The 60,948-nt window shown below is 38.7% G+C and overlaps 2 protein-coding genes across 3 annotated transcripts; both read left to right on the top strand.

Moving 5' to 3' along the window:
• The first annotated feature begins 2,124 nt into the window (after positions 1-2,124).
• RIMOC1 (RAB7A interacting MON1-CCZ1 complex subunit 1) lies at positions 2,125-24,862 on the top strand. Of its 2 annotated transcripts, XM_070357604.1 has the most exons (7): positions 2,125-2,301; positions 5,662-5,768; positions 7,832-7,975; positions 9,168-9,299; positions 13,431-13,545; positions 19,796-20,078; positions 20,862-24,862. In XM_070357604.1, coding segments are annotated over exons 1-7 (882 nt in total). In that variant the 5' UTR covers positions 2,125-2,201; the 3' UTR covers positions 20,863-24,862. The 2 variants fall into 2 exon arrangements, with proteins under 2 accessions (XP_070213705.1, XP_070213704.1); XM_070357603.1 differs by having other exon boundaries at positions 19,796-24,862.
• A 9,361-nt stretch (positions 24,863-34,223) lies between these two features.
• FBXO4 (F-box protein 4) lies at positions 34,224-47,104 on the top strand. The gene is made up of 7 exons (XM_005889722.3): positions 34,224-34,461; positions 35,689-35,924; positions 37,847-38,067; positions 42,037-42,112; positions 42,224-42,399; positions 46,151-46,326; positions 46,739-47,104. The coding sequence occupies exons 1-7, from the start codon at positions 34,273-34,275 to the stop codon at positions 46,826-46,828; spliced, it is 1,164 nt and encodes a 387-aa protein (XP_005889784.1). The 5' UTR covers positions 34,224-34,272; the 3' UTR covers positions 46,829-47,104.
• Positions 47,105-60,948: the final 13,844 nt, after the last annotated feature.

The following is a 60,948-nucleotide window of genomic DNA, read 5'->3' as shown; positions in this document are numbered from 1 at the left end:
CTAACTGCTGGACCACCAGGGAGTCTGCTCTTTAGCCCACATTGATCACATAATATAACATTCCTGGCCTTCAGTTTCCTTATTAGAGACTGTCCTGAACATTCATTGGAAGGACTGATGCTGAAGCTGAAGCTCCAATACTTTGGCCACCTGATGCAAAGGACTGACTCAGTGGAAAAGACCCTGTTGCTGGGAAAGATTGAAGGCGGGAGGAGAAAGGGACAACAGAGGATGAGATGGTTGGAATGCATCAGTGACTAGATGGACATGAGTTTGAGCAATCTCCGGGAGTTGGTGATGAACCGGGAAGCCTGGTGTGCTGCAGTCCACAAAGAGTCAGACATGACTGAGCAACTGAATTGAATTGATATTGACAAAATAACATGAAATTTTTTAATTAATAAACTTTTCCTAAGTATTTATTATGTATCAGGCACTATAGGAATCACTGAGGACACAAAAGTAATATGTTTCCTGCCCCCTATATTTAGGGTGAATTGCAGAAGGAAGAAACTTGTTACAGAGGCCAGCTAAGAAAGCCACTGTGGCCAATCACTTATAAATCACAACACACAATTTCCTCATGTGAACTGAAAGAAAAAAAAATGCACAGTGAGTTGTGAGTTAAGTTTTATTTGGGACCTGATGAGGACTATAGCCTGGGCTGTACATAACTCCTAGGACTGTCAGTATATACATGGTTTTAGTGAAGGGGGATACTTGCAATCAGGCACACATTTTTGCAAAGGTTTGATGCTAGTCATGAGGAACAGATGTCTCCGTTAAAGACTAGTGGTTTTCCAGACATGAGAAGATACAAGGAATTGGGCTCACAAAATCTTCTGAAAATAACCATCCAAAGGCCTGTTCTGCCAGTTTTTCCCAGAGCACAGTATGCCTCATTTCTAATCTCTTCCCTGAATTCCTTTCAGGTTGTGTTGAAGGTCAGTGACAATAATGGCTAGTGACTTCATTCTTGTAAAATGGCAACAGATGACGAGTGACAGTTTTTAGTTGGCACCTATTTTTAGTATCACTTATTAAATAAAAAACTAACTTCCATAAGACAGAAGATAGGATGGAGATTATTCAAGATACTGTGTCAAATCAAAAAGTGAAAAAGATGAATTAAAGGTTTGTTTGATCAAAGGCAAGAAAATAGGGAATGCACTATGGAAGTTAGACTTCTAAGTGCTTTGAGACTCACAGTTGAGAAGAACTTTGCACATGAAGTTTTTTAGACCCTCTTTAAGGGAGGGTCTAGAGATGTGTGGCAATAGAAATTTTTGTAAATGCAAAATTTTTGTACACTGGGACAAGATGAATATGTTAAATGTGAGCTAGACAAAGCAGACCAAAAATAAAGCAAACCCAACTGCTAAAATTCAACTTTAGAAAAACTCAGCCACATAGACTGGGAATTTCCATCAGAGTTTAGCGGTCCCGTGGATCCAATCCCTGTCTCCTCCATTGCACACATATTCTTTACCATTGAGACACCAGGGAAGCCCAACTAGACCCACAGTAACCGCTCAGAGATTTGGATATGCTCCAGAAGAGCCAGTAGGGCTTTCCGTATTTTAGACAACCAAAACCACACAGCCCTATTTTCAGAGATTAATGTCTGCTCCGTTGAAAAGTGAAGTTACTCAGTCGTGTCCGACTCTTTGGGACCCCAGTGGACTGTAGCCTGGCAGGCTCTTCCATCCATTGGATTTTCCAAGCAAGAATACTGAGTGGGTTGCCATTTCCTTCTCCAGAGGATCTTCCCGACGCAGGGATTGAACCGGGGTCTCCCGCGTTATAGGAAGACTCCTCAACGTCTGAGCCACCAGGGATGTCTCACAGGAGAATCCCGCGCTGCAGCTATGCTCTCCAACCAGTCCCCGGAGGGGGCTTTTCATTGGATCAGCGCGGGGACAGAGCCAGCTCTCTATTGGTTTAGAAGCGGGGCGGGAGGGAGGCGTGTCCTGACGTCATGCCCATCCTCAAAGTGCTTACTCAGGGCTGTGGAAGAAGTCCAAGAGGAAGAGGATAACCCGGAACAACCTTTGCGGTCCTGAGCCATCCCTTTCTCGGAACTGGGGTCCCCTCCCACCAACCAAGAAAGCTCCGCCCAAAGCAGCCCCGCCCGCACCAGGGGATCAGGTGACCTCGGGCCGGTGCGGTCACGTGACTGGGCGCGCCCGCCCGTTGTGGCCATGGCGGCCGCAAGCTCTAGTGTGGTGAGGCGAGTGGAGGAACTCGGAGACCTGGCTCAGGCCCACATACAACAACTTAGCGAAGCCGCCGGCGAAGATGGTGAGGGAGCTGAGGAGAGGGAGGCGGTCAGGCGGGCGGTTGTTCGGAGCTGGCTCTCGACGGCCATAGGGGCTGAGGCTGCGGCCTGTAGTCTATGGATTCCAGGCCAGAAATACCGAAGGTGTTGCGCTTCTGGCCCTAGCTGGGCGTTCTCTTGTCTGCCTCCAGGAGCTCACATCGGTTTAAGGCAAAGGCGTTTACTTCCGGACCAGGTTTTTCATAACCCGCGAAAACTGTTGAAATCTCAGGCAAATCAGTGCTTCTTGTCTTTAACTGTCTTGGTCGGTGGCGACTGGCAAAGGGGCGAGATCTGGATGAAAGTACACAGGGAAGTTTAAATGAGTGGTTAAAGTTGGATGATGGTACGCAAATAAGTAATGGTAGTTTTGCATTTCCTAAAGATAGTTTGGCGTGTATAATAGTTCTGCTTTTTCATTGCTACGTTGTAAATTTTTGTGTTGTGTTTTGGAGTCTAAACTCAACTGTAAACAGTAGTCTACAGTCGAGATTTACATTGGAGTAATTAAAACGATTCTCTCACGTTCATCACCTCAGTTGTCACAAGGGCCCTGTCAGTACTGGAATAACTTTTTTTTTTTTTTAATATCTAAGCGGTTTCCTTGGATTTCCCTGGTGGCTCAGACGGTAAAGCGTCTGCCTACAATGCGGAAGACCTGGGTTCAATCCCTGGGTCGGGAAGATCCTCTGGAGAAGGAAATGGCAACCCACTCCAGTACTCTTGCCTGGAAAATCCCATGGACAGAGGAGCGTGGTAGGCTCCTACAGTCCATGGGGTGGCAAAGAGTCAGACACGACTGAGCGACTTCACTCACTCAAGCGGTTTCCTTAGGAAAGACTGACACAGAATCACCTCGACGTTTGCTCTTTTTTATTACTTACCAGCTGCCTATAGGTTTCTACATTCTTACCGAGTTTTGCACCTTTACTACAGATAGAAAGTTTAAAAAAATTTTGTGGGCTGTCTCGTTGTCTTCGGAGTCATAGAGAAATAGTAGTGGAACATTTTCCCAAGCGATTGAACAGTTGGTGAATTTATTGAATAGGGTCCATGATAAAATGGCTCTAGTTCCATACAGGACTATTTGCTGGATTTTCTTTTCTTAGGGGTCTGTTGTTAAAAATCCACAAGACTACCCTGAAGTAGTTTCCTTTTTTGGTTTGTGGTAAGTGAATTACATGAATAATTTTAGTTCATGGACAGTAGTAGCTATTCCAGTAGCTATTGTCTGGAAGTGTATCTAAGTTACTTCCAAATAAACTTCAGTGATTTCCACCCCACTCCAGCTCCATTACAACCAGTCTGAAGAGATGAAAGAATGTATGCTATTCACTTACCAGTAAACCAAAAAGCCATTCTCATTTTCCAGTGGAAGTGTACTTTAATCCAGTCTAGAGTGAAGGGTGAAAAGTAAAGTATATATTCTTGTTTGGAGGCTTTAAAGTTCTGAAATGTACTAGAATTGCAATAATAGTGGTCAACGTTATGAACTGTTCAGTATTACTAGCAAGATTTTCATATTTTATGAAGTTTAACTAAAACATAGTTTCATATATTTGAACTTGTATTTTCTAATATAGCAAAAATAATACACAGTAAAAATTTGTTTTTTAATGATATTTATGTTAGGTTGTAGGGATTGATAATTCCTGTAGTTTTTTAATTGATCACATACAGCCAGACACTAGTCCATGTAAGAATACTCTCCTTTGTACTACTGGTCAATTTTGGTTCATTTATTTCTCATTGTACAAGCACAATGTGTTTATGATATGGAAATATACCATTAGAGGGACCTTTTCTGGGGACTGTGTTAGAATCTCTTATCTTTGCCTTGTCAGTCACTATTTTGACTGAATGGTTAGGAAAAATTCTACATTTCATAAAAATTTTCTAAAATGGTGAACCATTATCCCTCCACTTCTCTATTTATGTCATGAGTTCATGTGAAATGCTCCTTCAGCAATGGTTTGATGAATTCAATGCAGGCCTTTACATTTAAAATAATCCTGCAAATTAAGAAAAAAATATCAACTCAGTGTTTAAAGAAGCTCCTGAGGGGTGTTTTGTTCTAAACCATTTCAGTTCACAGTAGAATCTTTTTTCCTGAGCTGTATGGGTGTTACTTCTGGACTGAGGAGAGATAGGAAGGCCGTGCTGAAGAAGTAGTTTTCAATATAGGTGAATAGTGGACCTTAAAGCGTTCAGAATCTGGTCTAGATACAGGTTCGGCCTTACCGGGGAGAGTTTAAGGTTGTCATATTACTGCCAACAGACGCAACTTAAACTGGTGGTGCTTTTGTTCCAACACTGATCTGCTTACCTACTTGTGTAGGTGCTGAGGCTGGATCAGATGGACCCTCACCAGGTCCTACATTGTCCGTTTACCAGTGAGGGGAAAAGGTTATATATTTCAGGAGAAAGCTACAGAGGGGCAGTCTCAAGGATCTAAGTGTCTTGATGTTGGGCTTTTTTTTTTTTTTTTTTTTGATGGTGTGTGTATGTGTGCTTAGTTGCTGAGTGTCCAACGCTTTGCAGCTCTTTGAACTGTAGCCTCCCAGGCTCCTCTGTCCATGAGGATTCTCCAGGCAAGAATACTGGAATGGGTTGCCATACCCTCCTCCAGGGGTTCTTCCCAACCCAGGATACACAAGGGTGGATAGCACCTTGGATGCATATGGACAATTTGTAGGTTAGAGAGGAAAAATTCATAAGAAAAGGTGAAACCATAGAAGCAAAAGAAAAAAGGAATAAGTTAGACAATGTAGAGGGAAAGTGAGGACTATGCTTTGGTTTTGATTTCTAGGTTTTTAAGAAATAAACTACCCAGGCATATTGTGTAATTTTACTTACAACAGCTATTTGTATACATAAATATGTAAGTATAATTATAAAGTTAGAATTTCATAACTAACAGCACTTATATTTTATGAGGCATTTGGTTTAATCAGTCTTTTTCCTTCACAGAATGTATTTATGAAATTACAAGTTTTTAGTGGAAGTCCTTTCTATAGATTTATATATATTATTTGTACTCTTCCAATAAAAGTTTTAAATTTAATGCTTAAACATTTTGAATATGTCAACATCATAAAATAAACATTATGAAAGTACACGTTGTGCTTAAGAAATGGCAACTGAACCTAGAAAGTTTTAAGTCTAGCTTTTAAAAAAAAATTTCCATGATAAATTTAAGTAGAGTTAGGCATTATGATATACTTCATGTTTTACAAAAGATATTACTGTGTTGTATTAATTTTATCATTTTAGATATGTAGCTTTTTTTTTGTTTAAAAGACACCTGAAAATAGGTGAAGTAATCATATTTTTATCTCTTATAGATCACTTTTTAATTCGCGCCTCTGCAGCTCTAGAAAAATTGAAACTTCAGTGTGGAGAAGACAAAGAATGTTCAACCCCATCAAATCTTCTAGAACTTTACACACAGGTACTGAATCAGATGGTTTCTGACATATTGTGGGGTAGGTTGCTTACTTAAGAGGGTTGACTCCAAAATTTAGGTTTAATGTTCTTTATTTAAAATGTTTTTGTTCAAAAAACTATGTATAAGGCATATAGACTTGAAACTGAGGCAGTTTGCAAAGAAGTAAAGTTTATTGGATGTGTGGATTATAAAGTCAGGGAAAAAATCTTACATATAACAATATTGCTTCCCTGTATAGATAATTAAGAAAAATACTCATATGCGCAATTTCCAAGCTCTGAAATGTTAGAGGGAATGGAGATTTCTATAAGGCCTCTGGTTATTTTTTTTTTTTCCTGAAATTTACCTTTCCTTTGGATTCTTCGCTTGACTACCTATGATTTTGTTGTGCAAGTCCATAAGAACAGAAAGCTGTTCCCCCTTCTTTCCCTTTTCTTTCAAATTCAGACCGCTCTATAGACAAAATCTGTTTTCTAGGTTTTCTCAAACTGCTGAGGCAAGTTCACATTAATAAACATAATTTTGAGGGACTTCCCTGGCGATGTAGTAGTTAAGACTCTGTTCTTCCATTGCAGAGGGCACAGGCTCCACCCTGACGGAGTTCCGTCAGTGAACCAAGATCTTGCATTTGCAACAAGACCTTCAAATATGACTTCAAATATGACTTGACTGCAAATATGACTTGTCTTTGGTTGGTTAGATAGAACTAATAGCAGAACTCAGTTTCCTTAGTTTTCATGCAGCACAACAAAAAAGCAAAACCTTAAAAAAACATAATTTTATTATAGTATCTATCATTTATATAGCACTTTATAGTTAACAGAGTGCTTCATATGCCCTTACTTGATTGCCAGTTGTTATAGGAAATAAGAGTAAACTTAGTCGAGTTTCCAAAACACACATTCATAGCACTTAGCTGCCTGATGCTGCTTTCTGTTAGGAGATACATGGGCATAGTTCTGCCTTCAGATGTGGTTGAATGAGCCTCTGACAAGTACCCACAAACCCCAGAGAGCTATTTCAGCTTGGGAGAAATTTCCTTCACTTTCCTTCCTTTCAGAAGGTTCCCTGTTTATCTTACTTCTTTCATATAGGAGAGCTGTAAACACTTTTAACTTATTTCTGAGAATAAGGCAAAAGAATTAGAGATATAATTAAAATTCCTCAAACCTTTCTGGAGCTTACTTGTGGTTCTGAATCAACAGGTCCTTTTCCTTAGGATGATGATCTCTCCCTTCCTGGCTCAGGCCTTCTAACACAACAGCACCTGTCACTTAAGTAGTGCTGTGTGCCAGGTCATGTTCTAAGTGATTTACATATGTTAATTCATTTTATTCTCAAGGCTGGGGACTTTAAAAGACAATTTGTCAATGAAGTAACTGAGGCTTTAAAAAAGAAGTAAAATATGACTTGTCTTTGGTTGGTTAGATAGAACTAGTAGCAGAACTCAGTTTCCTTAGTCTTCATCAAGTAGATTAAACAGAGACAAAGGATTGAGTAGTTTGAAAGAGCTGACTCTTCATTTGGGGAAATAGGTAATCCTTTGAAGATTCAGTGTACAAAACTGGAGGTAGTGACCTTTTCTTGATACAGCAGGCATTTAGAAAATGTTCAGAAAGTAATATATGGAAATAACAAAGAATATAAAAAACTTTTTATATTGTATATGATTAACTTACCTGAATTAAAACATAAATATCCATTTTATTTTTTGAGGAAAGCTGGATTATCTTAAATCAGTGTTTAGTTAAATCTTACAAAGTTTACTATAAATTCGTCTTAGATTATATTTACAGCTAGGACTGACTACTGGGGCTTCCCTGATGGCTCAGTGGGTAAAGAATCCACCCACAATGCAGCAGATGCAGGTTCGATCCCTGGGAAGATCCCCTGGAGAAGGAAATGACAACCTGTTCTAGTGTTCTTGCCTGAAAAACCCCATGGACAGAGGAGCCTGGAGGACTACAGTCCATGGGGTCGCAAAGAATATATGTAAGATTAAACTGTAAGAGTTATTCATTCTAATTCAAATCTTTTATATTACACTTTTTTCTCTCTTACTGCAGGCTATTTTGGACATGACATATTTTGAGGAGAACAAGCTAGTAGATGAAGATTTTCCTGAAGATTCTTCACAGAAAGTAAAAGAGTTGATCAATTTTCTTTCAGAACCAGAAATTTTGGTTAAAGAAAATAATATGCATCCAAAAGTAAGTTTTGCACAACTATGAATTATGGTGGAATGCTGCTAATTCCTGCTAGACTACCCTTTAGGATCTGTGTTTTTTTCCTTCTTAAATGTGTCTTTGTCTCTGTTTTAAATTGACTGAAGGAAGGGTATATGAGAGTTGAACGTTTCAGACTGATGTCAAAACTAAAGTATCCATTTTTATAAATATGTTTCAGAACATTTTCTATGATGAAGTTATACACAGTGCATAGTCATTTTCTAAAGATACACATTTGCTATTTCTGCTCCCTTTACTTTTGCAGATGCTATGTTTTCTTGAAGGTTCCTAGTGATCTTAATGACCACGTCTCTGGTTCTTTCACAGTCCTCTTCCTCCTGGACATTTGCTGTCTTTCCAAGGATCATAACATCCCTAAAGGCCTTTCATGCTTCTCTTCATCTCTGAGAAGCCTTGCTCTTTCTCTTTCTAAGCATCTCACCTCTCTCCCATTCTGGAAACATAGGCACTCCCCAAGAATATCTCCTTAATCCTCTAATAGTTTCTATTTTGTCTTTGTTTGTCCATATACTTTTTACTGCTGTCTCTATTTCAATGATTCCCAGGATTTTTTTATCTAGCCCTGACTACTTTAAACCCCTGGATCAGCAGGGAAATCCATTCATTCAGGCAAATAATTTCTCATCTTCAGCTACCTGCTGGCTGTCTCTACTGAGATATCTTTGTTGCTCTCTGTTTTATCAGGGAATGCTAATTGTGTAAATAAATAATCCCAAGTTTTAAAAGATACCACATAATAAAAGTTTGATTCATTTAAATTGTTTTTGTATATATCTTTTCATTGTTTTAATTTAGTAGTAGTAGAAAATGTTTCAAGTAACATATATATATATATATTTCTGAAAACTTATTTTTCCCATCAGACTGTGGAATACTTATATTTGAAATACATTAGAGGATTTAGTTACTTAAATACTTGAATATCAATTATGTAGAAATACTTGTAAATTAGAGTAGTTATTGTAATTTTTATGTAGCAGTAGATGTCTATATTTCTAATTGATTCAAAGTAAGTCATTCCTGTGTAGGTCGCAAAGTAAAGGGCAGATTTTATGAAATGAATATTTTTAATTTCTCAATATTTTGAAATTTAGTTTTTATTTTTATAGACATGAAGTTTCTCTTTTTAAACTGAGTCTTTGTTGTATTTCAGCACTGTGATTTGCTTGGAGATGAACTCCTGGAATGTCTCTCCTGGAGACGAGGAGCCCTACTCTACATGTATTGTCATTCTCTGACCAAAAGGAGAGACTGGCTCACAAGAAAATCTAGCTTACTTAAAAAGGTAAAAAAGCAAATTCCTCATACATATTTGATTATTGACATTTAAATGTTTCTAAAATCTGTCTTTAATATAGGATTAAGAACCAAGGAGTCAAAGGGCCTGGGTTTTCATTCCAGGCCTGTACTTATCAGCTGTGTAATCTTAAATTGAAATTACTGTGAAGATTAAATAATATGGAAAAGAAAAACCATAAAATAACATGTGAAAATCCTTTGTAAACTGGAAAGTTTTACACTTTTTTTTTTAAGTCCCAGATTTTTATTTTTTATGATATAAGACAGATAATCTGTATTAATTTCTAAGCATATTTTTTGGCCTGAAGAAAACAAAACTTGGTAGTGAGCCTCTTTCTATTAGCAGATCACTCCTAAAGATTCCACATGACCCTGCTCTTAGAAAATTGTGGCTCTCTGATTTTTCCTGATTCTTCTGACCAAATCAGTAAATGCAAAGATCCTATCTTAATGTTTGTATAACTATGGATCCTTCCTATCTTGAGTTGGTTGAACACACAGTTTATGTGGGCCTGCAAATGAGAGGTCACAGTTTCAGATATAAAAATTTGATTATAGTGTTTCTAAATTATAGTAAGTGTATCCATATTTTTAACAAGTTGATATTGAACATATCTTTATTATCTTTACTGATTTCTTCCTCTGATGACATTTTTGACAAGTATGTTACTGAATCATGTGTTCTTAATTAGTGATTTTTCCCCCTGTTGTTCAGCCCCTAAGTTGTGTCTGACTCTGTGTAACCCGTGGAATGTAGCATGTGAGGCTCTTCTGTCCTCCACTATCTCCCAGAGTTTGCTCAAATTCATGTCCATTGAGTTGATGATGATATCTAACTATCTGATCCTCTCCTGTTGCCTTCAGTCTTTCCCAGCATCAGGGTCTTTTCCAGTGAGTTGACTCTTCCCAAAACATGGCCAAAGTGTTGGAGCTTCAGCTTCAGCATAAGTCATTCCAGTGAATATTCAGGGTTGATTTCCTTTAAGATTGACTGGTTTGATCTTGCAGTCCAAGGGACTCTCAGGAGTCTTCGCCAGCACCATAGCTCAACAGCATCAATTCTTCGGCGTTCAACTTTCTTTATGGTCCAGCTCTCACATTCATACACGACTTATGGAAAAACTATAGCTTTGACCATATGGGCCTTTATCAGCAAAGTGATATCTCTGCTTTTTAATACACTGTCTAGCTTTGCCATAGGTTTCCTTCCAGAAGCAGATGTCTTTTAATTTCATGGCTGCGGTCATTGTCTGCAGTGATTCTGGAGCTCAAGAAAATAAAATCTGTCACTGTTTTCACTTTTTTACTTTCTATTTGGCATGAAGTGATGGGACCAGATGCCTTCATCTTGGTATTTTTTTAGTGCTCAGTTTCAAGCCAGCTTTTTCACTCTCTTCTTTCACCTTCATTAAGAGGCTCTTTAGTTCCTCTTCGCTTTCTGCCATTAGAGTGGTATGATCGTCACGTCTGAGGTTGTTGATACTTCTGGCTGTCTTGAGTTCAGCTTGAACTTCATCCAACCTGGCATTTCACATCATGTACATGTACTCTACATATAAGTTAAATAAACAGGTGACAATAAACAGCCTTGATATATTCCTTTTCCTATTTTTCCTATTTTGAACTGATTGTTCCTTACATGGAACAGTCAGTTGTTCCATGTAAGGTTCTAACTGTTGCTTCTTGATCTGCATACAGGTTTCTCAGGAGGCAGGTAAGGTGGTCTGGTATTCCCATCTCTTTAAGAATTTTCCACGGTTTGTTGTGATCTGCACAAAGACTTTAGTGTAGTCAATGAAACAGAAGTAGATGTTTTTCTGGAACTCCTTTGCTTTCTTCATGATCCAGAAAATTGATGGCAAATTAGTCTCTGGTTTTTTTGCCTTTTCTAAACCCAGCTTGTACATCAGAAAGTTCTTGGTTCAGGTATTGCTGAAGCCTAGCTTGAAGGATTTTGAGTATAGCCTTGTTACAATAGCGTGTAAAATGAGTGCAATTTTGTGGTTGTTGAAACATTATTTGGCATTGCTGCACTTTGGGATTGAAATGAAAACTGATCTCTTCCAGTCCTGTGGCCACTGCTGAATTTTCCAAATTTGCTGGCATATTGAGTATAGCACTTTCACAGCACCATCTTTAGGATTTGAAATAGCTCAGCTGGAATTCCATCACCTTCACTAGCTTTGTCCTTAGTAATGCTTCCTGAGGGCCACTTGACGTCACACTCCAGGATGTCTGGTTCTAGGTGAATGATCACACCATAGTCATTATCTGGGTCATTAAGACCTTTTTGTATAGTTCTTCTGTATATTCTTGCCACCTCTTCTTAATCTCTTCTGCTTCTGTTAGGTCCATACCATTTCTGTCCTTTATCATGCCCATCCTTGCATGAAATGTTTGCTGGATATCTCTCATATTCTTGACGATATCTTTAGTCTTTCCCATTCTATTTTTTCCTCTATTTCTTTGCATTTTTCATTTAAGAGGGCCTTCTTATCTCTCCCTGCTCTTTTTGGAATTCTGCATTCAGTTGGGTATATCTTTTCCTTTTTCCCTTGGCTTTCACTTTTCTTCTTTTCACAGCAATTTGTAAAGCTGCCTCAGACAATCACTTTGTCTTCTTGCATTTCTTTTTCTCTGGGATGGTGTTGGTCACTGCCTCCTGTATAGTGTTATGAACTTCTGTCCATAGTTCTTCAGGCACTCTTGTCTACCAGATTTAATCCCTTGAATCTGTTTGTCACCTCCACTGTATAATCATGAGGAATTTGATTAGGTCATGCTTGAATGGTGTAGTGGTTTTCCCTACTTTCTTCAATTTAAGCTTGAATTTTGCAATAAGTAGCTCATGATCTGAGCCACAGTCGGCTCCAGGTCTTATTTTTGCTGACTGTATAGAGCTTCTCCATCCTCAGCTGCAAAGAACATAATCAGTCTAATTTTGGTATTGACCATCTGGTGATGGTGGTATGTCCATGCGTAGAGTTGCCTCCTGTGTTGTTGGAAAAGGGTGTTTGCTATGACCAGCATGTTTTCTTGACAGAATTCTGTTAGCTTTTGCCTTGCTTCATTTTCTACTCCAAGGCCAAACTTGCTTGTTATTCTTAGTATCTCTTGACTTCCTACTTTTGCATTCTAGTCCCTTGTGATAGAAAGGACATCTTTTTTTTTTTTTTGGTGATAATTCTAGAAGTTCTTGTAGGTCATCATAGAACCATTCAACTTCAGCTTCTTTGGCATCAGTGGTTGGAGCGTACACTGGGATTACTGTGAATGTTGAATGTTTTGCCTTGGAAGGGAACCAAGATCATTCTGTCATTTTTGAATTTTGGACTGCATTTTGGACTCTGTGAGGGCTATTCCATTGCTTCTAAGGAGTTCTTGCCCACAGTAGTAGATACAATGGTCATCTGAATTAAATCCACCCATTTCTGTCCATTTTAGTTCACTGATTCCTAAGATGTTGATGTTCAATCTTGCCACCTCCTGCTTGACTACGTCCAATTTACCTTGATTCATGGACCTTACATTCCAAGTTCCTATGCGGTTTTGTTCTTTATAGCATCGACATCCTCTACTGGCATCATTTCTGCTTTGGCCCAGCTGCTTCATTCTTTCTGGAGCTATTAGTAATTGCCCTCTGCCCAGTAGCATGTTAGACACCTTTTAACCTTAGGGTCTTGTCTCCCAGTGTCATATCTTTTTGCCTTTTTATACTCTTCGTAGGGTTCTTAAGTCAAGAATACTGGAGTGGGTTGCCATTTCCTCCTCCAGTAGACCACATTTTGACCCATCCATCTTCATTATGACCCATCCATATTGTATGGCCCTGCACAGCATGGTTCATGAGTTACAAAAGCCCCTTCACCACAACAAGGCTGTTATCCTTGAAGGTTTTTTCCCACATACCCTTTTACTAGTTGGCAGGTTATACTTTAAAATACCCTTTTAAAAATTTCAAGGTAGTGGGTCCTTACAACATTGTAATGTAATAACCATAAGACATATCTAGTAATAACTATTAGCCAGTATTCTCCTGAGTGAAAATATTAACATTTGAAGTTTCTGTAGCTCTGCATTTAATAACCCGGATTCTTTGTTTTTGGCTTTCATTTAGTACCTTGTTGATGGAATCAGTTACTTACTACAAATGCTGAATTTTCGATGTCCCATCCAGTTAAATGAAGGAGCTTCTTTCCAAGACCTAGACACAGCTAAATTACTAAGTGAAGGTAATATGATTCTTTTTTCAGTTTTCTAAGTGTTTCAAAGCATTTTAAGATTTTAAAATGTTTCTTAGATTTAAATGATTTAAGTAAATTTCAAGGTTTACATTACAGACAAAACAATAATAAAAGGCTTTTTTTAAAAATTGGAAGTCTTATGTAATACATAAAAGTACTGCTAATCTCTGTTTAATAGTTTAAAGAAATTAATTTATCATGTTGCTTTTACTTTCTTTGCATCCCCACTCGGCCCTGATCAGGCTCTGGTATGGCTTCTTATAACAGGGACTAGAAGTAACTTCAAAACAAGAAGAAATTTACTGCTTTTTCACTTAAAAAAAGGTCCACAACTGGTTTTGGTGGCTTCATGGCATCAGATTCTTGTCTTTTTCTTCTATCGTCTTTTGAAGTAGAGCCCTGCGACTTCAGAGGGATGTGCTTTATAGAATTCATATAAACAGTATTTGCCAGAGTTGTGCAACAGGCATACCTGTTGAGGACATTGCTTCCATTTGCAGTGTCTCAAGATGCTGCTGGAGCTCCTTCTGTTTCAGCTATGTTTCAGTCTCTACGAATAGCAAAAGGAAGTTTCTTTCAGCCAGGTCTTACAGCCTTATTAGAAGCTTGTTACAACACTGAGAACACTTCTGCCAACATTTCACTGGCCAGAATTTAATCACAGAGCTTCATATAGCTAGAAGGAAATCTGGGATGTATTGCCCTTTACATTATACATTGCCATCCCTAGTAAAGTCTCTTGACTAAGAAAGAAGGGAAGAGTGCATGTTGGATGGTATCTGCTGGTTTCTGTCATAAACATCTGTGCACTTAAAAATGTTAGGAACTGGAAGTAGAGCATCATTTGGGTTTTAGACTGAGGTTTGAGAGGGAAGAACCTTTTAGTTTTAGTGTCTCTTTTTACAAATGGAAGAACTGAGGTCCTGATAAGCCTGGTAAGGTCACATAGCTGGCAAAAGATGTTAGATTATATACGTAAACTTTCTTTTATGCTTCATGTGAAATTCTGGGGAACCTTGATGAGAAAAATCAAACATGCAGAAGAACAAGAAAATTTCTTAGGGAAAATTCTGTGTCTTAATTTTATAAGTGTGTTTTAATTCTTCTTTGTTAACTGCTGTAGACTTTCCCTTTCTATTAGAAAACATTGCATGGAAAAAAAAAAACACTGTGAATGAAGTGCCATTAACATATATGACTGGCTACAAGTGGCTTGTCCTTAAAACAACTTGTTGTAGATATAAAGTGAGCATGATGTTTTGACAAAGATGGTGTTTTGACAAATGTGTTTTGATTTATTCGTGAGAAGTATTTATTCCAGGTAACTCGTGAATTGATTAGTTGCATTGAAAATGAGCTTTCTAAAATTTCCTCACCTGCATGGATTGATTTAAAAGAAGAATCAGAGATGGACATTAAAGCTATTTAAACTCAAAGAAAGAGGCAAAATATTTCCCTTATTCTCCTATTTCTAGACATAAAGTTATATATTGTCATGGCCTGGAATTTTTTTTATCACTATCCTTATGATCAGTTCAGTTCAGTTCAGTTGCTCAGTCCTGTCTGACTCTTTGCGACCCCATGAATCCCAGCACGCCAGGTCTCCCTGTCCATCACCAGCTCCCGGAGTTCACTCAGACTCATGACCATCGAGTCAGTGATGCCATCCAGCCATCTCATCCTCTGTCGTCCCCTTCTCCTCCTGCCCCCAGTCCCTCCCAGCATCAGAGTCTTTTCCAATGAGTCAACTCTTGGCATGAGGTGGCCAAAGTACTGGAGTTTCAGCTTTAGCATCATTCCTTCCAAAGAAATCCCAGGGCTGATCTCCTTCAGAATGGACTGGTTGGATCTCCTTGCAGTCCAAGGGACTCTCAAGAGTCTTCTCCAACACCACAGTTCAAAAGCAGAAATTCTTCGGCGCTCAGCTTTCTTCGCAGTCCAACTCTCACATCCATACATGACCGCTGGAAAAACCATAGCCTTGACTAGACGGACCTTTGTTGGCAAAGTAATGTCTCTGCTTTTGAATATGCTATCTAGGTTGGTCATAACTTTTCTTCCAAGGAGTAAGCGTCTTTTAATTTCATGGCTGCAGTCACCATCTGCAGTGATTTTGGAGCCCCAAAAAATAAAGTCTGACACTGTTTCCACTGTTTCCCCATCTGTTTCCCATGAAGTGATGGGACCAGATGCCATGATCTTCGTTTTCTGAATGTTGAGCTTTAAGCCAACTTTTTCACTCTCCACTTTCACTTTCATCAAGAGGCTTTTGAGTTCCTCTTCACTTTCTGCCATAAGGGTAGTGTCATCTGCATATCTGAGGTTATTGATATTTCTCCCGGCAATCTTGATTCCAGCTTGTGCTTCTTCCAGCCCAGCATTTCTCATGATGTACTCTGCGTAGAAGTTAAATAAGCAGGGTGACAATATGCACCCTTGATGTACTCCTTTTCCTATTTGGAACCAGTCTGTTGTTCCATGTCCAGTTCTAACTGTTGCTTCCTGACCTGCATATAGGTTTCTGAAGAGGCAGTCAGGTGGTCTGGTATTCCCATCTCTTTCAGAATTTTCCACAGTTTATTGTGATCCACACAGTCAAAGGCTTTGGCATAGTCAATAAAGCAGAAATCGATGTTTTTCTGGAACTCTTGCTTTTTCCGTGATCCAGCAGATGTTGGCAATTTGATCTCTGGTTCCTCTGCCTTTTCTAAAACCAGCTTGAACGTCTGGAAGTTCACGGTTTACGTATTGCTGAAGCCTGGCTTGGAGAATTTTGAGCATCACTTTACTAGTGTGTGAGATGAGTGCAATTGTGCAGTAGTTTGAGCATTCTTTGGGATTGGAATGAAAACTGACCTTTCCAGTCCTGTGGCCACTGCTGAGTGTTCCAGATTTGCTGGCATATTGAGTGCAGGACTCACATCCTTGTGATACTGGTCTTCTTTTGGATTATAATTGATTACACTTGCCTCTACCTTCCATTGCTTCTTCAACAGGGGAATCAAAGGCACAGATACGGTCTCTCTTTTTTTCCAGGAAACAAGAAAGTAAAATCAGCTCCCTAGCAGTTTTGCCACAGGAGTCAGTCCTCTTGGTGTTGGCTTGCTCTCAACTAAAGCAGTTTGTTCTTCCCTACTTGATTGCTTGAGATGTAGACTAGTAGCCAGGAAGCCTGCTTCTCATAAGCTAAATTACTCTTAAGACCCTGGTGGAGTGGTTCTAAATTTTTTTTTTTTAATTTTGTTAGCCAGTATAAAAAACGTAATTCAGAATAATTATTATTTTTTCTTTTTTGACTGTGCTGTATCTTCGTTGCTGCATAGGCTTTTCTCTAGTTGCTGTGAACGGGGGCCTACTCTCTAGTTGGAATGCACGGGCTTCTCATTAGGATGGCTTTTGTTGTTGTGGATCAGGGCTCTAGGGCATGCAGGCTTCAGTAGTTGGGGCCTGTGGGTTCTAGAGCACAGGCTCAGTGATTGTGGCACATAGGCGTTAGTTGCTCTGCAGCATGTGGGATCTTCCCAGATCAGGGATCAAACCTGTGTCTCTTGCATTGGCAGGTAAATTCTTTACCACTGAGCCACCAGGGAAGCCCCAGAATAGTTTTTAATGCTAATTAGAGTTAAAAGTTCTTTAAGAATCATCAAAACTTTTGTGACCAGGTCTTAATAATAGTTTGCCTGATTTTTGATAAAACTTAAAGCAGTGTATGCTTTCAGTGATTTTTATGTCTTTTTAGAAGGTGAGATAATCATTTTGTCCTTTGATCATTACCTGTGTGCCATTAAATTTTTTGCTTTTAGAAATTATCAAGTAATGTATTCAGTAAACCTTTTTATTTCATTTCTGTGTTTCATTATTCTGTGGGCCCTTATAAAAATAGCCTTGTCACTATAACCCTGGAGTTAAATAGGTTAAAGGACTGTTCAGCTGTGTGCATCCTTGGTTTATGCCCTTTTTATGCCACTAAGAACCACCCATCCTGGCAGCCTTTGGCTCATTGCTTAGCCCAGAACCTGAATTTCAGATGTCTTGAAGGAGGAGCTCTGAATTGAAATCAGTAATTGCCTGGGTAGCGTGTGAAAAATACTGATTTCTGTGTATCATCTTAAGGTTCTGATTCAATATCTGGAGTCCAGGAATCTATTTTTATTACCTCCTGTAATTATGATGCAGTCAGATTTAGATATCACTGCTTCTAGAGAATGCCAGTATGGCCACCTTTTTTTTTTTTTTTTTAACATAAAAGTCTCTGCCCTCACTCTTACTTCATGGATTATTCATCCTCTCCCTCCCTTCATCCCCCACTCTCACATACATGTTCACTAAGCATATGAACAGTAAATAGTGAAGTGTTTTATTGAAAACCATGCTGAAACTTAGCAGAAAAATATCAAAGAAAATTTATAGCACCAAAAACAGTGTAACTAGAGAGTAATGGATTCCTTGAGAGAGTAGGGAGGGAGGAAGAGTATTTTTTATGTTGTTCATCTCTTCCCTTGGTATTTTGAAACAATAGTTTAGCATAGTTTATGGACCAGCAGCCTCACCCTAGATTCTAAGTCTTTGTTAAAAATGCAGATTCATAGATGCAATTCCATATCTGAATCTGCAAGTTTTAGAGGTGGGAATCCAGCAACCAGCATTTCATCATGTCCTCCAGGTAATAATTCTAGTGAAGTTTGAGAAACACTCTTTAGTATATAGCTGTTCTTTTGCTCCTCAGAGACACCTTCCTATAGGATATCTGTGTACTTTTCTTAGCCTTAACTCCTTGTTAGTATAAAGGATGAGGCTAGCTTAGAGTTGGGTGTAAACTGGATGCCAGATCTCCCTTAAACAAACCCTTCTCATCTTTCCCATGTGGCCTCACTGTGTGGGTCTTACTTCAGCTCTTCCTTCTAAAGATCTAGTCTACTTAAAAGTTCAACCTTTCATTCAGTTTTGCTCCTGTCTCCTTACTTTACCAGTCTTTTTAGGAATAATTAGGGTGTAAGATCACAAAAATGAGAAAGGATACTCATTTGATGAAATGCCCTATCTAATATGAAATATAATTCTGGAGTGAAAATCTTTAATTGGGGATGCAGAAAACCCCACCAACTATTCCTTAAGAAAACTTCATGAAATTAAGGAGAGCATGTGGAATCTTGATTTTTGCAAACTGGGGCCTAAAGAGCTTTGATGAGTTGCACAAAGTTAGTAATTTTTATCCAGATCCTCTCAGATTCTAGGTCTGTTTCTTTTTACATTCTGAATAATATCTAACACTATTCTAGCTTTTTCTCTGAAGATTTTGATCTTTTAACTATGAAGAAATGAAATGAGAAAGAAATGATTATGGGTAATATGTACAAAAGCAGCTTCATAAGTATAAGGCATATTACCCATAATCTTTTCTTTTCACTTCATTTCTTCATAGCTAAAAGAGAGAAAAAATCTCAGAACCAAAGCTCATTAAAATTCCATGAAATAAGTAGGGCATGTGGAATCCTGAGTCTTGCAAACTGAGGTTTAAAGAGCTTTGGTGAGTTGTACAAAGTTGATCATTTATCCCCAAATCTTTACTATTCTAGGTTTTTTTTTAATATCAAATTAATAAACTCTGTGTGTCATAAATGTTTAATCATATAATTGCCTTCTTCTATAATTATGCTTTCAACTTTTGATGGAAATCCTGCAGTGTATTCCTTTTTCCTGAGAAGATGAAGCATCTTGGATACAATTTAACACCTTTAGTTATTTCAAATTTTATGGCCTCTAAGGGACATGATTATGCAGGATTGTATCTGTACACTATTGTAGAAATATAGGAACTGTATTACTGATCCTTGAGTATACCCCCTAAATAAAAGTTCTGTTCATGAATGGAATCAAGGGAATCTTTGAGTAGTATGGGGAATATGCAGTGCACATTTCTGGGAGAGGTTCCATTGATTTAGATTAGATTTTCAAACAGATCCTAAAGATAATCCCAGAAAGGTGAATACACAAACCTAAATGATTCTTTAAAAATAATTTTTGGGGAGGGTGGGATTTGGCTTCTTTTATAAAGTAGAGATGGAGGTGTCAATGAAATGAGGATTGTGTTAAGTGATATTTGGCTTTTCTAAGTATAACTGTTAAATGAGAAGGGAAAATGCTTAATAATATAAAAGGATTTTATTAGAGTCTTAATCATTAGGGTTTCTTTTAAAGTTTTTAAATTCTAATCTCTCAACTTAAATGACTTTCCTAGGAATATTTAGTGACATTCATTTGCTGGCTATGATGTACAGTGGAGAAATGTGTTATTGGGGATTGAAGCATTGTGCAGATCAACAGCCAGAAAATCATGAAATGGATATTGGCGTTTCTGGAGCAAGTTACGCTACACACAAAGAACCTTTGGATTTCCGAGAAGTAGGAGAGAAAATTTTGAAAAAGTATGTATTTGTATGCGAAGGACCCCTGAAAGAACAAGAATGGAATACAACAAATGCAAAACAAATTTTAAACTTCTTTCAGCATCACACTAACTAGTAAGTTCTTCTAGTCCTTTTCAAACAGAAAAACAAAAAGACTCAGGAAATGAAAATTCCAGAAAAGAAGACATAATGATACTGAATTTATGAACATTACACTACATAAAGATAGCCAGCATGGTTACCCTTTTTTAAATGCCATTACTGTCTTTCACTATATATTCTTAAACCTGTGAAGGAATGATTCTTTAATTTCTGAAATGGCATTTACATTATTCTAACTCAGCCTGAACTACAGATATCCTGTGACTAATATTAAGAAGGAATCCAATTTATCTCTATAAAGATTTTTTCTGTTATTAATTCTTTAGATTTTTTTTTTACTGTGGTACAATAGACATAACATAAAATTGAACATTTTAACTGTTTTTATATATTTTTTTAGTCTCCCTCTCTTGAAGTTTGCTACACTTCAGAGATTAAAATCAAGTCACCTCTTTGCTTTGGATATATGCTATGAGTGTATTTAAAAATTGGCAAAATGAAAAATTGTGACTTGTATCTATGTACCATTTTCAGAGTAAGATAAATAATGAAAGACTCCACAGAAGAATTTTTGTTTCAGTACATAGTACTAATGGCATTTAAAATTTTTAGTCTGTTAGGCATTTTATAAAAATTTTAAAATGATTTTTCTTCTTTTGTTTTAAAGAATATGCATGGTTTATTAAACAAATAATGAAGATAAAACCGTTAGGTTACTCTGCCATTAGTCTTGTGTCTTAGGGCACATCTTTTCATACATTCTGAAATTTTAATATTTTCTGTCTTTGATTGTAGGGGTGAGTGTTAAAGGCCAAGAGCCCAGCCTGCTATCTCACTGACAGTCTTTCTGTCTACCTCAGTTCCTGTTGTCGTCTAGGGATGACCTGGCTGACACCTTGCCAGTATCCTCAATCTCTGGGCCATTGACTTCATCACATTCCAGGAACTTGACTCCCATGGCCACTCCATGAATATCACCATCCTGAGTTTCTGTTTCTGAAATCTTCAGTTTCAGTAACTAATGACATTTTCATCTTTCCAACTTTTTACTTTCTCATTTTTGTTGATTTTTCTGTCTTACTGCTCTCCTATCTCTTTTGCTTCTTCAGAGCCTCCTGTTACTACTACTTTTTTCCTCACCATCAGCCCCTTTCAGAGTTTTCTTCCTTCCCTGTCCAGCCTTGGTTTTCTGGGACATCACATGAAGAGCTTTCTACAGTCCCTTCAGATCCCATCTTCCCCTTGTCCTTCAGCCTAATCATTCTTCAGGCCTTCTCTCTATATTGAATTAATCCTATCATTCCCCCTTCTTTTCTGGGATACTGAATTCCATGTGAAGTTCCTGCAGCCCTTCAAAGTAGAGTCACTCTAAATATCTCACCTTCAAGTTTAGAAGAGCCCTCAGCGTAGGCCATTTATCTGTCCCTTTCCCCTTGTGACTCACACATACCTCTGACTTGCCTCATCACTGTTCTCTGGCCATTTGTCCCCTCCCCTAGCACATGGCTCTTAGTCTTGTCTTAACAGAAAATAGAGACTATGCGGAGGTCAGTCTTTGTTTCCCCGCTTTGCCCTACTCATTTTCCCTCTTTTTCTAGGAAAAGAGGTCTCCACCTCTTTTCCTCTCCACCAATTTCCCCACCTTTCCTTTCTGCCGACTTTTCTCCTTTCTCCCAGGGCTTCTCTTTTTTTCTGTCTGTACCCTGTAGGTATTACTATTTCCCAAAGTACTATCCTTTTTCTCTTTTTCCTCCTTCTCCCCTATTTCCTTCCTACCTTTCTCTTTTTTTTTCTTTTTTACTTACTCTAAATATAGTTGACCCTTGAACAATGCAGGTTTGAATTTTGAACTGCATGGGACTGCCTATAAATTTTTTTTTAAATCGTTAATACTACACTTCTACACAACCAGCAGTTGGTCATATCCTCAGATATGGATGGCTGACTATAAGTTATATTCTGATTTTTTACTGCCAGGAGGATTCATCCCTAATCCCCTCATTGTTCAAGGATCAACTGTACTTCTGTGTGATGTTATTCATAGCCATGGCTTCTACCACCTGTAATGTTAGGCTGACTCCAAAACCTGCACTTTGAATCCCAACTTCTGCTCTCTAAACCTTCTTTGTAATTGCCTATTAAATATCTTCACTTAGACATCCCACAGTGATTTTAAATTTAACATGCTCACACACAACTAATCTTCATCTTTCACCTATAATCTTTTCCAGTTCATGTTTTTTTTTTCAATCTTCCACAAAGCAGGGCAACACAGAATGCTGTAATCTGCTTTCTTCTGCCTACATTGCCAGTCTCATCTCTGCAGCTCTTCTTGTGTGATCATATTCTAGTACAGTGTTCCTTAGGCTCCTTTTTGATAAATGTTCTGATAGAACCTCTTGGGACAAGTGGAGACTTTCTCCCTATCTCTGTCTCTTGTTTATCCTCACACAGCTAAGAATATTTTTATTTAATTCAGTCTTTAACAAGTTTTGCTGTGAAAAATGCCTCTATGCTTTCTAAGCATGAAGATTTAAATCACAGACTACCCATCCTCACTCCACCCCTTTTGGAGCATCATGATCAGTCACAAGTGTACCAGTTCCTTTCCCAATGTGCTATGTGTTTTTTTTCCTTTGTTATTCTTGTTACTTCTAACTGGGATGCGTTGCCCTTCTTTGTGGCTAAGGGAATATTTTTCCTTAAGGACTCAGCCCCAGTGATATTGTGTCTGTAAGGCTTTTTCCAGCCCTTTTCAGTCAAAGTTACAAGTTTCTTTGTTTCTGCTCCCTGAATCTTTGCCTCCCTGAATCTTCCCCTCCCATGTTATTTTATTGCTTTATAGTCATTTTTCTTAAGAGTTGACAAATTCCATGTTTTGAAAATTTATCTTTATGCATAGTGCTTAATGAATGATAGGCCCTTAGTCATGCTTTTTGAATTAATAAGAGACATGATTCTTAAGTGCTTAACTCTGCCACAAAAGGGTTTCTGATATCTGATTCCAAACTGCCATGCCCTCTTGTACCAGTGGTTGACAAGGCCAAGAAGGAATTATTCCTCAGAGGAGTAAAGTATTGTTTAGATTTAGAACCAGAGAGAAAAAGAGAACTTTGTCTTTAGAAGCTAGAGACTCCATTTTGTCCTCATGACCCCTGTGAAACAGCCCTTTTGGGTCTCTCACTGGTTGGTATACTAATGAGGGTACTGTTGGGGTGCTTTCTGTACAACTTTTTCATCCCCCACACAATTGGAGAATAATTTGTAGATCATAACATTTACAGTGCTTTTTACTGTGATATATCACGAAGCAATGAACAGTACATTTTTATATATTAAAGCCTGATAAGTGAATTGTTTCATTTAGAATGGATTAACTTCAAAATACCAAATATTCCACATAAGGAAGGTACTATAATTCACTGATCAAAGTATTATAATTTACTTATCAACACGTGCCTGCTACATGCTGTTTTATCCTTTAGCCCTTCGAAGTGGAGTCACTCTAAGTATCTCACCTTCAAGTTTAGAAGAGCCCTCAGCATAAGCCATTTATCTGTCTCTTTCCCATTGGACAGGGACAGACTTCACACAGAATTTCCACTTTATCCACTGAGAATATAGCTTTGTAAAACATCAGAGTTTATATTCTAGTGGAAGAAGTTAATGCATTTTAAGAAGTAAAAATATAGTGTGGTGAGTGTTGAGTGCTATGAATAATTAAGCAGGCTAGTGTGACTCTTAAGAAAGGTGCTGTTTTATTTAGGGTGGTTGGGAAGACACCTCCAAGCACCTATCTACTTCATCATTTGTGTCTCCCCTCTGTTTAAACACCATCAAATGTGCTGTTTCACATTCAGTGTATTCATAAAATTTCTCTTTTGAAAGTTTTGATGCTGGATTAAAGAATGAATCACTTCCTAAGAACTTTTCATTTTGATCACATTTAAAGGGTTTCTCTCCAATGTGGGCCTTACTATTGGGTAAGTGATAACCTAAAGGCCTTGTAGAATTTATTACACTTGGAGTTCCTCTCCATTTTGAACTCCTTGATGGGTTACTAAAACTTTAACTCTGATAAAGGAATTTTCATAATCCTTAAATTTGTATGGTTCTTTTCCAGGATGAATTTTCCCATGTTAACTAGGCTTTGAGACTTAGTTAAAGGCTTGTCTGCTTTGCTGCATTTATAGGGTTTCTGCTATTGTGAATTGCTTGATGCTGATTAAAGTGCACATCATGACAGAAGACTTTCTCTTATTTCTTCGTGTTCAGTAGAGTGAAGTGAGAGTCATGGCTAAAACCCCACAATAAAATTTCCCTTCTTGCCTTGTTACAGCAAGTAAGTTCCATCTGTAAGTTCCACTGGAAATTCTGTAATGGAAGTGGGTATGGTCTCTTAAAGGCTTTCTCAGATTCTTTTTAATGCCATTTTTTAAATACTCACAGCTGGCTGATAGGCTAGTTGTAGATCGCTTGTCACTTTTTCTTCTCCACTTTCCAGGGCTCCTTTTCTGGCTCCCATAAGGATATCCCTTCTGCACAGAGTACAGGATTCCGTAGTTCTCTAGCATCACTTTCTTGTATTATTTTTTTTTTAACACAGTATGAGCTGTCATGTTATGAAAGTATTACATGAACATACATTTAATGTATCCACAGTAAAAGTATGCATTATGTATTTGTGCTGCTGTCCCTTACTGGTTTTTGTTTGTTTTCCTACTTCTAGTGAAAATTTCCAAGTAAAGTGTTTTGGAGCATATAAAATTAAAAAAAAAAATAAAACCATAATCCCATATTTGTTTTTTGTTCATTCTTTGTTTTCTTTAAATCTGGGTATTGTATTAGAATGAAAACTTTCATCATCTTAATTTAGTGTTTTTAACCAAGCACAACCTTATGTGGCCTTTCTGAGACAGATTGCCTCCTCCGCCCACTGTGTCCTCTACCTGCCTCTTCACAGAAGAACTTCAGCTTCCCAGGCCTTCCCCAAGTTCAAAATATAAATTTAATCAGAGAAGTGAGAAAACGCAGAAACAGTCAAACAAGACAAAATAATGATTTAGCCATTAAACAAAGTCAAGGAGCTTTAGTTCATCCTTAGAGTTTATAGATAATGTTATAAACCATATCCTTTGAGCTGTTTTGCAAATTTCAAACTTTCACCACATGGAAGAAGTTAAATTGTAGGCCAACCAGAAGAACATAGGTCCCAGACTGATATGAACCAGAAGGATGTTGCTCTTGACTGCCACCAGCCAATCAGAAGAATGTCCACAGGCCGATCAGGTACCCTGCAACTCTCTCCCTTACTCTGTCTTTAAAAAACTTTCTCTGAAAGCCATCAGCAAATCTGGGAGTCTTCTTTTGAGCATTAATGGTGCATGCCTCTTGTTTTGTGTCTGCAATAGATGCTGCACTGTCCTTCATGATCTGGGTGTCAGTAGATTGCCTTTAATGCATATAGGCAATGGACTCAAGTTTGGTTTGATAATGTATTGACAGTATTATTCTGGTCCTGATAACCTTCAGACAGAGTAGTTTAGTTGTTAGGAATATGGGTTCTAGAGCCAGAGGCCCTAACCCCAGCTCTCTTGTTTCCTAGCTTTGTGACACCATATAAATTATTTAACCTTTTTGTGCCTTAGCATTCTGTTGTTTAACACAGGAATAATAACCTACTTCACAGGTTGGAAGAAAAAAACGAGTTAATCTTCGAAGTGCTTATTCAATAAACCAGAAATAGATGTTTTTCTGGAACTCTCTTACTTTTTCTGTGATCCAACAGATGTTGACAATTTGATCTCTGGCTCCTCTGACTTTTCTGAATCCAGCTTGAACATCTGGAAGTTCATCATTCACGTACTGTTGAAACCTGGCTTGGAAAATTTTGAGCATTACTTTGCTAGCGTGTGAAATGACTACAATTGTGCGGTAGTTTGAACATTCTTTAGCATTCCCTTTCTTTGGGATTGGAATGAAAACTGACCTTTTGCAGTCCCGTGGCCACTGCTGAGTTTTCCAAATTTGCTGGCATATTGAGTGCAGCAGTTTCACAGCATCATCTTTTAGGATTTGAAAAGCTAAGCTGGAATTCCATCACCACTAGCTTTGTTCATAGTGATGCTTCCTAAGGCCCACTTGACTTCGCATTCCAGGATGTCTGGCTCTAGGTGAGTGATCACATCATCATGGTTATCTGGGTCATGGAGATCTTTTTTGTATCATTCTTCTGTGTAATCTTGTCACCTCTTAATATCTTCTGATTCTGTTAGGTCCATACCATTTCTGTCCTTTATTGTGCCCATCTTTGCATGAAATGTTCCCTTGGTATCTCTTAATTTTCTTGAAGAGATCTCTGATCTTTCCCATTCTGTTGTTTTCCTCTATTTCTTTGCATTGATCACCGAGGAAGGCTTTCTTATCTCTCCATGCTAATTCTTTGGAACTCTGCGTTCAAATAGGTATATCTTTCGTTTTCTCCTTTGCCTTTAGCTTCTCTTCTTTTCTTAGCTGTTTGTAAGGCCTCCTCAGACAACCGTTTTGCCTTTTTGGATTTCTTTTTCTTGGGGATGGTCTTGATCACTGCCTCCTTTCAGTGTAATGAACCTTTGTCCAAGTTCTTCAGGCACTCTGTCAGGTCTAATCCCTTGAATCTATTTGTCACTTCCACTGTATAACCTGAAGGGATTTGATTTAGGTCATAAATGGATGGTCTAGTGGTTTTCCCTACTTTCTTCAATTTAAGTCTGAATTTGGCGATGAGGAGTTCATGATCTGAACCACAGTCAGCTCCTGGTCTTGTTTTTGCTTTGGCTGCAAAGAATATAATCAGTCTGATTTTGGTGTTGACCATCTGGTGATGTCCATGTGTAGAGTCTTCTCTTGTGTTGTTTGGAAGAGGGGGTTTGCTATGACCAGTGCGTTCTCTTGGCAAAACTCTGTTAACCTTTGACCTGCTTCATTTTGTTTTCAAAGGCCAAATTTGCCAGTTACTCCAGGTATCTCTTGACTTCCTACTTTTGCATTCCAGTCCCCTATAATGAAAAGGACATTTTTTTGGGGTGTTAGTTCTAGAAGGTCATGTAGGTTTTCATAGAACTGTTCAATTTCAGCTTCTTCAGCATTACAGGTTAGGGCATAGACTTAGATTACTGTGATTTTGAATGGTGTGCCTTGGAAACAACAGAGATCATTCTGTCATTTTTTAGACTGCATCCAAGAATTGCATTTTGGACTCTTTTATTGACTATGTGGGCTATTCCATTTCTGCTAAGGGATTCTTGCCCACAGTAGTAGATAAAATAGTCATCTGAGTTAAATTCACCCAATGCAGTCCATTTTAGTTCACTGATTCCTAAAATGTCAATCAATGTTCACTCTTGTCATCTTCTATTTGACCGATTCCAAATTACCTAGATTCACCTTACCTGCCTCCTGAGAAATCTGTTTGCACGCCAAGAAGCAACAGTTAGAACTGGATATGTAACAACAGACTGGTTCCAAATCAGGAAAGGAGTATGTCAAGGCTATATATTGTCACCCTGCTTATTTAACTTATATGCAGAATACATCATGCAAAATGCCAGGCTGAATGAAGCACAAGCTGGAATCAAAATTGCCAGGAGAAATATTAATAACCTAAGATATGCAGATGACGTCACCCTTATAGAAAGCAAAGAACTAAAGAGTCTCTTGATAAAAGTGAAAGGAGAGTGAAAAAGGTGGCTTGAAACTAATTATTCAGAAAACAAAGATCATGGCATCTGGCCCCATCACTTCATGGCAGATAGATGGGCGAACAATGGAAACAGTGAGAGACTTTATATTTTTGGGCTCCAAAATCACTGCAGATGGTGACTGCAGCCATGAAATAAAAAGATGCTTGCTCCTTGGAAGAAAAAGTTATGACCAACCTAGACAGCATATTAAAAAGCAGAGACACTTTGTGAACAAAGGTCTGTCTAGTCAAAGCTGTGATTTTTCCAGTAGTCATGTATGGGTGTGAGAGTTGGACTATAAAGAAAGCTGAGCGCCAAAGAATTGATGCTTTTGAACTGTGGTGTTGAAGAATCTCGAGAGTCCCTTGGACTGCAAGGAGATCCAACCAGTCAATCCTAAAGGAAATCAGTCCCGAATATTCATCGGAAGGACTGATGCTGAAGGTGAAACTCCAATCCTTTGGCCACTTGACGCGAAGAACTGACTCATTTGAAAAGACCCTGATGCTGGAAAAGATTGAGGGCAGGAGGAGAAGGGGGCAGTAGAGAATGAGATGTGGTTGGATGGCATCATGGACTCGATGGACGTGAGTTTGAGCAAGCTCCTGGAGTTGGTTCTGGTGTGCTATAGTCCCTAGGGTTGCAGAGTGGGACATGACTGAGCAACTGAAGGGACTATCTGCCTTACTCATCAACCAGAATAATTATCTCCTCGTTTTTTTGGCCTTGTCCCTTTTGGAATATTAGTTCCCCGACCAAAGATTGAAAGTAGGCTTTTAGCAATGAGCACGGAATCCTAACCACTGGGCTGCCTGGGAATTCCCAAATGGCTGGTTCTTGTTCTGGCTAGTGAGCACTCACTAACGTTTGCTTAGTTCAAGTTGTGCTGGCATTCTAAGTGGGAAGCAGTTTTCAGAGAGGAAATTATTGATTGTATAGGCATCTTAAATGTTTACATTTAGTATGGCTGGAAGAAAACCTACAATTTTCAGAAGCTTTTCAGCCCCAGTCTCCAAATGTGTATATACCTGCTATAATATACCAACTTCTACAGTTACGATTCAGCTTCATTTACTGGGCTTCTGGTCTCACACTTAACTTTTGGTCTCATATTTAACTCACAAGTCAGATGCGTTTAATAAATATTAGTCATCTAAACATTATGCATACCCTGTTTCAAAATAGATTAAACTGGTAAATGCACATGACTGAGTAGCATGTAGCTTTAAAAAGCAAAGAGGAATATTTCTTTAAAATGCTATGGAGTGGTATTATTAAGTGAAAAGGTGGAAAAGGTATACAGTACTATTTAAGAAAGTATAAATGTGTTTGTATAACCTTGTTTATATTAAAAAAAAAAAAACAAAAAAAAAAATGGTTATGGTGAAAGGAGGAGATGGGGGGAGCGGAATCAGATGTAGGGGATCAGGATATAAACTAGACTTCTCTGAATATATGGTTAATTTTGTCCATTGGCTTGGGAATCACGTACTACATTTTTGCAGTTTTTTAAAAATAAGATAACATCAAAAAGAAAACTAAAAATCCAAAACAAAATGAAGCAAATTAACTGTAATTGTGTAGCAGTTGGTGGCTTCAACATACAGGAATGTTTCAGTTACCTTTCAGTTCAGTCATTCAGTGGTGTCTGACTGTGACCCCATGGACTGCAGCATGCCAGGCCTCCCTGTCCAACTCCCAGAGCCTACTCAAATTCGTGTCCATCATGTCGGTGATGCCATCCAACTATCTTCATCCTCTGTCATCCCCTTCCCCTCCCGCTTTCAATCTTTTCCAACATCAGGATCTTTTCCAATGAGTCAGTTATTCACACCAGATGGCCAAAGTATTGGAGTTTCAGCTTCAGCATCAGTCCTTTCAATGAATATTCAGGACTGATTTCCTTTAGGGTGGACTGGTTGGATCTCCTTGCAGTCCAAGGGACTCTCAAGAGTCTTCTCCAACACCACAGTTCAAAGACATGAATACTTCGGTGCTCAGCTTTCTTTATAGGCCAACTCTCACATCCATACATGACTACCGGAAAAACTATAGTTTTTACTAGATGGATGGACCTTTGTCGTGTAAAGTAATGTCTCTGCTTTTTAATATGCTGGCTAGGTTGGTCATAGCTTTTCTTCCAAGGAGCAAGCATCTTTTAATTTCATGGCTGCAGTCACCATCTGCAGTGATTTTGGAGCACCCCAAAATAAAGTCTGTGACTGTTTCCATTGCTTCCCCATCTATTTGCTATGAAGTGATGGGACCAAATGCAATGATCTTAGTTTTCTGAATGTTAAGTTTTAAGCCAACTTTTTCACTCTTTCACTTTAATCAAGAGGCTCTTAATTCTTCTTCGCTTTCTGCCATAAGGGTAGTGTCATCTGCATGTCTGAGGTTATTGATGTCTCTCGGCAATACTGATTCCAGCTTGTGCTTCTTCCAGCCCAGCATTTCACATGATGTACTCTGCATATAAGTTAAATAATCAGGGTGACCGTATACAGCCATGACATACTCCTTTCCTGTTGGAGTCAGTTATCTTTCAGTTCAGTTCAGTTCAGTCGCTCAGTCGTGTCCGACTCTTTGTGATGCCATGAATCGCAGCACGGCAGGCCTCCCTGTCCATCACCAACTCCTGGAGTTTACTTAGACTCACGTCCATCGGGTCAGTGATACCATCCAGCCATCTCATCCTCTGTCGTCCCCTTCTCCTCCTGCCCCAATCCCTCCCAGCATCAGAGTCTTTTCCAGTGAGTCAACTCTTGGCATGAGGTGGCCAAAGTACTGGAGTTTCAGCTTTAGCATCATTCCTTCCAAGGAAATCCCAGGGCTGATCTCCTTCAGAATGGACTGGTTGGATTTCCTTGCAGTCCAAGGGACTCTCAAGAGTCTTCTCCAACACCACAGTTCAAAAACATCAATTCTTTGGCGCTCAGCTTTCTTCACAGTCCAACTCTCACATCCATACATGAAACAGTAATTTGGACACCCTTAGTGTGATATCCCCAAGGGCAAAAAGAACTGGAAAGAAATCAACCTCCTTGATACTCATGTTGTTATTAAGTATGAAAATTGAAATGTATGTAATTAGAATTTTCAGTGTAAGAGAAGAGACATGAAATTAAGGTAATTTTGTAGTTCTAAATTTGAATAGGGAGTAATAACTCATCCCTTTATGTATATGAAGACCACTAAATAATGTCCAAATACCATTTCCCATTAAAATGAAGTAGGGCTCCTTGGAGATAAAGCCAATTCCAGTCTTGGGGAGGGTATTCAAATGGGTTGATGAGGGATAATTTTTCTTTAATTATCTAATAAAAGGAATTATAAAATTGGAATAGCAACATTTTTCAACTGTAAACAAATAACATTATAACTGCTAAATCCTTTGAAGTGAGAAGTTTATGGAGCATTCAGTTACAAATGGGTCAGACTTTTGAAACCATTAATCAGTTTGATATCAGAAAAGAAGAATGACTTACTTTGAGGCTTCCCTGGGAAGTCATTTTGTAAGAGTTGAGAACCATCTTAGTACTTCATACTTAAACTGATTTATTTGTGTTATTCCTAGAGAGGTAAGAGAAGTGCCAATTAATTTATGGTTCTTTTTCTTGTCTGGAATCCCTTGCAGAACTAAGCCTGAAATTGGATTGGTTATTGGCTTCTAGCAATAGCATGCAAGATAAATGATGAAACTTAATAATTCAGATCTCACAGAACCTCTGGGGCTTTATTGGATTTCTGTTATTTGACATTTAGATCCCCAGATAATTTACTTTTGAAGTGTAAATACAAGCTCATAAGCACTGTGTCCATTATTAAGCATTATCGCACTCTGCTATGTAGAATATAAATACGGATATAGATAGAGATAGAGATGAATATTATGTTAAACATATATTTAATTATTTGTATAAATACACACAACTTATCTATGTTTCCTGTAGCTTGTCATGATCCTTATAGGCTTAAATGTTTTTGTGAAGTTGCTGATCCTCTTCTATTTTTGAAGGTTATTTAAAAAATGGGATTAATTTCCCACTCTTAGGCACATATCTGGACAAAACTATAATTCAAAAAATACATGTACCCCATGTTCATAGCAGCAGTATTCACACTAGCCATGACATGGAAGCAACTGAATGTCCATGGACAGATGAATGGAGAAAGATGTGGTATATACACATACAATGGAATATTACTGAATCATAAAAAAGAAAATAATGCCATTTGCAGCAACATGACTGGACATAGAGTAAACATAGTGAAGTCAGAGAAAGACAAATACCATATCACTTACGTGTGGAAACTAAAACATGACACAAGTGAACATATCTTCAAAAGGGACTCACAGAGATAGACCACAGACTAAACAGGTAGGAAGGGGAAGGGAGTGGGGGAGGGATGAAGGGGGAGTTCTGGCTTAGCAGAAGCAAACTATTATATATAGAATGGATAAACAACAAGATCCTACTGAATAGCACAGGGAACTATATTCAATAGCCTGTGTTAAACTGTAGCAGAAAAGAATATAAAAAAGTATCAGTTCAGTTCAGTTGCTCAGTCCTGTCGGACTCTTTGCGACCCCATGAATCGCAGCACGCCAGGTCTCCCTGTCCATCACCAGCTCCCAGAGTTCACTCAGACTTACGACCATCGAGTCAGTGATACCATCCAGCCATCTCATCCTCTGTCGTCCCCTTCTCCTCCTGCCCCCAATCCCTCCCAGCATCAGAGTCTTTTCCAGTGAGTCAACTCTTGGCATGAGGTGGCCAAAGTACTGGAGTTTCAGCCTTAGCATCATTCCTTCCAAAGAAATCCCAGGGCTGATCTCCTTCAGAATGGACTGGTTGGATTTCCTTGCAGTCCAAGGGACTCTCAAGAGTCTTCTCCAACACCACAGTTCAAAAGCATCAATTCTTCGGCGCTCAGCCTTCTTCACAGTCCAACTCTCACATCCATACTAGACCACTGGAAAAACCATAGCCTTGACTAGACGGACCTTTGTTGGCAAAGTAATGTCTCTGCTTTTGAATATGCTATCTAGGTTGGTCATAACTTTCCTTCCAAGGAGTAAGCGTCTTTTAATTTCATGGCTGCAGTCACCATCTGCAGTGATTTTGTAGCCCCCCAAAATAAAGTCTGACAGTGTTTCCACTGTTTCCCCATCTATTTCCCATGAAGTGATGGGACCAGATACCATGATCTTCGTTTTCTGAATGTTAAGCTTTAAGCCAACTTTTTCACTCTCCACTTTAGCTTTCATCAAGAGGCTTTTGAGTTCTCTTCACTTTCTGCCATAAGAGTGGTGTCATCTGCATATCTGAGGTTATTGATATTTCTCCCAGCAATCTTGATTCCAGCTTGTGTTTCTTCCAGTCCAGCATTTCTCATGATGTACTCTGCATTTAAGTTAAATAAGCAGGGTGACAGTATACAGCCTTGATGTACTCCTTTCCCTGTTTGGAACCAGTCTGTTGTTCCATGTCCAGTTCTAACTGTTGCTTCCTGACCTGCATACAGATTTCTCAAGAGGCAGGTCAGGTGGTCTGGTATTCCCATCTCTTTCAGAATTTCCCACAGTTTATTGTATATACATATAACTGAATCACTTTGCTGCACACCAGAAATTAACACATTATAAATCAATACTTTAAAAAGTTTGCAACAAAAAAGGATTTTTTTATATGGGTGATTTGGGTAATACATGAGAATGTTTTAACAACTGAGATAAGAGAATGGTGGGCAGAGGCTGATTCTGAAATTTATAAATCTCCATAGTTGATTATTTTCACGAAGAGAATGGGTAGCTGCATGTCCTGGAAACTGCAGGTTGACAGTGAGTTAAACCAGGTTTCTGTTTCAGTTCAGTGGCTCAGCCCTGTCCGACTCTTTGTGATCCAATGGACTACTGTACACTAGGCTTCCCTGTCCATCACCAACTCCAGGAGCTTGGTCAAACTCATGTCCATCAGTTGGTGATGCCATCCAACCATCTCATCCTCTGTCTTCTCCTCCTGCCTTCACTCTTTCCCAGCATCAGGCATTAAGCACCAAATAGTGGAAGAGGGCCATCCATTGCATAAGAGTCGCCCAGACCCAGGCAAAGAGGAAAAGAAATGAGTTCCACACAGAGAGGGACGGCCTTGGGTGAAGTAACGCAGTTATAGAGGGGCAAAGGGCGAGAGCTCTTAAATCAATGGGTGAGGTCAGCGCGCCTGAGGTTGAGGCCTTAAGTGAGGGGCGCAGTGATTTCTGGTGGGAGCTTCAAACTCCGCTGCAAACCACGCTCAATTGGGCCATCTCTCTCCCCGGCTCTGAAGGTTTCTTCGTCTGCGGTGGGACCGGGGTAGGAGGGCTGGGGGTTGGGGGGAACGCAGGGAGCGGGGCGGGGAGGAGGAAGGGAAGGGAAGGGGGAGGAGGCGGGGCGCGGCTGTGCCGCGTCACCGTGCGGCGCGTCCGGAGAGGCGTAGGCAGCCATGGCGGGAAGCGACCCTGGCAGCCGAGGGAGCTCTCCTCAGCCTCCTCACAGCGACTGGGGCCGCCTGGAGGCGGCCTTCCTCAGCGGCTGGAGGAACTTCTGGCAGTCGGTTGGCAAGGAGAGGGCGGCTCCGAGGGCCTCCGCAGAGGAGGTGGACGAGGAGGCCAGTTCTCTGACGCGGCTGCCGGTGAGCATCAGTCGCCGCCCGCGAGGAACCGAGGGAGGGGCGCTCGCTGGGGCGGCCTCTTGGGGGGCCGGGGAGAGGGTAGCCCGCTGGGCCCAGCCTATGTCTGGCCCGGTCCGTGCAGCTTTACGGGCACTGTCGCCACCTGTGGGGCAGCAGTTGAAAAGAGACGCCTTAGCGTTGACGCTTGGTGCCTGGCAGCCGGACCCAAGGTTGCTGCGAAACTCACCTGCAAGGAGCGCCCTGGTAACCTGCCAGGTCATCCTCAGGTTTTCTCCCCCCAAAACGAGTCTGGGGACTGGGACACCCTGAACATCCTGTTGAGGAAATGCTGAGACCATTCCAGACATTCTTGGAAACATGGACAGCATTCAACGTCTGTGTTCTCAGCATCTTTCATCCTAGGCTTCACGTATCAAAACACACTCTGAGGGTTTTGCGGCTGTTTTCTTACCGTGTATTTCAAGTAACAAAACCGACAAGTGAAATCAAATAACTAAGTTACAAGGGCCTCAAGTTACAGCAGGCCTTGAGAATTACACATCTCATTCCTTGTTAAACTGTTTAGGAAGATGGGAACACGGCGAGAGAAGAATATCTTAGAAATTAAAATTCTGTATCTTAGCTGGACTGTTGTTACTTCCCTCTGAGGTACATCAGAAATTGAAAACTGCAGGCTTAAATTTCATCCATGGTTCTCCTTGCAGAGATGACAGATTTTTACAGAAAAACACAGGTGACAGATATACTCTTTGATTTGATCTAATGATAAAATCAGAAGTTTGTTCACTTGAAAAGATTTTATTTTGAAGAATAAATTATTTCATTAAGTAATTTAATGCAAATAATGTGGTAGAATATTCATTAGGAGAAATTAAATAAACTGATTATTTTGTTTGAAAAATACCAGAACAATGGGTGGTTTTTCAGGAATGTTTCAGTGTGTCAAAATGAAGTGTTCATTATGATTCTGCCCTGAGGCAGGAAATTAACTTCAGCATGGTAAATTTCATTAGTAAAGATAATGACTGTTAAGTTGATCTTTTGCTATTTAGTATAAAAATTGTTAATTTTGTAATTTATTGTGATAGATTTAATTATTAAAACGATATTGTTCAGTTGACCTTTCCCAGTATAATTGTTAATTTGTAATTTATTTTTCAAAAAAACCTATCTGCCAAGGTAAATTATTCATCCCCTTTACCTACCTGCTGCTTCCCTCTGTTTCAGATTGATGTACAGCTATATATTTTGTCATTTCTTTCACCTCATGATCTATGTCAGTTGGGAAGTACAAGTCGTTATTGGAATGAAACTGTCCGAGATCCAATTCTGTGGAGATATTTTCTGTTGCGGGATCTTCCTTCTTGGTCTTCTGTTGACTGGAAGTCTCTTCCAGATCTAGAAATCTTAAAAAAGCCTATATCTGAGGTCACCAATGGTGCATTTTTTGACTACATGGCAGTGTAAGTATCTAGTTTTATGAATTAAAAAGAAGATATTAATTTGATTATAGCAAGTCAGTAGCCTAAGTTAGTCTTGGTCCTACAAATTTGTAGCATGAATTTTAGGTCTAAGGGTCCTTTTGTAAGAATTGGGGGTTAGGTTAAATAACATCATTCAGGACCTACTGTAAAGCCAAAAAAAAAAAAAAATGTCTGTGACAGAAGATAGCACCTTAAAAAAAAAGAATATTTGTGCTTTAGGTGAGGATTGTTTTCCTGTGCTAGACTTAATACATATGGTTTTTTTTCCCCCCATAGTTTAAGTTATTTAGAATCCTTATTCCAATACAGATGCCATTACATCAAGTCTTGTGAGACTCGTTGACTAAAATGTGCATGTGTATAATTTTAACTAGTGATGGCTCAGTGGTTAAGAATCCTGCAGTGCGGGAGATGTGGGTTCAATTCCTGGGTCAGCAAGATGCCCTGGAGGAGAAAATGGCAACCCACTCCAGTATTCTTGCCTGGAAAATCCCATGGACAGAGAAGCCTGGAAGGCTATAGTCCACGGGTACTCAAAAGTCAGACATGACTTAGTGACTAAACAGCATAGCACTGTAGTCTCACTTGCTGGTTACTTCCACATTGTCCCACAGCCAGCCGAGACATCAGGTGTATCTGTGGTGCTGTGGAAGCATGTTTTCATAGGGATAGTAATAATCATAGTAATGAACATTTGTGATCTGACTCAATGGATATGAATCTGAGCAAACTCTGGGAGATAGTCAAGGACAGGGGAGCCTGGCGTGCTGCAGTCCATGGGGTTGGAGAGAAACGATTTAGTAGCAAACAACATGACCATTTGTGAGCATATAAATTATTTCTGATTCCTGTTATCTAGAGTTGATTGTTATTGCTCAAATAATGCAAATTTAAAAAACTGAAGTTCAGACTATAAGTGGCTTATATGACTAATTAAAGTGGTGAGGTTTGGCCAAATCTACCTAGCTGCAACGTTGACTTTTTTTTTTTTCCTTCTTAAATTACAAGATTCCTAAGTAAAGATGATTTTCTTATAAAGTTAGTGATTGTTTTAAAGGGCTTGATTTAAAGCCAGCTTGATTTAAAGGGCTTTAGGTTTTATTTAGATATGAGCAACTCTTTTAATTTTTGATGACATGTTGAATCACTTGTTTAGAAATTTATGGCTATTGAAAAAGCTGTTTCTTTCACATGATTCTTAGTTTGCTGGGTAACCTGTAATAAGTACTTATTGAACTGCTAGTGTTAATGGAAGTACTCTAAGAAATTCAGTTATATTGGTAGCTTTTAGTAATTTTTTTCTTTTTTACCTCTAAGGACATTTTTATGCTATCTATGTAGTTTAGTGCAGGGTTTCTCAGTCTTGGCACTATTGACATTTTGCACCGGGTGTTATGGGAACTGTCTTGTGTGTGCATTGTAGCATGTTTAATAGCATCCCAGGATCTGCTAGATGTTAGTAGCACTGCCCTACTCCCCCTGTAGTTGTAATAACAAAAATGTCTCCAGACATCAGCAGATATTCCCAGGGGGTGCAAAATCTCCCCAGGTTGAGAATCATTGCTCAATGTAATGAATTTTAACCATTAAAACACATGTTAGACCAAGTGTTTCATGAGAGAATCTAAATGAAAAAATAGAAAGTAACCACTTCCTGGAGAAGACTTCCTCAGTTACTTAACCACTACTACTACCATAGCACCTTGTGCTTTTTCTGTCATAGCACTTGACATATGTATTATTAATATAATAGTATCTGTCCTTCACTGCCCTCCGTGAGGATTAGGACGGTAACCATTGTATCCCTTTTGTCTAGCAAGTTTTCGATGCATTATATATTGTTGAGTGAATAAATGGCTAAGTATTTGTGTTAATTATCTAATTGTGACAATTTTATACAGCTATAAAATGTGCTGTCCACATACAAGAAGATCCTCAAAATCTAGCCGTCCTATGTATGGAGCTGTCACCTCATTTTTACACTCATTGATCATTCAGAATGAACCACGATTTGCCATGTTTGGACCAGGTTTGGAAGAACTAAATACATCTTTGGTGTTGAGTTTGATGTCTTCTGAGGAACTTTGCCCAACAGCTGGTTTGCCTCAGAGGCAGATTGATGGTAATTTTCATGTTAATGTACAATTCATAATAAGTCAAACACTTTGAGCTTGACTCTAGTAATTACATAGAAAAAAATTAGTTTTTTAAATTATTTAACTCTTTGATGTAATGAAATGTACTAATTTGATGGATGGGAGCCCTCACGTCTCTATGGACGGAAAGAATTAATTTACTTTTTTATAAGAGGTAAGCTTTCTCTTACTTAGTCTAAAATATGAGATTATGTGAAAGCAAATTGTATGTTGTTAAAATGTTGTACCATATTTTAAAAGAATGTTACAGTAAAAACCGTTCAGCATCTACTATATTCAAAGTATCTTGATATGTCTTGGAATTTCCAAAAAGAGCTAAATTGTCACCTTACCTTTATTTCTATGAAAAACAACAGGAACAACAACCATGTAGTTAATTTGGTAAGTAGGATTTATAATAAACATGTGTAATAGTGGTCTAGCTTCTGCTTTACTTTTTCATTTGTTGAGGGTACCTATTAGATACTAAAGATGCAGTGATTTAAAACAAACAACATCAAAAATCTCCTCTTTGCCCTGAAAGGTGGTTAGTCTAGGTGAGGGCAGAGACATGTATACAGATGATTAGAATATGGTGTAATGAGCTTCTTTGTAGAAAGTTAAGGGTCATAGAAGGCTCTGCATTGAACATGATGCCTTATATGAGTCATTTTGATAAGCAGGGGTAAGCCATCAAAAAAAGGGTAAAATATTCTAAGCAGTGAGAACTGCGTCTCTAAATTCTCAAAGTTTTGGGTGTGCATGACACACTTGAAGTAGCTCTGTGTGTCTAGAGTGGGGCCAAGTGAGAAGATGCTTATATGTCAGACTTAAGCATTATATTGAAGGATTTGAAGCAGAAAAGTAAGATGATCAAGATGGCATTTTAGATAGATCACTCTGGCTCCTGAGTGGAGAACTGATTAGAATGGGCTCCAAAGGCGTGAGTACCCATTAAGAAACCACTATAATATTGTGATAAAATATGAAGGACATGGAATTGACTCAATGTGTATCAGCAGTAATAAGAATAATTCCTAGTTTCTGGGTCTTATTTTCATATTGGATGATGGTGTCATTCTCTAGGTTAAAGAAACACAGGAGTAGGAAGATAAACTTTTTATACAAGCAGAGATCAGAGATGCCTGCTATAAGCTAGCCATTTGAATGTGAGTCCCATTAGACGAGACATCTCAGCCTTTTTTTTTAAGAGGTTTTTTTGTTTTTGTTTTTTAAACTGTTTTTGGCTGCACTGGGTCTTTGCTGCTGCATGTGGGCTTTTTCTAGTTGTGGCGAGCTGGGGCTACTCTTCATTACAGTGCTCAGTTTCTCATTTTGGTGGCTTCTCTTGTTGCAGAACATGGGCTTTAGGTATGCAGGCATCAATAGTTGCAGCATTCAAGCTCAGTCGTTGCGGCTTGCAGGCTCAGTAGTTGTGGTGCACAGACTTAGTTGCTCTGCGACATGTGCGATCATTCCGGACCGTATCCCTTGCATTGGCAGATGGATTCTCAACCACTGGACCACCAGGGAAGTCTCTCTTGTCAGCTTTATTCTTAGTTGTATCTGTAGTGCTAGGCACATAGTAGACGTTCAATATGTATTTGATGAATAAATGAATGATTTTATGGAATACTTTATGCATTCATGTGTCAAAAGAAAGACCTGGGCTAGAAGTGAAGATTTGGGAATCATATGAAGTCCATGTGAACTTGGAAGTTTCTGAAAATAAAGAAAATTGTGAGCCAGGTGATATAGTCTTCAGTGAATGTTTGGAGAAAGGGATTATCAAAAGTAGATTCATAAGTGACCAGGTTAAGGACGGGAAGATGGTATTAGAGCTAAATGGTGTGTGTGTCTCAAAGAGGTGGAGTTTTTTCAAGAGGGTTGGTGAGTAATGGTTTAAGACGTGGCGTTGAGAAGTAAAGAGAACACTTATCTCTGTACCCTGAGATGTGATAGAATAAGCAGTTTAGTTACTGGAAGCCCACTGCAAGAGAAGCAGCACCTAGGCACAGGCCAGTTTCTGGTCGGGTCATGAGGTGGAAGGATCCCATTTCAATTAGAGGTTGGGGAAATTGGCTGATTATGAAATAGCCATTTCATTCTGCAGAGTAATTGTGATTGTTTGAAATTGCCAGTCTAACTGCTTCAGATCCTGCAAGGTCAGGGAAGGGTAAAGGGATGAGTCATTGGCAAGGTGGGGCAAAACAGCATACAAATCTTATTGGACTGAGGTTAGATGCGTTGAGAAGGTAGTTTCTGGAAGTTAAACTGATGAAAACAAAGATCAGAGACATGGTGGTTGTTCAGTTACTCAGTTGTGTCCAATTCTTTGTGATCCCATGGACTATAGCATGCCAGGCTTCCTTCACCATCTGCTGGAGCTTGCTCAAAATGCATATCCATTGAGTCAGTGACACCATCCATCCATCTCGTCCTCTGTTGTCCCCTTCTCCTCCTGACTTCCATCTTTCCCAACATGGTAGAATGTTGTTATGATATCTTTGGGAAGTCCCCTGGTGGTGGAAGACTAGGGCCGCTTTACCTGAAATGCTTACAGACCCCGCTAGGATCTCTATATAATGTGTTGCCTGAAATGGTGATGTAAGATAGTATGGCATGGCTTCTTTAAATGTCTAGATTGGTTATAATGCAGGGATTAAGGATATGAAAGATGGAGTTGTTCTTGGGCTTCCCTGGTGGCTCAGATGGCAAAGAATCACCTGCAATGCAGGAGACCTGGGTTCAATCCCTGGGTCTGGAAGATCCCCTGGAGAAGGGCATGGCAACCCACTCAAGTATTCTTGCCTGGAGAATCCCCATGGACTGAGGAGCCTGGTGGGCTACAGTCCATGGGGTCACAAAGAGTTGGACACGACTGAGCGACTAAGCACAACACAATGAGGTAAGTAGAGGCCATATTATGTTAAAGTTTTATTTATCTGAAGAGCAGCAGCTTTGAAGAGAAGAGACATAATTAAAGACATTTTAAAGCAATCTCTCCAGCTGCTGTCAGAAGATTGGATAGTAGGGAACAGAAGTGGATTAGGAGCATAGTTAGAAATGATTACAGAAGTTCAAGTGAGAGATGATGATATCTAAATTAAAGCTGTGGGGTGGGAATGGAGAGGAGTAGACAGATCTAAAAGGATGTTTATTAATATATAGCAAAAAGACACAAAGCCAAAAAGGAGTAGAAGGATCTTTGCAGGAGGCAAGAGGAGAATCAACCCCTAAGTGTTAACACAAAGGAGGGAAGGAGTTAAGAAAGAAGGACAAATAATAGTGTTGAATGATTTAGATATAAAATATAATAAGAAGTAATATTTAGCACCTGTTACTTACCAGTTACGTATGTGATCTTATTTAATGCTTACAATAACCCTAAAAAATGTGTATTATTTCTGTATTTCAGTGTCAAAACCAAGGCTCACAGAAACATGAGTATATGTGACAAATTCTAGCTCAAATCTAATTCCAAATTTCAGTGTTTTCCGTATTTCTTCAATTTTCTAAGACACCATGAATTTAAAAATGCCTTTTCAGAGTGCAGGGGAAAAACCCATTTGGTTGAATGTATACATGGAGTGTGAGACTAATGAGAAACAAAAAAAAAGTGAAACTAAGTCAGACTTGAGGATAAGTAGAAGTAGTTGTTATTATGCAGCTGCTACTGATAGGTTGATAATAAAGTTAATAATGATAGTGATGATGGTAAAAAAAAAAAAAAGCAATGTTAAAGCCTAAGAGTTTTTTATTCTGTATCCATGATTTACTATTTTGTGAATGAAAATTGCATATAGCATCTTTTCTTTAACATAAACATTTTATTCCAAAGCTATATATAACTTGTCATAGTTTTTTGTTTGTTCTTTTTATACTAAGTAATTTTTGCATTGTCATCTTTTGCTATCTTTATTTTTTGTTTTGATAACTGTAATTTTCTCCTTTAGGTATTGGATCAGGAGTTAGTTTTCAGTTGAACAATCAACATAAATTCAACATCCTAATACTATATTCAACTACAAGGTAAGGCTACCTATTTAGCAGCCTACCTGAGACATCAGTAATAGAATATTTTAGAGGGGGTGAAGCCTGTTTAGTGTCTGTTTGTGTTTTATATTTACATTTTTCTTATAGAAAGGAAAGAGATAGAGCAAGAGAAGAACATACAAGTGCAGTTAACAAGATGTTCAGTGTACAAAATGAAGGGGACGATCAACAAGGGAGCCGGTACAGTGTAATTCCACAAATTCAGAAGGTGTGTGAAGTTGTTGATGGGTTCATCTATGTTGCAAATGCTGAAGCTCATAAAAGTAAGCATTATCTTATTTTCTTTTTAAAAGCGCTTTCTTTGCAGAGCAAATAAGAAAGTATTTTTATAGGCTTTATTGTGGCTTGTTAAGAATATCATGGCTAATTTTAATCAGTGTGATTCTGTTAATATTACTATCAATATTGGATTCTCCAACCTTGATGTGTGTTAGGATCACCTGTGGATCTTGTTAAAAACATGGCAGCCTGATTCCTATCCTGATGGATTATGACTCATAGATGTGGGTTGTGTCTTGGCTCTGTTTTTTTAAACAAACTTTACAGAATTCTGATGCACACTGAAGTTTGCTACTATAACTACATAGTATTTTTTTTGTTGTTTCATGCTTCTGTACTTTTAGTTATTGATATTTTGTTTGCTTTTGGCCTTATTCAAATAATTTATGCAGGTAAATGAAAAATTTTAGGTTATTTTAATCATCCAGATAGTAGAGTGTGAGTTAGTAGAGTTGGTGGAGTGTTCAGTAAAGTGGATTAGTTAAGAACACTCTCCATATATTCTGAATAATTGCCATTCACATTGATAAATAGCATGAAAATAGAATACTATTGGGCCATAAGCCAATATTGTAATTTCTTTCCCAAATCCATTGTGAACAAGGTAGGGCATAAATATGCACTATATTATTCTCACTTGGAAAAAGGTAGAAGCAGTCCACTTCTGAAAGAATTTACAGTTTATAGTGCACTGAAATTATAACAACAGAAGCCAAATGCAGCTCAACTACTGACTAATTGGACTTGTCTCACTGCATAAATGGCCTAACAGGAGAAGAAGCATACCCATTTGTAGAAGTAAATCCTTTTTACCTCAGTCTCTTCTGTTCTTCCACATAAAAATCTAGCATTAAATTAAAAAGTATGATACCAAAAAAAAAAAAAAAAAAATGAAATGACCCGTTCTTAAGAGATAAAGCAGTCAATGGAACTACACCCAGAAATGGCCTCAATATTGGCACCCTCAGAAAAGGACATAAAAAGAACTATGATTAATATGTTGAAGAATCTAGTAAAAAAAAAAGTGACCAATATATGTGAACAAATAGAGATTTTCAGCGGAGGGAAAGAAGCTATGAAAAAGTAAAATGGGTGTGCTAAATACCAAAAATACAACAGGTGAATAATTCCTTCAATGGACATATCAACGAAGGAAACCTTTTGTGAATGTGAAGATAGATCAATTGCAATTACTCAAATTAAAGAGATGGGTTTCCCTGGTGGCTCAGTGGTCAAGAATCCGCCTGTCAATGCAGGAGACATGGGTTTGATCCCTATTCCAGGAAGATCCCACATGCTACAGAGTAACTGAACCTTTGTCATAGAGCCTGGGAATCACAACTACTGAGCCTGTGTGCTGCAGTTATTGAAGCCCATGCACCCTAGAGTCTGTGCTCTGCAGCAAGAGAAGGCACTGCAGTGATAAGCCTGTGCACTGCAATTAGAGAGTAGCCCCCACTTGCCACAACTAGAGAAAAGCCCACATAGCAACGAAGACCCAGCACAGCCAGAAATTAATTAAAAAATAAAAAATTTTAAAAAGGAAAAAATTGGTAGTGGAGGGCAGAGCAAGAGCTGGGGAAAACCAATGAAGTGATCTAACTCAGGGTTGACATTTTCTTCAAGGTCTAGGTAGTACATATTTTAGGCATGTGAGCCATATAATCTCTTACAGTTACTCAGCTCTGATACTATAGTGCAAAAGTAGCCATAGACAGTTTGCGAATGAATGGGCTTGGCAGTTTTTACCAAAATAATTACTTATAAAAATATCTATAGTGTGTGGTATGTGGACCCCTGATTCAATTTATATGTGATTGGAGTCCCAAAATATGAAGAGAGTAAGAACAGGGAAAAAGAAATTTCTGAACAAATAATGACCAAAGCTATTTCAAAATTGCTGAAAGACAATAAACCACAGATCCAAGATTCTCAAAGAACTCCAGACGTGATAAATAAAAAATACAGATACATTGTAGCCAAACTGGTGAAAACAAAAGATAAAGAGAATATCTTGAAGGCAGCCAGGGCAAAACAAAACATACATATAGAGGACCAAAGATAAGGATGGAGACTTTCTGATAGAATTTTGCTGTAAGCTAGATAGTAGCAAAGGGAAATCTTTATAGTATTGCAAAGGGTGGGGTGGGGGGGATAAAAATCCAGCAGAGATATCTTTCAAAATGAAGGCAAAATCAAGACATTTTTTGGACAAACAAAATCTGAGAAAGTTCAGTCAGCAAATTTTTATTACAATAAATATTAAAGGAAACTTCAGGGAAAATAGTATACCAGGTGGAAAACTACATTTACAGAAAGGAAGAAAAAGCCTTGGGATAGAAACAGTATAGCTATACATAAAATGTTTTTTTCTAAGTTTAATTTCTTTATCATTATTTAAAGGAAAACATGATATTTTTTAAAATAAAATATATTGTAACAGTATTACACAGCATGGAAAGACAGAAATGGAAATGTTGTAAGGTTCTATATGTGAAGTTATATAATACTTTTTAAAGGTAGACTGTTGTAAGTTTAAAATATACTTTGTAAATCTTTGAGCAACCAACCACCAAAAAAGTATAACAGAGATATAATTAAATAAGCCAGTAGTGAAGATAAAATGTAATCATTAAAGAAGTCAGTTCAAAAGAGCACAGGAAAAGAGGGCAAAAGGAACAAAGAATAGATGGGACAAGTCAAAATTCAATAAATATGTGATAGACTTAAATGTACTGTGTTGATAATTACATTCAATGTTTGTTTTCTATTAATATGTAACAAATTACTGCCAACCTAGTGGCTTAAAAATGCATCTATTTATTAGCTCAGAGTTCTTTATGTCAGCAGTCTGAGTACAGTATGGCTGGGTTGTCAGCCAAGTGACTCACAGGCTGAAATTAGGGTGAGAGATGGGTTACGTCCCTTTCTGGAGGTTCTGGGGGAAAATCTGCTACCTAGCTCACTCAGATTATTGACTGAATTCAGCTTACTTTTGTAGATCTGAGGTCCCTGTTTCCTTTCTGGCTGTCAGCTAGGGGCTGCTCTCAGCTTCACAAGCCATCTTCATTTCTTGCCATGTGACCCCTCTGTCTTCAAATCCAGCAATGGAGGATCTCTCTGACTAGGAAGAATCTAATCTGTTTTAAGGGCTTACCTGACTAGACTAGGCTCACTGATTGTAGTCTCCCTTTCTTGAAGTCAGCTGTGTCTTGTAATATAGCCTAACCATGTTGGTGATATCCCATGTGTTCACAGATTCTTCCCACACTCAGAGGAGGGAATAGAAAAGAATTTGAGTTATTAGGGTTATTTTAGAATTCTGCCCGCCACCAAATGTCAATGACTTACACTCCACTGAAAGGCAGAGATTTTCGATTTCAATAAAAAAGCTAGACTCAATCATATGTTTAAATTTTAGAAACTCTGGCCTTTGAAAGAAAGGGTAGTGACGGCTACAGAATTTGTGAGAAGAAAATACTTTTATCAGAGTAGTTTTGCTTTTAAACCATAGAAACATGTAAGTGGTACTGTTTTGTTCTCTCTGATTTCATCTAAATCCTGATCCTTGCAAGGCTGATTAATGTAGTTTTATGAAAGATCAGTAAATGAACACAGCAATAGAGGGATAGATGCAGTTTGTTATGTTTGGATCCTGGTAATTTTTATAGTTTTCAATTTTGTATTATTATTTTTTAAATAATGAAAATTAAGAACTTTAACTACATTCCTTAGGACATGAATGGCAAGATGAATTTTCTCGTATTATGGCAATGACTGATCCAGCTTTTGGATCTTCCGGGAGACCAATGCTGGTTTTATCTTGTATTTCTCAAGCTAACGTAAAAAGAATGCCCTGTTTTTATTTGGCCCATGAGCTGCGCCTGAATCATCTAAACCACCCATGGATGGTAAGGTTCTATTTTCTCTAGTGAGAAAAATCTCATTTTATTTTTCACTCTGATTTCTAATTTATTTTATTTTTCTTTATTCTTTACTATTCATTCTTTTTGAAAGAATAGCATTCTAAAAGTCAGTTTTAATAGCTTAATCAGTGGGAGATATTTGATATCAAAGCTGAGTTCCAAAATAAGTAATAAACCTCATATTGATAGTAATTATAAGACAGAAGAGAAGATGGTATTTTTAATCTAAACTCTCTAGAAGACAAAACTTGGTTATTTACCCACAGTTTACTGGGATTTTTTTAGTCCTATTCATTTTTGAGTGTCCAGAAAAATGTCCCACATAATTATAAGTGTTTGTGCTTAGTTTCTTAGTAAGTTTCTTAGTAACAAATGGTCTCTTTTTATTTGCTTATAGGTCCAGGACACTGAGGCTGAAACTTTAACTGGTTTTTTGAATGGTATTCAGTGGATTCTTGAAGAAGTAGAATCTAAGCATGCAAGATGATCCTCCTCGTCAACCTTGGCAACTGAAAGCATTTGAAACTTGTTACTAAGGTCATGATGTGGATATTTGCTCAAGTCAGCTCATTCTGCCCTGCCTTTTTGCAGGTAGGCTTTATGTTGGACAGCTGTCACCACTCTATTTTTTATATAACTTTTACTTTTTACCTTAGATCAATTACAAGAAAAAAGTTTCAGTGGTAGCATTTGGCCCCAAAATGAACCTTTTAAGATTTTTAATAACTTTCATATATATATATTTTAATATTAAATTCTGAAAAGAAAAAAAAAACAAGTTTGTGCCTCTCTCATTCTTCGTGATTTCTCTTCTGTTCAGTTCAAAGATTGCCATCGTGGGGAATAGCAACTTTGCTAAGCTTTAAATAGATTCTTTTCAAGGGTCCTTAACTGGTTATCAGAAAATAAGTTTTATCTATTTTTAATAAATATCCTGCTTAAAGATTTGAATATTCACTGAAATTTCATTTACTGGTATGGCCATACAACTTCTTTTTCTTTTCTGAAATAGTCGGAATTAACTTTTTGTCTTATTCAATACTAATTCAGTGAAAATAACTGGAAATTCTTGCTGTTTTCAAATAACCTGAAAGCTCATGAAGTGCTAAAGCCAGATTTTTTTCCTTGCTCATGAAGAAAATATTGCAGAGACATTCATGATCATATGACCTCCTACTCACTAATTGCTTCCACTTTGCAGAGGAAACAATCCTCCTATCTCAGTGGAATTGAGGGATTTAAAAATTACAGTTAAAAAGAGCATTATATTCTCAGTGGTGCTGCACCCAAGAAACAGCCTCCGTCCTACAAGTGGGTGCCATTCTGAAGAAAGGAGCTCTCACATCTTGGGTGCACTTACTCATCCCTTAACTTGAGCATTTGTAGTTGGGGGAAGAGTGAGAAATGCTGACATCCTGCTTTTCCTAGAAAGGAAGCCCTCTGACTTGGGGAGAGAGTGCTGTTTCCTTGACTGCCTTGATCTAGAATGGAGTTTCTGTCTTTCTGAGCTGGAGGAGGGATGTCTTGGTTCAAATCCCACATACTCTTACTGTTCTTACTGGGTTGTTGTTGTTTTTTTGTGTGTGCTGTGTACCCTTAGATTTTAATGATTTTTTAAAATTAATTTTCTCCAGTTTTTCTGGGGAACCATCACATGATATTCTTCATGCTATTATGCCAAAAATACATCCTCTCCACTTTTAATTATGTGTAGTTAGGTGGCTCAGATGGTAAAGAATCTGCCTGCAATGCAGGAGACCTGGATTCAATCCCTGTGTTGGGAAGATCCCCTAGAGGAGGGCATGGCAACCCACTCAGTTATTCTTGCGTGGAGAATCCCCATAGACAAAGGAGCCTGGCAGGCTACAGTCCATGGGTCGCAGAGAGTTGGGCATGACTGAGTGACTAAGCACATGTTACCTCATTCTTTGCTGATGTTGGTAATGTATTTTCTTTTTTTCTTCGTGATCAATCTGGCTAGAGTTTTATTGATTTTATTATTCTCAAAGAGCCAGCTTTTGGTCTTACTAATTTATTCTATATTCTGTTTCATTGATTTATGCTCTAATCTCTATTTTTCTGCTTTTTAAATTATAAAACTTCAATTTTTTTTTTATATTATTAAGGTACAAATTTAGGTCATTGTATGCTTGAGGCACAGTAGTAAAGAAACCTTCTGCCAGTGCAGGAGGTGCAAGAGACAGGTTCCATCCCTAGGTCGGGAAGACCCCCGGGAAAAGGAAATGATAACCCACTGAAGTGTTCTTGCCCAGAAAATTCCATAGAGGAGCCTGACGGGCTACAGTCCATGCGGTTGTGAAGAGTCAGACACTACTGAGTGACTGAGCACGCACATACACATGGGGTTGCAAAGAGTTGAAGATGACTGAGCAGTTCTTTGAGTATGCATGCATTGAAGTATTGCACTTACATATATTGTAAATTCCAGAAGACAGTGTTATCAATTTTTGATGAAACAGTCATATGTATTAAAAAGAAATTAAAAGAAGAAAAAAATTTTTAAATAATAAAAGTAATCTTTTATTCTTTTCAAGATATAGGCATACCTCATTTTATTGTACTTTGCTTTATTACATTTCATAGATAACTGTGTATTTTACAAATTGAAGTTTTGTGGCAACCCTGCACTGAACATGTCTATCAGCACCATTTTTCCAGCAACATTTGCTCACTTAATATCGCTGTCACATTTTGATAATTCTTACAATATTTCAAGCTTTTTCTTTTTACTGTATTTGTTATGGTGATCTATGATCAGTGGTCTTTGATGTTACCACTCTGACTTGCTGATAGCTCAGATGATGATCTGGAGAAGGCAGTGGCACCCGACTCCAGTACTCTTGGCCTGGAAAATCCCATGGACGGAGGAGCCTGGTGGGCTGCAGTCCATGGGGTCTCTAAGATTGGGCACGACTCAGCGACTTCACTTTCACTTTTCACTTTCATGCATTGGAGAATGAAATGGCAACCCACTCCAGTGTTCTTGCCTGGAGAATCCCAGGGACGGGGGAGCCTGGTGGGCTGCCGTCTCTGGAGTCGCACAGAGTTGGACACGACTGAAGCGACTTAGCAGCAGCAGCAGATGATGATCAGCATTTTTTAGCAGTTAAGTATTTGTTATGATATTTACATTTTATTTTTAAAATTAATTAATTTATTTTAATTGGAGGCTAATTACCTCACAATACTATGGTGTTTTTTTGCCATACATTGACATGAATCAGCCAGGGATGTACATGTGTCCCCTATCTCAAACTGCCCTCCCACCTCCCACTGCATCCCATCCCTCTGGGCCATCCCAGTGTACCAGCTTTGAGTACCCTGTTTCATGCATCAAACTTGGACTGGTGATCTCTTTCACATATGGTAATATATATGTTTCAATGCCATTCTCTCAAATCATCCCACCCTTACCTTCCCCCCCAGAGTCCAAAAGTCTGTTATTTATATCTGTGTCTCTTTTGCTGTCTAGCATATAGGGTTGTCATTACCATCTTTCTAAATTCCATATGCTAATGCTATGCTAAGTCACTTCAGTCGTGTCCGACTCTGTGTGACCCCAGAGACGGCAGCCCACCAGGCTCCCCCGTCCCTGGGATTCTCCAGGCAAGAACACTGGAGTGGGTTGCCATTTCCTTCTCCAATGCATGAAAGTGAAAAGTGAAAGTGAAGTCGCTCAGTCGTGTCCGATTCTTCGCGACCCCATGGACTGCAGCCTACCAGGCTCCTCCGTCCATGGGATTCTCCAGGCAAGAGTACTGGAGTGGGGTACCACTGCCTTCTCCCAAATTCCATATATATGTGTTAATATACTGTATTGGTGTTTTTCTTTCTGACTTACTTCACTCTGTATAACAGGCTCCAGTTTCATCCACCTCTTTAAAACTGATTCAAATGTGTTCTTTTTAATATATGAGTAATAGTCCATTGTGTATATGTATCACAACTTTCTTCTCCATTCATCTGGCAATGGACATCTAGGTTGCTTCCATGTCCTAGCTATTGTAAACAGTGCTTCAGTGAACACTGGGGTACACATGTCTCTTTCAATTCTGGTTTCCTTGGTGTGTATGCCCAGCATTAAGATTGCTGGGTCATAAGGCAGTTCTATTTTCAGTTTTTTAAGGAACCTCCACACTGTTCTCCATAGTTGCTGTACTTGTTTGCATTCCCACCAACAGTAAGAGGGTTCCCTTTTTTCTGCATCCTCTCCAGCATTTATTGTTTCTGGACTTTTTGATAGCAGCCATTCTGATCAGTATGAGATGGTACCTCATCATGGTTTTGATTTGCCTTTCTCTGATAATGAATGATGTTAAGCATCTTTTCATGTGTTTGTTAGCCATCTGTATGTCTTCTTTGGAGAAATGTCTGTTTAGTTCTTTGGCCCATTTTTTGATTGGGTCATTTATTTTTCTGGTATTGAGCCACATGAGCTGTTTATATATTTTTGAGATTAATTCTTTGTCAGTTGCTTCATTTGCTATTATTTTCTCCCACTCTGAAGGCTGTCTTTTCACCTTGCTTATAGTTTCCTTTGTTGTGCAAAAGCTTTTAATTAGGTCCCATTTATTTTTTTTGCTTTTATTTGCATTACTCTGGGAGGTGGGTCTTGCTGTGAAGATCCTCTGGAAGAGATCTTGCTGTGGTTTATGTCAGAGAGAGTTTTGCCTATGTTTTTCTCTAGGAGTTATATAGTTTCTGGTCTTACATTTAGATCTTTAATCCATTTTGAGTTTATTTTTGTGTATGGTGTTAAAAAGTGTTCTAGTTTCATTCTTTTACAGGTGGTTGACCAGTTTTCGCAGCACCACCTGTTAGAGAGATTGTCTTTTCTCCATTGTATGTTTTTGCCTCCTTTGTCAAAGATAAGGTGTCCATAGGTTTGTGGACTTATCTCTGGGCTTTCTGTTTTGTCTACTGCTCTGTATTTCTGTCTTTTTGCCAATACCATACTGTCATATAGCTTTGTAGTGTAGTCTGAAGTCAGGCAGGTTGATTCCTCTAGTTCCATTCTTCTTTCTCAAAATTGCTTTGGCTTTTCGAGGTTTTTTTGTATTTCCATACAAATTGTGAAATTATTTGTTCTAGTTCTCTGAAAAATACTGTTGGTAGCTTGATAGGGATTGCATTGAATCTATAGATTGCCCTGGGTAATATACTCATTTTCACTATATTGATTCTTCTAATCCGTGAACATAGTATATTTCTCCATGTATTTGTGTCATCTTTGATTTCTTTCATCAGTGTTTTATAGTTTTCTATATATAGGTCTTTTGTTTCTTTAGGTAGATTTATTCCTAAGTATTTTATTCTTTTTGTCACAATGGTGAATGAGATTGTTTCCTTAATTTCTCTTTCTGTTTTCTCATTGTTAGTATATAGGAATGCAAGGGATTTCTGAATATTATTTTATATCCTGCAACTTTACTATATTCATTGATTAGCTCTAGTAATTTTCTGATGGTGTCTTTAGGGTTTTCTATGTAGAGAATCATGTCATGTGCAAACAATGAGAGTTTTACTTCTTTTCTAATCTGGATTCCTTTTATTTCTTTTTCTTCTCTAATTGCTGTGACTAAAACTTCCAAAACTATGTTGAATAGTAGTGGTGAGAGTGGGCACCCTTGTCTTGTTCCTGAGTTTAGGGGAAATGCTTTCAATTTTTCACCATTGAGGATAATGTTTGCTGTGGGTTTATCATATATGGCTTTTATTATGTTGAGGTATATTCCTTCTATGCCTGATTTCTGGAGAGTTTTTATAATAAATGGATGTTGAATTTTGTCCAAGGCTTTCTCTGCATCTCTTGAGATAATCATATGGTTTTTATCCTTCAATTTGTTAATGTGGTGTATCACATTGATTGGTTTGCAAATATTGAAGAATCCTTGCATCCCTGTGATAAAGCCCACTTGCTCATGATGTATGATCTTTTCAATATGTTGTTGGATTCTGTTTACTAGAATTTTGTTGAGGATTTTTGCATCTGTGTTCATCGTGATGTTGGCTTGTAGTTTTCTTGTAGCATCTTTATCTGGTTTTGGTATTAGGATGATGGTGGCCTCATAGATGAGTTTGGGAGTTTACCTTCCTCTGCAACTTTCTGGAAGAGTTTGAGCAGGATAGGTGTTAGCTCTTCTCTAAAGTTTTGGTAGAATTCACCTGTGAAGCCATCTGGTCCTGGGCTTTTGTTTGTTGGAAGATTTTTTATTACATTTTCTATTTCTGTGCTTGGGATGGATCTGTTAAGATTTTCTGTTTCTTCCTGGTTCAGTTTTAGAAGGTTATGGTTTTCTAAGAATTCATCTGTTTCTTCCAAGTTATCCATTTTATTGGCATATAATTGCTGATAGTAGTCTCTTATGATGCTTTGTATTTCTGTGTGTCTGTTGTGATTTCTCCATTTTCATTTCTAATTTTGTTGATTTGATTCTTCTCCCTTTTTTTCTTGATAAGTCTGGCTAATGGTTTGTGTATTTTATTTATCTTCCCAAAGAACCAGCTTTTAGTTATGTTGATTTTTGCTATAGTCTCCTTTGTTTCTCTTTCATTTATTTCTGCCCTAATTTTAATGATTTCTTTCCTTCTACTAACCCTGGGGTTCTTCATTTCTTCTTTTTCCAGTTGCTTTAGGTGTAAAGTTAGGTTATTTATCTGATTTTTCTCTTGTTTCTTGAGGTAGGCTTGTATTGCTATGAACCTTCCCCTTAGCACTGCTTTTACTGAATCCCATAGGTTTTGGGTTGTCATGTTTTCATTTTCATTCATTTCTATGCATATTTTATTTCCTTTTTTATTTCTTTCATGATTTGTTGGTTATTCAGAAGCATGTTATTTAGCCTCCATATGTTTGTATTTTTAATAGTTTTTTTTCCTGTAGTTGACATCTAATCTTACCACATTGTGATCAGAAAAGATGCTTGAAATGATTTCAGTTTTTTTGAATTTACTAAGGCTATATTTATGGCCCAGAATGTGATCTATCCTGGAGAATGTTCTGTGTGCACTTGAGGAAAAGGTGAAATTCATTGTTATGGGGTGAAATGTCCTATTGATATCAATTAGGTCTAGCTGGTCCATTGTATCATTTAAAGTTTGTGTTCCTTGCTAATTTTCTGTTTGGTTGATCTATCCATAGGTGTGAGTGGGATATTAAAGTCTCTCACTATTCTTGTTAATTTCCCCTTTCATACTTGTTAGCATTTGCCTTGTGTATTGAGGTGCTCCTATGTTGGGTGCATATATATTTATAATTGTTACAGCCTCTTCCTGGATTGATCCTTTGATATTATGTAGTATCCTTTGTCTCTTTTCATGGCCTTTATTTCAAAATCTATTTTATCTGATATGAGTACCGCTACTCCTGCTTTCTTTTGGTCTCTATTTGCATAAAATATCTTTTTCCAGCCCTTCACTTTCAGTCCCTTGGTTTGAGGTGGGTCTCTTGTAAACAGCATATATAGGGGTCTTGTTTTTGTATCCATTCAGCTAGTCTTTATCTTTTGGTTGCTGTATTCAACCCATTTACATTTAAGGTAATTAATGATAGGTATGATCCTGTTGCCATTTACTTTATTATTTTGGGTTTGAATTTATAAACCTTTTCATGTTTCCTGTCTAGAGAAGATCCTTTAGCATTTGTTGAAGAGCTGGTTTGGAGGTGCTGAATTCTTTTGCTTGTCTGTAAAGCTTTTGCTTTCTCCTTTATATTTGAATGAAATCCTTCCTGGGTGTAGTAATCTGGGTTGTAGGTTTTTCTTTCATCACTTTAAGTATGTCCTGCCATCCCTTTCTAGCCTGAAGAGTTCTATTGAAAGATCAGCTGTTGTCCTTATGGGGATACCCTTGTGTGTTATTTGTTGCTTTTCCCTTGCTGCTTTTAATATTTGTTCTTTGTATTTGATCTTTGTTAATTTGATTAATGTGTGTCTTCGCCTTGGGTTTATCCTGTTTGGGACTCTCTGAGTTTCTTGGACTTTGTTGGCTATTTCCTTACCCATTTTAGGGAAGTTTTCAACTATTATCTCTTGAAGTATTTTCTCATGCACTTTCTTTTTTATTTCTTTTTCTGGGACTCCTATGGTTCAGATGTTGGGGCATTTAACATTGTCTCAGAGCTCTCTGAGGTTGTCCTCATTTCTTTTAATTCTTTTTTCCTCTCTGCTTCATTTATTTCTACCATTCTGTCTTCCATCTCACTTTTCCTGTCTTCTGCCTCAGTTATTCTACTGTTGTTTCCCTCCAGAGTGCTTTTGGTCTCAGTTATTGCATTATTCATTGTTGATTGACTCTTCTTTATTTATTCTAAGTCCTTGTTGAATGTTTCTTGCATCTTCTCAATCCTTGTCTCTAATCTATTTATCTGTAACTCCATTTTGTTTTCAAGATTTTGGATCATCTTTACTATCATTCTGAATTCTTTTTCAGGTAGACTCCCTATCTCCTACTCTTTTTGTTTGGTGGGCATTTATCATGTTCCTTTACCTGCTGAATATTTCTCTGCCTTTTCATTTTGTTTAGATTGCTGTGTTTGGGGGTGCCCTTTCTGTTGGCTGGAAGTTTGTGGTTCCTCTTTATTGTGGAGCCTGCTCCCTACGGATGGGGTTGGACTAGTGGCTTGTCAAGGTTTCCTGGTTAGGGGAGCTTGCGTCCATGTTCTGGTGGGTGGAGCTGGATCTCTTCTCTCTGGAGTGCAATGAAGTGTCCAGTAGTGAGTTCTGGGGTGTCTATGGTTTTGGTATGGCTTTGGGCAGCCTGTCTTTTAATGCTCAGGGCTGTGTTCCTGCTTTGCTGGTGAATTAGCCTGGTATGTCTTGTTATGGAACTTGTTGGCTCTTAGGTGGAGCTTGGTTTCAGTGTAGATATGGAGGCTTTTGGATGAGCTCTTGTCTATTAATGTTCCCTGGAATCAGGAGTTCTCTGATGTTCTCAAGTTTTGGAGTTAAGCCTCCTGCCTCTGGCTTTCAGTCTTAGTCTTAGAGTAGCCTCAAGACTTCTCCATCCATACAGCACAGATGATAAAACATCTAAGTTAATGGTGAAACAATTCTCCACAGCAAGGGACACCAAAAAGGTTCACAGAGTTACATGGAAGAGAAGAGGAGGAGGGAGATAGAGGTCACCAGGAGGAGAAGAGGGAGAGTCAAAGGGGAGAGAGCAATCTAGCCAGTAATCAATGCCCTATGTGCTTTCCACAGTCTGTAACACCCAGAGAGATTCACAGAGTTACTTAGAGAAGAGAAGAGGGAGGAGGGAGATAGAGGTAACCAAGAGGACAAGAGGGGGGAGTCAAAAAGGGAGAGACCAATCTAGCCAGTAATCAGTTCCCTAAGTGTTCTCCACAGCCTAGAATACCCAGAGAGATTCACAAAGTAGAGAAGAGAAGGGGAAGGGAGGAGATAGAGGTGGCCTGGGGGAGAAAAGGGAGTGTCAAAACGGGAGAGAGCAATCAAGTCAGTAATCGCACCCCTAAGTGAAAGTGGATACTGAAGATTAGATTCTTAAAGGTACATAACTGATAGCAAATACCAAAAAGCAAAGATTAAAAATCTAGTGTAGAGGCTAGACTCTCAAAAATACAATATTAAAAATACAAAACAAAATCACAAAAATTGTGAAAAATATATATGAAGTTTGCTTTAAAATTAGGGTCTTTTTTTGGCAAGGTAACAGGAGGTTATAAAAATGAAAATTAAAGGAGAAATGAACTTGAATTACAAAAATTAAAAAGTGATAATTGTAAAAATATATTTAGGAATGTCTCTGGAGCTGTTGTGGGCAGTGTGGGGTCAGTTCAGTTTCAGATAGTTCCTTGTTCCAGCTTGTACTTGTTCTCAAAGTCTGAAGGCCGCCTCCAATACTTAGTCAGTGTTAACTACAGGGTTTTAATCTATTGCACCTGTCACTTCCAGAGCGAGTCCCTATTCTTTGTTTATTTTGACTTCCTCTATTTGCAAGTCTCTTTGGTGTCTAATTTCTGCCCTGACACAAAGGGGTGAAGGTGGTCACTTATTTAGGCTCACTTGTTCAGTTGTGTCATGGGGAGGGAGGAACACTGCAAACAAATATCGCTGACGTGTATGGGGAGTGCTCGCAGTGTATGGACTGCATTGGCTTTGCCCCAGCTCACAGCAGCATGTGCTTTCCGGGTCTTCACTGCTCTGGCTCCAGGGTGCTCTGCAGGGCACTGTCCAAAGCAGGCCCTATGTTTCATGCACTTCCCAGGTCTAAGCCGCTCAGGTTCAGGTTCTCGGGTTCTCCTCAAGGGCACAGACTCGGTTGGGCGTGCATTTTGTGCCCTCCCGGGTCTGACCAGCTCAGGTGACCAGGTGCTTGGTGAGCACACTGTTCCAGGTGGGCCGTGTGTCTTAATCACCTCCCTGGTCCTGGCTGCTCGGCTTCCCAGGTGCACTGTGAGAGCACCATCTCAGGTGTGCCATATGTCTCTTTTGGGGAGCTGATCTCAGGCTGCGGCCCTCCTGGCAGATGTCAACCATCCAGGATCCTAGGAAGACACGATTAGCAACTGGGAGCCTGCTCACAGTTTGCTGGAGGATGCTGGTCTCTGGGGCCGAGATTAGAGCAGCCCCTTGCCTTCCGGCTCTGGCTGTTGCACACCTTCCTCTCTGCCTCCGGTGGTGGTAGGGAGGGGCCTGTATGCAGCCTGGTAGCTCTCCTTTGGTATTCACTCAATCCTTTTGTTCTGTGAATGAGCCAGGCTGTGAGTTAGAGCCTTTTGCAGGAAAGTTCTCTCTCTTTTTTTTTTCCCTTTCTGGCAATCTCACAGTTTGGGTTGCTATCTCACATTATCCCCTTCAGATTGTCCTCAGGGCATTCAGGCCCAGTCCTTACACTAAGGACCGATGACGCCACCCACACCTCCCTGTCCAGATCCCCCTCGCTGCTGGTGGATACCAGCCTCTGGGCTACTACTTTGCTGGCAGTTGCGGTTAGGTGCCTGTTCTGTGGGTTTTTTTTTTTTTTTTTTTTCCTCCCAGTTATGTTGCCCTCTGAGATTTCAGAACTCCCCACAGACCCGCCTGTGAGAGGGTTTCCTACTGTTTGGAAACTTCTCTTTCACAACTCCCTCCTCAGGACGGATCTCCGTCCCTAATTTTTTTGTCTCTTTTTGTCTTCTATATTTTGTTCTACCTCCTTTCAAAGAGAATGGGCTACCTTTCTGAGTGCCTGGTGTTCTCTGCCAGCATACAGAAGTTGTTTTGTGGAAGTTGGTCAGCATTCAAATGATCTTTTGACGAATTTGTGGGGGAGAAAGTGGTCTCCCTGTCCTATTCCTCCACCATCTTGGAACTGCCCCCCTTACATTGTATTTTTAAACATAATACTGTTGCACACTTAATAGACTACATGAGTTTGTGCATGCTCAGTCACTCAGTCGTGTGCAACTCTTTGTGACCCCATGGACTGTAGCTTTCAAGGCTCCTCTGTCCATGGGATTTCCCAGGCAAGAATTCTGAAGTGGGTTTCCACTCCAGGGGATCTTCCCAACCAGGATCAAATGCATGTCTCTTGTGTCTCCTGCATTGGCAGGCGAATTCTTCACCACCACACCACCTGGGAAGCCTACAGTATACCGTGAACATAACTTTGTATGTATTGTGTTAGCCAAAAAAATCATTCGTTTTTTCTGTAGGCTGACTCTAGTAGTGCTTAGTTGCCTTTAATTTCATTCAAAGCAATTTTGTTAGATTGTATTGTAACAGTTCTCATATCAGCATGCATTAAAAAACTTACCAGCATTGGTGAATTTTTGTGTAGCCATTTTAATGTTGAAGATGGAAGATAAAAACCTCATTTTTGGCATGTTATGCTGTATTATTTAAAGAATGGTAAAAACATAACTGAAAGCAAAGATTTGTCCCGTGTATTTAGAAGGTGCTGACCCTGATCAAACATGTCAAAAGTGGTTTGCAAAGTTTCATGCTGGAGATTTCTCTCTGGATGATGTTCAGACCAGCTGAAGTTGATAGTGATCAAATCAAGACATAATTGACAACAATCAATGTTATACCATGCAAGAGTTAGCTGACATTCTCAAAATATCCAAATCAAGCATTGAAAATCATTTGCACCAGCTTGATTATGTTAATTGCTTTGATGTTTGGGTTCCATGTAAGTCAATTGAAAAACTTCTTGACTATATTTCCACATGCAATTCTCTACTGAATGTGACAAAAGCCTTCCATTTTTAGAACAAATTGTTATGGGTGATGAAAACTGTATACTGTACCATAATGTGGAATGGAAGAGATTGTGCTTGAACAATCACTAACCACACCAAACGCCAATCTTCATCCAGAAAAGGTGAGGCTATGTATATTGTGGGATTGGAAGGGAGTACTCTATTAGCATCTTCTGGAAAACCAAATGATTAATTCCAACAAGTAGTGCTCCTAGTACTACTAGGAAAACAATAGAATGGGAAAGACTAGAGATCTCTTCAAGAAAATTAGAGATACCAAGGGAACATTTCATGCAAAGATGGACTCAATAAAGGAGAGAAATGATATGGACCTAACAGAAAGAGAAGATATTAAGAAGAGGTGGCAAGATTACACAGAACAATTGTATAAAAAAGATCTTCACAACCCAGATAATCACGATGGTGTGATCATTCACCTACAGCCAGACATCCTGGAATACAATGTAAAGTGGGCCTTAGGAAGTATCACTATGAACAAACCTAATAGAGGTGATGGAATTCCAGTTGAGCTATTTCAAATCCTAAAAGATGATGCTGTGAAAGTGTTGCACTCAATATGCCAGCATATTTGGGTTAGGGTTAGGGAAAACTCAGCAGTGGCTACAGGACTGGAAAAGGTCAGTTTTCATTCCAGTCCCTAAGAAAGGCAATGCCAAATAATGTTTAAACTACTGCACAATTCCACTCATCTCACATGCTACTAAAGTAATGCTCAAAATTCTCCAAGCCAGGCTTCAACAGTATGTAAACTGTGAGCTTCCAGATGTTCAAGCTGGATTTAGAAAAAGTAAAGGAACCAGAGATGAAATTGCCAGCATCCGTTGGATCATCAAAAAAGCAAGAGCATTCCAGAAAAACATCTATTTCTGCTTTATTGACTATGCCAAAGCCTTTGACTGTGTGGATCACAATAAACTGTGGAAAATTCTGAAAGAGATGGGAATACCAGGCCACCTGACCTGTCTATTGAGAAATTTGTATGCAGGTCAGGAAGCAACAGTTAGAACTGGACATGGAACAACAGACTGGTCCAAATAGGAAAAGGAGTACGTCAAGGCTGTATATTGTCACCCTGCTTATTTAACGTCTATACAGAGTACATCATGAGAAATGCTGGGCTAGAAGCACAAGCTGGAATCAAGATTGCCGGGAGAAATATCAATAACCTCAGATATGCAGATGACAGCACGCTTATGGCAGAAAGTGAAGAAAAACTAAAGAGCCTCTTGATGAGGATGAAAGAGGAGAGTGAAAAAGCTGGCTTACTGTTCATCATTCCGAAAACGAAGATCATGGCATCTGGTCCCATCACTTCATGGCAAATAGATGGGGAAACAGTAGAAACAATGGCAGACTTTATTTTTGGGGGCTCCAAAAATCACTGCACATGGTGACTGCAGGCATGAAATTAAAAGATGCTTGCTCCTTTGACCAACCTAGACAGCATATTAAAAAGCAGAGACATTACTTTGTCAACAAAGGTCCATCTCGTCAAGGCTATGGTTTTTCCAGTAGTCATGTATGGATATGAGAGTTGGACTATAAAGAAATCTGAGTGCCAAAGAATTGATGCTTTTGAACCATGGTGTTGAAGAAGACTTTTGAGAGTCCCTTGGAGCACAAGGAGATCCAACCAGTCCATTCCAAAGGAGATCAGTCCTGAGTGTTCATTGGAGGGACTGATGATAAAGCTGAAGCTCCAATACTTTGGCCACCTGATGCGAAGAGCTGACTCATTTGAAAAGACCCTGATGCTGGGAAAGATTGAGGGCGGGAGGAGAAGGGGATGACAGAAGATGAGATAGTTGGAAGGCATCACCAACTCAATGGACATGAGTTTGGGTAAACTTTGGGACTTGGTGATGGTCTGGGAGGCCTGGCGTGCTGTAGCCCATGCGGTCACAGAGAGTCAGACACAACTGAGTGACTGAACTGACTGAGTGCTCCCAGTTAGACCAACTGAAAGCAGTACTTGACAAAAAGTGTCAAGAGTGAGTCAACAGAAAATGCATTATCTTCCATCAGGGTTATGCACAACTGCATGTTTCTTTGATGAATAGGCAAAAACTGTTACAGCTTAGTTGAGATGTTCTGATTCATCCTCTGTATTCATCAAACATTGTAACTTTGGATTTTGATTTATTTCAGTCTTTATAAAATTATCTTAATAGAAAAAGTTTCAGTTTCCTGGAAGACTGTAAAAGGCACCAGGAAGAGTTCTTGGCTCAAAATGATAAAAAGTTTTGGAAGACACAATTATGAAGTTGCCTGAAGAATGGCAAAAGGGAGTGGAACAAAAGGTGAAACTGTTATTCAGTAAAGTTCTTGGTGCAAATGAAAAATGTGTCTTTTATGTTTAT

The sequence above is a fragment of the Bos mutus genome, chromosome 20 (genome assembly GCF_027580195.1).
Source record: "Bos mutus isolate GX-2022 chromosome 20, NWIPB_WYAK_1.1, whole genome shotgun sequence".
In the NCBI taxonomy this organism is placed as follows: Eukaryota; Metazoa; Chordata; class Mammalia; order Artiodactyla; family Bovidae; genus Bos; species Bos mutus.
This window is presented reverse-complemented; position numbering and strand designations above follow the sequence as displayed.

Coding starts and splice junctions, on each gene's coding strand:
- RIMOC1 (XM_070357604.1), top strand. CDS start 2,202: ATGGCGGCCGCAAGCTCTAGTGTGGTGAGGCGAGTGGAGGAACTCGGA. Junction 5,769..7,831: donor TTCTAGAACTTTACACACAG/GTACTGAATCAG, acceptor CTCTTACTGCAG/GCTATTTTGGACATGACATA. Junction 9,300..13,430: donor AATCTAGCTTACTTAAAAAG/GTAAAAAAGCAA, acceptor GCTTTCATTTAG/TACCTTGTTGATGGAATCAG.
- FBXO4 (XM_005889722.3), top strand. CDS start 34,273: ATGGCGGGAAGCGACCCTGGCAGCCGAGGGAGCTCTCCTCAGCCTCCT. Junction 42,113..42,223: donor ATACTATATTCAACTACAAG/GTAAGGCTACCT, acceptor TTTTTCTTATAG/AAAGGAAAGAGATAGAGCAA. Junction 46,327..46,738: donor ATCTAAACCACCCATGGATG/GTAAGGTTCTAT, acceptor ATTTGCTTATAG/GTCCAGGACACTGAGGCTGA.